Raw genomic sequence first — 72,089 nt, forward strand, 5'->3', positions numbered from 1 at the left:
TTTATTTTTGTCACTTAGTGATCTCATCTACCCTTACAACATCAATTACGACATCTAAAGTCTTTCCATCCCAATTTCCAACTCTGTCAGAAGCTTCTACTTGAATGTCCACCCAGCCCTCCAAAATCAATATGCCCCCAAAATTGAATTGTATATCTTCTTTTATGACTTATCCCTTCTTTCTGACCTCCCTGAGCATATTCCTGAGCTATTACCCAAGGACACACCTTCCACCCCCGTCTTTTCGTTGTCTTCATAACCAATCAGGACTGAACTCCCACACATCTTTTATTTCCTTCCCATTTCCTTTGCCACCACCTTAGTTCAGCCCTTAATTGACTCTTGTGTAGACTTGTGTAGTATTAGATTGGTGCAAAAGTAATTGCGGTTATTTTTAACCTTTTAAACCGCAATTACTTTTGCACCAACTTAATAACTTCCTAAGTGGTCTCCTTGCCTCTCCCTACCTCTAGATTACTCTTCCAAAGGTGAGCGATGATCATGTTACTTCTGTGCCACCCTTCTCCTGGCTATCATTGGCTTCATTTTGCCTACGACAATGTGGTAGAGAATATTCTGAATTTTTTTTCAGCCCTCTTACAGTTGCACAGAACCAGGCAATGAGTTCTGGTCATTGGATTGTTCATGAAAGAGAGGGAATCACTTTTGGATCAAGGCATTGAGAACTAAGTGTGAGTCTTCCACGCGCTGTTTTCCCTGCTGTGGTGACCCAGGAAGCCAAGTGTTGAAATGGCAGAGCCATAAGATGGAAGTGCCCGGATCTTAGAATCGCCAGATGGAGGACAACTGGCTAGCATCCTGGAGACTGGCCTCAACCACATCACAGTTTGTGTGTGCTAAAAAGTAAGCAATTGTATGAAAAGACTGTGAAAATAATTTCTTGCTTTGTTTTCATTGCTGCATAGCCTGGCCTGCCCTGGACAATACAGTGATTTCCCCCCCATTACCCTCAAGTTAAAGTTCAGATTACTCAGTTTAGCATGCAAATTTTTTTTTGAACTGATCCACATTTAATTCCAGATTTTTCCCTGTATTTCCCTAAAAATACCTTCTGCCTTATCATCGCTTGGCCATTTGCCCTTCATAATTAATTACTCTTTTAACATGTGTCTTTTCTATCACCTATTCACCACCCGCCCCCCATACACACATACACAGTTCCACTGTTACATTCAACCTATTCAGTTCTTACCCTCCCTTCAAAGTCTGCAAGAGGGGTTGACAAACGATAGCCCATAGACTAAATCTGGTGCATCACCTGTTTTGGTAAATAAAAATTTTATTGGAACACAGCCACATTACAACCACAGAGTTAAATAGTTGCAGACGTGAAAACGTGTGCTGACCTCTGTCTAGAATTTCATCCCTTCCCTCCACAAGCGTCCACCTTCACTGCAGGCCCCTGCCCAGAAGTGATTATCTCCTCGTCTGCATCCCTGCATCCCACTGTACCTAGCTGTGTCTCTGCTGGATGTTTCTGCTGCAAGCACCAGGAATGAAAGGGCACATTTCTTATTTCCTTTTGGCTTCTCAGTGTCTAGTACCTTGCCTCACTATAGCAAGTGGTTCATTCATGTTAGTAGTTGAAGAGATAGATTGAACTCTTGAGGCCTCCAGTATACTAATGAGAAGAAAATAGGCAAGGAGACAAAGGAACTAGAAGAGTTACAGTGCTAGAATTAGAACACAGGGATATTTAAGTTCCAATTCAGCACACCCTCTGATATAAATTAAAGTTGATAGTCATATGATGGTAGCTGGCCATTAAGAAATACCAAGTCTTCATAAAGTATATGTTCACTTTTAACTTTTAATACTTTTGCTTTCCAGTATTATTTGAACAATATGTAGATGACCTTGAAAAGAAATGTGTCACAGTGTTGAACCCCATTCACAATTTTAAACAGTGCACATTTAATTTCATATTTACTGGCAAACTGAAAATAACCATAAATAAGAAGGTAAATAGTACTTTGTAGCTTACTAATGCAATTAAACTTCATAGCATCTGAGAAAAAACCCTCAATGTGCCTTTAAATGCCATTTTACAGATTGTTCCCATCATTCCTGTAAGCGACATGATTAAGTTTTAGAATTCTAACATTTATAAAGTACACCGAACCTTATAAAACCCCTGTTTTATGAATCACTTCCATGTGTGAGAGAACCCAGTTCCCCCAAATACCAACTCTACTGGACTTTGATTATTTCAGACAAGTGCTCTGGCCAGTCTGATCTGAAGAACACCCAGGAAGGAAAACAACTGTAACTAAGCCTCTTCCTTCATGTTGGTCAAATATCATAGGAGATTGTGCTACCAACACAGGGAGCTGAGACAAATGTCCCTTGTTCAGAAACCTGTCGAGTCATTCCCCACCCTTCCCCATGGAAGACATGAGCATTGCAAGGAGTGGCTGAGCCCCAGCTTTCTTCCACCAGCCCTGCCAGCTGTAAAAAGGAAGAACTCTAGCTCATGAGAGCAGTGCTGTCCAGTATGCTCCATGGACCTGTACTGGTTACACTGTCTGTTACCATGATCGGGTAAGGACAGAAAGTGAGAGAAAGCATGTAGAAATTTGTTTAGCAATTTGACATTGCCAGGACAGCCAAGCACATTATGTTATATTTTACCCATTATCAATTTGCAATGGATTCTTTTTTTATGGCTTTTTGCCACAACTAGTTTGAGAAGCACTGCCTTCGAGAGGACAGTGCATAGTCCAGTGCAGCTTCCAGCCATACCAGATGTTAGAGATGGTTCCCACAAGCCAGAACTTGGACTTTGGTTTCCTGTCTTCCCTTTTGTCTACAGGAAGCGAATGCAGTGAAACACTGCTAATAGATAGGACCAAAGACCAAAACCCTCTCTCCCAACCCCATCCCCCCCAAGGGTACTTTGAGAGAAGAAAGTGTGTCCTTTGAACTGACTAATAATCTGACAGAAGCAAGAGAACCAAAACAAGGCAGACTGTGAGCAGGAGATTTCTCAGGAAGGCACAGCCCCATTACAAGTACATGAAGACTAACGGTGGATCAATCCCACTCTTCAAATAGAAACATCTGTTCGTGTCTAGCACAGAGACAATAATCTTTGTCAAATCCCCTTAGCAAACATAAAGCTGCCTCAGACCCTGTGATATTGTCAACCTATTTGCATTCCTTCTCCAGAGTAGGAAGTTTCATGTTTCAAAAGTGGATTTTTCTCTAGGACTTGTCACCGAATTCATTCCGGGACCAACCTATGCCAGAATATGTTCATCTTTCAGGGGGGAAAAAATGGATTAAAAAAAATTCATTCACCCATGGACTACGTAAGAAATGACCCTAGAAAAGAGGAGCCATTAGCAGAGAAGTATCTAACTGATTAACAAGAGCCAGGCATCCCACGAAAAATAAAAAACTAGACAGGAATTTGCATAAGCCCCCAACACAAACAGGAGAGAGATGAGAATGGATTGTTTAAACCAGAAAGCAGAAGTTAGCACCTGTTAATGACCAGTTTGTTGGCTCACAAGCTGTTAACACTCAGAAAAACTGGTCGTTAAATGTGGTCATTACTTATTTCAATGCAAAATTTATTAGAGCCCCCATTTGAAGATTTAATGGAAGGGCAATAGGCACCCGCACACCTGGTATACCCGGAGGAGGCTGGGGGCAGGCTTCTAGCTGCTACGTGTGGATAGAAAAACTAAGAAATAATACTAATAGCCATTCTGTCACCTCAATTACTGATTTCCTTCAGCAGTCAGAATGTTAGATGAGTTCTGATTCACAGCTAGATATCTAATAAGGGCCACTTGAGTCTTCATTACTTTGTAGGACCATTATGGTTAAGTGGGTCTGATCTGCGTTCTTTACAAGCTGCTGCAGGGCTCGTTATTATTCGATAGACTTTCGATTAAGCTCAGAACATTTTTTTCATCTTTCCAGGCGTTCTCAGGTCACACAGAGAACTAAGAGGACAGAGAGCTAAGGATTCACAGTGACACAAACTTAGGGAAACGGGCCAGGGGTGAGTAGTGAGAGGAGTTCTAAAGAGCTTTTTTTTTTTTGACAAGAGGGTGGCCACCTGGAATCTCAAGGGTGAGAAATTCTCAAAGAAAAATCTTCACCACAACACCTAAATCTACCTTTATTTGTGCATTATACAAAATAATGTCTGTGGTGGGAGAAATTAAATCTCGGGAGCCCCAGTCAACAACTCGTGTTGTTTTATGTAGGGGACACTTGGCCAGAAGAGTACTGTGTGCATCTCAGAGGGCGATGCAAAGTACATGACAATGTTGGCCTCTTTTCCTCACATGCCTGCATCATTAGGGGTCTGGGGTTGCCAGATCTATTATAGCAAATAAAAATACAGGACACCCCATTAAATTTTTATTTCAGATAAACAATGAATAAATTGGGAGCATAAGTATGTTCTGTGTGATATTCGAGACCTACTTCTGGTAAAATAGCATTCGTTGTTTATATAAAATTCAAATTGAACAAAGCATCCTGTATTTTGTCTGGCAATCTTACATAGGACATTTGGCAACTGCAGAAAAATGAACCACTCTGGGTGGGGTCAGTAGCTCCCCGAACCAGAAGATCCCATGAATCACCTGGGAGAGAGTCAAGATGATCAGGTTCTACCTTCTGAAGATTGTGACCGGGTAACCTGTTTTGTGGAAGCTTTAAAGATGATGATGGTAATAGTGATGATGATGATGATGATGTTGGGAAGCCAGTTTGGGGGGCCAGTGTTCTACAATATGTCTCCACGACTCCTAAAATTAAGGAGAAAGTGAAGAGTTAATTTGTGAACTTTGAGCTAACAAAGGTTGGTCTCACAAGGCTCTGCAACACGCTCTTCATTCGCTGGGCTCTATGAGATAGTTCCTGAGTCCCCACAAAGCAGAGCTATGCCTCTGGGGAACCAAAATCCAGTAAAAGGAGGAGACCAGAATTTAGAGGACAGACATTGACAGAGGGTCGTCTGCGTGCCAGAGACCACACTGGTGCTCTATCTGCTATAATCCTCACAGCGGCCTGTCCATGTAAGTGCCACAATCCCACTTCTGCAGCTGATGACACTGAGGCAATGGAAGCTTACTAGGCCCAAGATGATGACATTAGCAAGTGACAGAGGGCACATGCTGTTCATGCCCAAATTGGTCTGGCTCCAAGCATCTGCTCTTTATACTACAAGCTCATATCAAATAAGTACCAAGTGGAACAAGTTAAGTACAAGAGACAAATATCTTGATACTGGGTTCAAGTATTTGTCTGGCACTTTCTGGCCCTGTAACCTGGGGCAAGTTATTTCACTTCTCTATATTCCTAAACTTGCTACTGCTTGAAGACTGCCAGCTGCCACTCGGAGATAATAAATCAAGAAAATCTTCAAGCTGAGATATAAAATTATGTTCACATCTTTAAAACACAACAGAGATCAAAACAATGAGAGGTCAGCACAGGAGAATCTTCTTTCCAAACCTAGGCTCAAGGAGACAGGTTCCCTTCCATTCTTAAGCTCATTGCTTGTGTGACTATGAGTAGCAGAGCCCCCTCTTAATCCTTCTTTGCAGAAGATGTCCCCATAGGGAGGGCTGTCTGTGTCTGGACATCCAATGGTGGCCCCCAAACCTTCTCCAAAATCTTTGTGGTGGAAGACGAATTCGTAGGAATTAGACACATTAGCACTTGGGGTTTTATGACACTCAGCATATCAGATTTAAGGGCTTTAGATAACCACTTCCTAAAGTCAAACTAGCCCTCATGTCCTGTATTTTTAGCCCAGCAATTATTTTCCTCATCTCTAAAATGGTACTTCAGCGGTTCCTCTGAGAACTAAATGAGATAATGCATTGTAAATGCTTTTTGCAATGGCATATAGTTAGAGCTCAATAAATGTTAGCTGCTATTATTGTAAGTTCTCTCCTACCAAATTGTGAGCCCCTTAAGGGCAGAGATTATACTGTTCTTTGTATAAACAACTTTTGCATAGTGCCTAACAAAGAATAAGTACCAGGTGGATGGGTGAATGGAAGGAAAGAAGGAAGAAGGAAGGAAGAAAGGAAGGAAGGAAGGAAGGAAGGAAGGAAGGAAGGAAGGAAGGAAGGAAAGGGAGATATATGGGTGGACACATGGATGGATAAAAGGATGGATGAATTTAAGAATGGATCTTCTGACAATAATGACTGGGAAAATCATGGAGAAGATGAGACTAAAGCGAAACTATTAAAGATAAAACATATGTCAATTTCATGGCTTAATATTTGCATAATGCTTTCATTCTTTCTTTTCTTATTTCTATGTATGAATCAATTATAGGACACCAGCCTTTTTGGAAAGATACCAGTCAAAAGTTGTAAGCTGATCAGCATAATGCCATGCTCCCGGTAGATGCTCAAAAGATGTATTCATTCATGCAATCATATTGGTAATTTACCTTTTTCTCATGGGGAAAAAGTTTAATGTGACTTACAACACGTTTAAGTGCATAATATTCTTTAAGATAAAATGATGTGAAATCAAGTGGCCAGGAAAGCAAGAGAAGAGCTATTGTTTTTATTCCGTCCTCGGATTGCCTGGGTTTCAGAGATCAGTGAGATTGCTGTCCTGGCTTAATTTAAAATAGAATAATTGGGCCAGTAAAATTTGAAAACTATATTTTAATTTTCACCAGTCTGTGCAAGCTCAAAGAAGAGAGAGCAAGAAAGAGAATATGATAGGAATAGCAGAGAAGGACGTGAGGAAGAGAAAGGCCAAACTGTAAATCAAAGACCAACAGGCAAAGGACATGAAAAAGAGCCCAAAAGAATTAAAATCATCAGGAGCTAAGAGGAAAAACCAAGAGTTCAGAAAAAGTAAAGAGGATTCCATTAATACTCGTTTCCAGAAGGTAGTGGAGGGTGGAGAATCCGTGTAAGGGGAAGAACAGGAGGGAGTAAAAATAAAGTGAACAGCTGCCCATTCCTCTCTCAAACTCCAGCAGTCACCACTGCTGCAAACCCTTGACCTTGCCGGTGGAAAGGGCTCCTGAAGGCGCAAGCACGAGGCTGACTCGCCCTCAGAGAAGGGAGCTGTGCCCAGGGAGCTTCAAAGGTGAGTCTACCCCCCTGGGTCTGGGACAGCAGCAACATATTGAGGCCACTTTGTATATAGAAATAGGTGGCAGCCTCTACCAGGTGATTTTGAGGGTCCAAGCCCTGCACCCTGAAAAAAAATTCCCTGCCTGACACCTGCAATTCTGCATTACAGATTCATTTATTTCAGTTTTTTTTTTTAATTCAAGTTTATTGGAGTGACAATTGTTAGTAAAGTTACATAGATTTCAGGTGTGCAGTTCTGTAATACATCATCTATAAATCCCATTGTGTGTTCACCATCCAGAGTCAGTTCTCCTTCCATCACCATATATTTGATCCCCTTTACCCTCATCTACCATCCCCCTCCCCCCTTATCCTCTGCACAGTTTCTTATTCTCAGTTAAAATGAAGATTCCCCCTAGCAAATAAAGATGAAATACTACCAGTCATCCATTCTCTTTGTGAATAAGTCCAGCAAAACATCTTCTGAAGATATAAATGCTAACCCCACAGTTATGCCTGTGCCCATAACTGTGCCAACTTGTGCTTACTGAGAGAGAAATATAGTTCCAAAATATCCCTATGATAGATATTTGGTGGCTATTTTGATTCAGAAGAACCAATGAGATTGACAGGTAGACATGAGCTCTCCTTTAATACAAAAAAATAACTAAAATCCCCCTGAACTCATGGTCCAAAAATGATTATGTATCAAGAATGACAAGCTATTGAGAGCATTTGAGATCTTGTTCCCCAGCATTTGTCATCAGTTTGGCTCAAACTCTTAAAAAAAATAAAACTGCAAAGAGAATGGCAAGCTATTGATAATTATTAGCACAGGGTAATGAGTAATTGGCATGTTAAGGGGATCATAATATTCTCTTCACCTTTGTATATCTCTTTAAATATCCACACTAAAAAAATGGAATAATAATCATTTCTAAAGACTGTTTCCACTGAATTAAAATGAATGATTGAGGAATAAATAATTCCATCTTTCAGATGTTTTACCCACCCCAAAATGCATAGATGGTTAGATATACTTAGTTGCTTTTACTTGTGGGGAGAATTTTCATTTTCATTCGCAAGTCTTGATGGCAGGTGGACATTGCCTGAACCTTCACCCCTACTCTACTGGGGCTCACCTTCTCTCCAGCTCTTTTATAGACTTTGTCATTGTCATCCCTGAGATCTCCACTTCTAGCTCTTGTTACTAACCCTGTCCTGCTGTTTCTCAGCCTCCAGCCTCCGCCACTGGCAGAGATGTTAGATGTTAGAAATCTTTCTTCTGCCTCACAGATTCCTTGATTCTCGACTGCCTCACTCTCCTGCTGAAGGGTGCTTCTTTTTACTCGCACCTTATCCTGGATTCACCCTGTGTAATTAATGCTCTCGGCTGGCTCAATCTTTATCACATGAGAGCTGGCCTTAGTTAACCCTGTGGAGTCTTTACCTCCTTAGAAGCGAAAAGAAAAGGAATGAAGTCTCGTGTTGGGGAGAGGGGAGAGGTGAGAGGTGAGAGGGGAGGGAGGGGGGGCAGAAAGAGAGAGAGAGAGAGAGAGAGAGAGAGAGAGAGAGAGAGAGAGAGAGGTTTATGCTAATTTCTAAAAGACATGACTCACAGCCAAACCACACCAAAGCAGATTCCTAAATTAGTACTCATTAATCCTTAGTGCATATAAGGCAAACATATTTAGGAAATTCACACTCAACAACAAAAAACCTTTTAGTGGGGACACTGTTATTTTTGTATTTTATTTGGAGTCCTCCACAAATAATGACTGATTGGAGCTGAACGTGAAGGTCAAACTGAAAAATGAATACCAAGCATAAAATCTCAATGTGTGATCAAGAAGTCTGACAAGCCGTCTGTGAGCAGGTGTAGCTATAAAGGCCTGGTCCAAAGAGCCAGAGTCAAGTCTGATCTGTCGAAAATTTCTGTGACGTCAACATTTGTGTTCACTCTAGTAGGTTGGGGAGCAAGGGGAGCTGCAAATTACATGAAAGGAGCCAATTCTATACTTTATGACTACCTCGAAAGCAGCTGGCAGGGTACACTTGCTATAGCTACTCTGTAAGGGATGATCAAAATCCCAAATCTCTCTTAAAGGGAGGAAATAAAATCAATCCTCTTCAATTTTACTATCTCTATAAATTCTTTTTTAAACTCTTTCACTCACATTATATGTGTGAGATTAATTCATGTTGTTGCATGTATAATAGTTCATTTTAAATTGTTATGTACTATTGTAATTGCAGGAATATGCTACAATTTATTACCTATTCTACCACTGACGTATATTTGGCCATCATGAATATAACTTCCATGAGTATTTTTTGTTTGTTATGGGCATGTGCCCAGACATACCCATTCCTGTGGACCGTACACCCAGGAGGGGGTCCAAGGTCACACGAGAATGCACAAGTTCAGCTGTGAGAGACACTGCTTTTAACCATCTGACAATGTGGTAGGCCCCTTTAACAATTGTGCTGCATAATTCCTCCTCTCCTGGCTTTGGACACCTTTACTTGCCCTTCCTCCCAAGGTTCTTCTCTTGATTTCCTCCTTCCCTCTCTACACCATGTCCTCTAGTGACCTCACTTATCCTTATACATTTAACTGGCCTTCATATTTATTTAGCCACACCCTGACTTCACTTTAAAGCATCAGTCATGTTCTTTTATCTTGTAGCTCAACATTTCACCTGGAAGTTCTTCAAGTAGTTGAAACATGTTGAATCAAACTCCTCTTCATCTCCTCTCCCCCTCATCATTCCTCCTTAATATTATTGCCCTTCTGCTGGCCATCTGGGCTGTATCTTTGGCAGCCCAACCCCTAGGAGGAATTTAAATCCTGCCAGTGGCATTGCTACAACAGACCTCAAAGGGGAATGGAGTTCCCCTACAAAAGGATTTCAACTGTATTTGAAATGGCTACCAAACTGAAAAATAGCAGAACATTATTTTTATATTTCCTATCTCCCACATCATAAGGACACAACACTTAATGGGTTGTGGATCTGGACCTAACCCATTGTCTTCAAATTCCACTTTGAAAACAGCAGAGATGTTGGGAAAGGGAAAAGGTGTTTATATAATATTTAAGAGCATGGCTTCGAATCAAATAGACCTAGGGTTCAAGTCCCCTTCTTCTCCCACCTCCTAGCTGTGTGACTTTGGGTAACTTAACTTCCCTCTCTGAGCTTCGGTTTCCTCATCTATAAAATAAGACTAACCATTGCACCTTACCCATTTGTTGTGAAAATTAAATGAGATCAAGAGACTTAGTGCAGCAAGTGACACATCTATACTCATTAAGTGTGGTTGGTGCAGCTGCTGTTGCCAATTCTCTAAGTGGGAAAACTAGATAAATTGCAACTCGTTCAGTGTCCCAAAGAGGTTGCCACTGGACAAGCAGCAATTTCAAAGTTCTAATTTCTTTTACTTTGCTCTCTGAATAGCTCAGAAGGGATGGATAGGCTGTGAAAAATGTTCTCGGGCTGGTCAATTTGAGGTATTTCGTTTCACGAATCTGTCTGGAAACTGCCAGCTCATTTCACTGATCAATGGCCATCCCAGTGTTGGAGTTTAAGTTATTACCATCCTAAACTAAAGCTGAATGAGATCCTTAGGAGCAAGAAGCTCTGAATGGCACTCAGGCTCCATCGGAGACATGGCTGTGCTCCACAATCAGGCTTCAATCCATTGTAGAAGCAATTCGCATTTGTACCCAGACTCCGTTCCGTCACGCTAGAATATTCTCCACTGGCTTGTGGGTAGTTTTCTGCAGCTACCTCAGATTGTACTTTCTACAAAGCCTTCAGTGCATGCATTTGGAGCTATCTATCCTGTCTCACTCTCAAAGCTTCTTGCCTTTTAAAGTATAAGCAGATCCAAGCAGACTCTGTATTAATCAGCAATCAATTAAACATGCATCAAGTACCTGCTATGTGCAGTGCCAGGAATCTCACCACAGGAAAATATAAAGAAAACACATTCTTTGATCTCAAAGCCTACATAATTAACAATACAGGTTAGCTCACACTAATGGAATGGCTCAGGTAGTTAAGTGTCGAGATATTAATAGGGAGGAGAAGTCACTTATGGGTTTATGGATCCCAGAAACAATAACCAATCCCCACCCCACCCCTATCTCTCTGACACAACATGGGAAGAACCTTTCACAAAGTGGGTACCTAATAAGTGCTGACAAATAAATGCTGACACATGTATTTTTAACATGTTCGTGAGTTGCTGTTATTTCAGAAAATCTTTCCTCCTTGCAAGCAAAAGTTTAGAGGCTTATTCCTCACAAACTAGAGTGATTTATCACATAACACCATAGAAATAGCATAAGTTTGGGAGGTCATAGGATAGGATGGGGGTTAGATTCCCAGTCTCATTACTTAGCCATAAATCCTGGGCAAGTTATTTAACCTCTCTGAATTACTGTGCCTTCATCTGAAAAACATCACCTTTGCAAGATTGTTGTCTGGATTTGAAATAGTGTAAAGTATGCAATGGTACTTTTAAAAGTTAAATAAATTATATCTGTTATCATTACTCTGTTGAACAAAATAGTTCAACTTACTCCTCTCCAGCTCCCTCTATAATAGATGAAGTTCTCAGATAAGCTGTACAGGACTCTGTGTGCAGAAGAAACCCACAATAATTAACAAAACTCAAAATTCTCTTGGCTCTATCTCATCTGGCCTTCTTAAGAGGAAAAAGACTGAACACATAACAGGCATTAAGAAACTGGAAGAAACTCAACAAACTAAACATTCCCTGTGTACTCCAAGTCCCCGCTTTCTTCAAAACTTCCCAAAGTTTGCACCTATACTAGGCCTTGAGTACCACTCACTCACCTCTGACCTACGTTATCCATATGGCCTCTTTGTAAGTGTTTCTATGCAGAACAGAAATGATCTTTAAGAGATTACATTTTCCCCTTGATAATCATTCACCAAGACTGATTGCACCAAAAATCGATCAAACTCCACAGGAGGATGGAAGAAATCAAATTGCTCCCATTCATTTATATCCAGTCATCCTCTTACAAAGATTTGTCATCTCTATCATTTTCTCAATCCCAATAGATCTTGCAGGGATTGAAGTGAAGTGATAGGAAAAGTGTTATAGGAAAAGTGTGTTATACCACAAGTCACACAGACGCAACTGGCAAGGGCAGAAATGTGGACACACACACACACACACACACACATAAAATAAGTGTTTTCTTCTCTTCATGCATTGAACCAGCTCTCTGAGTTGCTGTTCCAGGGTCAGATGTACACCAGTTCTAGTGAGAGACAGAGTCCCACTTTCTGGAAATGGAACTTGGACAAAGTTCTGGGAGGCCCAGGGCAAGCAAAGCCAACGCAGCGTGGCCCAGGTTCTGATGAACCATAAAGGAGAGGAAATAGCGTTTTCCTCTGACTCATGCGAAAACGATTTACTCTCAAACCTTCTAACCATTAATGGTCTGAAAACGTGGTGCAACTGGCCTCCAGAGCCACCCTGCTCCCCAGCGTACCCAGCAGTCCCATGCCGAGCTGACACAGAAATCAGATCAAAAGTGAACCTGAGGTAGTGGCACTCTACCCTAACTGTTGACAGATGGAGAATGGAAGCAACATAAATGCTCTCTCTTGTGTCAGCACTATAAAAACGTCGGACTGACCCATGAAAGATGGAGAAGGAAGCTCGGGAAGCCATTAGGAACCATGCCTTACTCCAAGCAATAACTCATTCGTGGTATTATGAAAATGATTTTATTGCAGTGGATTACTTTTCCCCCCTCTGCAAAAATTACTGCTTATCAGCGTCACAGAAATCAAGCTAAAAACTCCCTACCTTTTAACTCTTCTAATACAATCCCTCCCTCTGGCCAGGAACTTAATAAAATGGAACATTTCATTATTCCGGTTTGCATACCTCTCTTGAAGCTGAAACTGTCATCTCAAGTGAGTACTCTGAAGTGGCTGGTGTTAGGGTAATTTGATTGCCTCTTGTGTTTGCTCAGACACATCTGAATGCCTGAGGAGCCACTCAGTGCCCAGGCCTCTTGCCGGACCAGATTTGGGAGTTGCAATGGGAAGGGAATCATTCAAAAGAAGTACTTTCTGATTCCTTCAAAGTACAGTTTAGATACGGCTTTTTCATGAGCTATTACCTGCCCATCAGATGCCTTAAGAGGGGAAAACAAAACCAGGTGTATTGAGGATGCATATATTCACCAAAAGCTCAGCCCATTGAGGTCTTTGTGTCTCTTAAGGCCCAGGCATGATCCCCATTAGTCAGCCTGGGCAATAGAAATAACCAGGTTGAGATTATTGACTCCCACGATGGAACCTTCCAAGTATTCAGACAACAGAAACTCCATGAATGAACATATCCAGATGGACTCCTCAGTTACTACCCTTATGAGGAGTGTGAAATCGTGGTAGATATGCAGCATCTCAGGCCCCACCCCAGACTTACAGAATCAGAATATGCATTTTCACCAGATCTCCAGGTTGTTTGTAAGCATAACAAAGTTTGGGAAGCACTAGTTTATACCATGGAAGTAATATTTACTGACTTACTCTAGCTACGCAGTTCATTCAGCTAAAAACCAGTTAGAACTCTCTGGATAAGTCACTGTGTTACACTGCTGCCATCACATTGACCAGTAAGGTATGGTCCCTGCCTTCAGAGTTCAGTTTCTGGGAGGACACGATGCAGGAATGGTTGGTGTCTACAGTGCATTGAGCAGCAGTGGAAAGGGCCCTCACAAACCTAAACACACGAAATGGCAAGTATCAGACCTGTCCTGTATGGTATGGTCCTTGTTTTAGGGCAACCAGGCCCTCTGCATGCAGCCCCTTAAGGTTTCCCACAATCCTCAAGCCTACTGCCGACTCCAGCTCTTCCGCTCTGAGAGGGCCCTGGCCATTGCTCCTCCTAGCAGTCAGGCCTCTGCAAGCTTCTGTAAAACACTCCTACCACACAAACGTTGCTTGTTAGCAAAATGAGACCCTTTTAAGAGAACATGGGTCCCATTTATGCTTTGTGGCAGAGGCATTTAGCACTCACTGTGTGTTCCCTCACATTTCTTGGCTCAGTTGCAGTTAGGAGGGGCACTGTGACTAATTACGGAAAAGAAGTTGCAAGCAAAAGTGATGTATGTCACTTCTGGGATGAAGCATTTAAGAGCTGATATGCAAAGCTCTTCCCATGTTTTAATAACCAAATGCAAGACGTGTATACCAGATGGTATAGCAACAGATGCAAGCCACCTAGATCCCTTGGAAAGGAGCCTCCTGGAGAGCTAAAAGACCCATAAGGAAGAAATAAGCCTTTATATGTTAAGCCATTGAGATTTAGGGATTGTTTGTTACCACATCATAACTTAACCTACCCTGACTCATACATCTTTGCACCATTATTTTTTTCCCCATGAGTTTCACATTAGGTATCCAATTGTATTGTTGGCTAAAACATGGCAAGAAATGATTCAGCATAGCAAGGACTTTTCCTCATGTTTTCTTGGGTAAATGCATTCATTCAGCTCTTCTTGAAATCATGATAGGAAGTAGAATGAGATTGGCCTTGATTATATGGTGGTTTGTATTATTGTTGATTTTTCCATTTAATTACCTCCCAGTCCCATTCTCAAAGTTGAGAAAGTTGTTGGCCATTGGACAAGGTGAACAAATGCAGTTCTCTACCAGGGTCAATGATCAGATCCAAAGTAACAAACGAAAGTGATCATTTGAACAGGTCAGGAGCCACATGTTGGGGGATAGTGGCTTTCTAGCCTTTTCTGGGTTACAGGCTACCTACCTCAGTAGACATTGCTCTGGTTATTCTTTTTCCCATCAGCTGCATACACAGTGCACTAGAGTGGCAGGCTTCTCTTTTCCTAGGGATAAAAACTCACCCTAGGGTTTCTCTTTTTCCAATTAAATTGATCTAATCTTGATATGAATAGTAAGTTAAATAGCTATTTAATGTCGCAGGAATATGCACAATCCCAAATTGTGACTTTAAATAACATGTAAATAATATTTAAACCGTCTGTTCCAGAATCATACTATCTGCCTGCCAAAATTCTTTGTCAGAGGAATGAGCTTTTCATGTTTCCCTTTCCACTAGCATTTAAAATGGGGAGGCGGGAGGGAGAGGGAAGTCACACACACAAGAGATACTCTATTAGCGATCTGGCTTAAAGTGCCAAGAATCCAGGGTAATTCTGATTTAGGATTGAAATTCTGCCCTGAATTTAGCCTGTTGTGTATGGTTGTGGGAAATGCTCATATTGCTTTAGTAGGTCAGAACGCCCACTATTAGGAAGACCTTTTCAGATAATGATCATTTGAGTTCTACCTGGGCAAGGTTACATAGTCTGAGCAGAAGGAAGTCCTTTTAACCCACTGCTGACTCTCCGGGAGTCAGGCTCTGACGACATGGTTTTGTTGTTTGCCTGTTTGTTTCTCTGCCTTGAAAATCAGCTGATAGATAAACTATAATAAGATCATAGAAGTGGAGAGGAAAGGGCAGAAATATTTCGTTATAAAAATATGAGTAAAGACAAATCTTACAGAAATAGAAATAGAAACAAAGAAAAAGAGACAAGACAGAAGGAGAAAAACAAGACGAAAGGAAAAGAGGGGAAAGTTCAAGGACAGAAAACTACAGAGAGATACTTAAGGAGAAGAGGTTATATATACTACTCCCCAAATATGCTTCCCTGTGGGCAGGGATTGTATTCTCTATTCTGTGCATCCCCCACTCCTTAAAACCTAGCACCGTGCTGAGGGCCCTTGACTGACACACAACACAAATTAAACTAATGATCTTCATTCTATACTTGGTTCATGATACCATGCACTGGTCTATTTGAAGCTAGAAATTTTGGGGTTAAAGCATGAGGTTTACAACCAACACTGAGCAAAGAATCCCACAGAAGAATCATGGTGCTAAATGGAACCCATCAGCCAGTTACACAGCGCTTAGCACTTACTTCCCTGGAGTCCTTTGCAGCTATAAAGACCTGCAGGATGCAAAAGAGAAGAAAATGAAGAAAGGAGAACTCCTTCCAGGGTCGTCCTGACAGCTGGATATCATGCTACCAATGGAAACATACAAAACTACGTGTAATCGGAAAATAAAACCATTGCATACCTATAACCAGGGACAGTCTACAGTGAGTGTTTGCCTTCTCAGCTGTTACTTCAGTGAAACCGCGAATGAGGACTGGTGTCATGCTACCCTATAATTCTGCTTCCAATGGGCTTGGATGAGCATCACACATCCTGTGAAAGCCCATATGGGTGCCCAGAAGCTAACCATCTCAAGGTCACCCCTGGGTAATGCTCCTTTTCAGACTACATCAACCCAGATGTGAGACACAGCTCCTTTCCCTGGATGAATGCAAACATATACGACACACAGAGCCACACTCACCAGTGAAGTCCGTGTAGCATACTTTATTTACTGCAGAGTTCATGCAGACGGATGGCATTAGAAAAAGTGAGCACAAACAACTTAATGATAAATCCAGTTATCAGTTCTATGTTGAAAACTTTACCAGACTCTCCTGTTGTTCCTCTGCTCTTTTCTCTACATCCATTCCCTCTTGCCTCAGAGATAACAAAGTCTCCCATTTTCTGAAGCACTCCCATGTTTTGCTGCACTCTCCTTCCAGAAACTTCCCTGAAACCTCTCTTTTCACCAGCAAAGAGCCCATCACATTATTTCATAAAGCCAAAAGTCAGTCCTTTCCTGAAGAGATCAATTTTGGTGCCAACTTTTTTGTTATAACCCATATCATCTAAAGAAACCTAGACAGGGGACTTTGAAAATGTCTCCCTTACTCACGGCCTCAGGTTAAGCATTGTGCATTCCAACAAGTTGTAGTCAAACGTTTAAGTCTCTTATCTGCGAGAATGTTTATATCTATGTCTATGTCAATATCTCTATCTGTATCTATATCTAAAATTGTGTCTATATCATAAATTCGCCTGCCAACATATTTCAAACCAGCAGTAAAACACTGTGCCTGGAGGTTCAGGAGAGGCAAAAAGAAGGAAGAGGAGGGAAGGAGGGAGCAAGAGCCACCAAAGAGAAGGTGAAGGATACCAAAGATCAGTTTGTCTCTCACAGCTTCACAAGGGCCAGTCCTGAATACAGTCCCTACTGAATCCAGCAGGAAGTCCCTTGGCCCAGTCGACCCATCCTTGGCAGCTATCCCTGAACTGTCCCTCTGCAGACCAGGTGAATCTGGCAGCCCCAAGACAGGAAGCCTCACACCGGCCTCCTCCCCGGCCCTGCCAGCCTTGCAGTCTTCTGTGGGCCTGTCTAGGGACTCAGGCAGACAACCAACTGCTCCAGGAAAGGAAACAATTAGGGAGAGGGGCACCCCTCCCTCTGGGCCTCAGGCTGCCCAGCCAGCATGATTAGCATAATTACAATATGTTCATCCAGCACCAGGATGAAAACTTGTGCGAGAGGGAAAAGTGTTAACACACACAAGCCAGCCAAACAACTGTCTTGCTTTGTAATTAGCGGAACAGTTCCTCTTTTAGAGCTTTCCTGGGGTACTCCCAGGAAACCCCAGGCTCCAGAACTGAAGGCAGCGGCAGGAACACTGAGTCCCTGCCTGAAAACAGGGGGCCGAGCCCCTTCCTCCCAGAGGTAGCATTTGCCATCGTGAAGTGAATGGTGACATCTCTAGACCTTTCCAGCGGACATCAAGGAAACACTCTTCACCCCTTGATTGGCTCTTCTTAACTGGTCTTCAGGGAGTCCCAACCTTTCTGAGCCTCAATTTCCTCATCGCCAGAGAAGGGAAAATAATCATGCCTATTGTGAGAAACAATTAGATAACAGCTAGGAAACTTCTCAATAGTAAGAATGCTAAATAAATAGTAAGTGGCAATGATGATCTAGAAAGTATTTGTCTGCATTTGAATTACCAAAGTCATCAAATATCTAGAGGCATGTTCCTGCCCTCTCAGTCCCAGAGTTAGTGAGGTTCAGCACCTCCCTCCCCAAACCTTCTCATACCCCATCACCAAAGTTAGCACCGTAACGCAGTAATAATAGCTTTATTTAGGTTCTTTACAGCATGTACCCCAACCTTTTCCCTGTCACAGCACACATAGAAAATAATATTAGTAATAACCCCTGGGGTAAATGACTGCTCATGGCAGCCCAGTTCCCATCCTGCCACCCCCAGGGGTGACGGGATCAATAATTCCACATCTACCCAACACATCCAGGAGGCACTAATGTGTCCCTCCACAGTGCCGGGAAGCTCTGCTCTACAGAGCTTTGTTCTGGTGGTTGCATAGTTGGCTGGTTGTTTTGTTTTGTTTTTTAACAGACGTAGCTCCCTGTGATTCTGGAGCCTGTGGTGGTCCGAAGCAATTGCTCCCATCCTTGAGTATATATTAGAATCACTAAGGAAATGTTTAATAAACACCAACACCTGGGCCTCACCCCAAGAAATTCCAGTTTAATTGGTTTGGGGTGGGGCCTGGGCATTAGGTGAGCCTGACATGCAGCCAAGGTTGAGAACCATCGCTCTAAAGCAGCACGTCTCAACCATTAAAGTGCAATCAGATCACATGGGAATCTGGTTAAAATGCAGATTCTGATTCAGCAGGTCTGAAAGGTGGGCCTGAGGGCCTGCATTTTTAGTCAACACCCAGGAGACGTTGATCTGTGGTCCACAGACCACACTTTGAGTAGCACGTGTCTAAAGAAGTAGACCTCAGATTTGAGCTTGCCTCCTAGTCACCTGGAAGGCCTTGCTAAAACAGACTGCCCCCAGAGTTTCGGATTCAGTCTAGTGTAGGGCCTGATCATTTGCATTTTCTAACACATTTCCAGAAGATGATGCTCCTAGTCTAGAGGCCACATTTTTTAAATCACTGATCTAAAGTATTAGTGAGGAAGATCTTAGACTTTAGGAAGAAATGAGCCCTAGCTAGCAGACCAGAGAAATTCTGGTGATGCAAACTCTTGAATTCCCCAGAAAGAAAGCCAGAATGAAGCTTACCCCAAAATGATGAGCACAGGTGACCTTCTGAGGTGGTCCAACCTGAGAGCCTTTGATAACTGCCTGGGAAGGGCTGGATGCAGCCCTCTCATAGAAGGGGGCTTCCTCTCTCCTTGTGCTGGGAAGACCCTGAAGACCCCTACAGACACTTCGTTTCTAGTCATACTCTGATCTCTCTGGTTCTCAACAAAGTCTCCATCCTTTCCCTGAGAGGTGAAAGAGGCTTAGCCTACTTGGAGTGGGGTGCTACTGAGCACAGAGCTCCCCACTCCATCCCACCATCTAGGAGTCACTGCACTGGGAATCAGAACCCCCTGGGTCCCACCACCCTTCATAGTCCTATGAGTTCCAACATGAAAGAAAAGAATGGAGCCAGGGCAGGTTAAGAGAAAAAAGGCTGGAAATACAATGCACCCAAAGTGCCTTGGAAATGGCACTTAGTGGCTCTCAGTTTGCCAGCCCTCGTTTAATGGGCTGCCGGTAATTGACCATAATGACTACACCCTAGCCAGTTTTCATCATTGGATCTGGACAGCCCCCAGGTAACAAGCGCCAACTGGGAGGGCTTGATTGCTAGCAAGCCAGAGAGAGGGTGGTCTTTAGCTAGGTAAAGCTGCTGGGCTGGCAGCAGCACGTGTGTGATCCATGGGAGTGATTTCCAGCTCCCAGATGCCCCAGAAGAAAAGTGTGTTAACACTGCAGCCAGAGAGCCAGGACAGACCGGGAGCACTATGGCTTCATCACCTGATAGTCATTTGGTAGGACGTCCTGCCCAGCCCCAGGGTAAGCTTGTCAGGATTAGCGCTGCTCTGCGTTTGCTGGCAGCCTTGGTGTGCATCACAGGACCCACTGACAGCAGGAATTTGGTTGTGCCAATAACTACAGAGTAATTAACCAGGGTCAAAGCAGGGTCTGGTTTCAGAGAAACTACCTTCCAGACCCCCAGGAGCTGGGCCCAGTTGCCTTATTCCTCTTGGTCAGTCAGGTGATCCTCTAAATGGAGTGCCATTCAGCTATGGGCTTCAGGCTCCCAAACGACCCTCGTGTTCCCCTTCACTGGACCCTTGAGTCTGTAATCACAAAGCAAAAATCCCCAACAACCAATAAGAAGAGGAACGTGACCTGGTATTTTGGGTAAACCAAGGATGACTTTAGCCACATGGCCATTTATTCAAATCCTAGCTCCTGTACATAACTCGTTTTTATCTGTGGGCAAATAACCTAACCATTCTGGACCTCAGTTTTCTCATCTGTGAAATAGTAACAAAAGCACCTACTGGTGATGTTGTATGAATTAAAGAAAAATACGTATAAGTTACCTGAAACACAGCGGACACTTTATATTATCATTATTATTGTAATTATAGCTTTCAGCTATTTTAATAGTGTTACTATTCTTGGTGCCAACTTCTCACCGTCACTCCCACCAAGGCTTTCTAATGTTCTTGAATAGAGCAGCCAAGAGGATTATTCTGTTGGACAAGACCTGTTGGTGTAGACACAAACAGTAAGTTCCAAAGAGAAATACGAATTGCAACATAGAAATCTAGAATTCAGTGACTTGAAGAGTCAACTTCTCAATTTAGTTCTCACCAGCACTTGCTGAGTCCTTCTCTGCTTAAGCTGATTATGGAGTTTAAGTGAGCACCTGCCAACCGAACTACCTCAATCAGGAGTCCAAACACAGAGAACTCTGACTTTTTAGCCCCCGAACTAGGAACAACAGTACGAAAGGGGCTCACCAGAGTGAAAACAGGATTCACTGTTTTCTAGTCACTCTGAACTTCTCCAGCAGAAGAACCTTTGTGCTTAAAACAACTTTCCTACTTGATAAGTTTGGCGAATTCTGATAGGATTCACCAGAACCAATCAACCAGCAAGGTCTCTTGAATAAGGAACAGTGAAGGGGTATGAAAGATCAGCTCCCCAGAACTCAGGGAATGAGACTCACAGATGTGACTGAGCTAGAGAAAATCACATGGCTGGAAATCCTGGGCCACATACAGATGTGGTCCAAGCTCTACAGGTGGGCAGGTTTGACTGGCAGCTCATCCCCATGGGACATGATGACAAATGGAGTTTGGGAATCGTTTTCAGATGATTGTGCTCAGGATGGAGTGGTGTGGCATGAAGAGAGTGTGGAGAGAAACCAAGCAGAGGGACCAATAGGAGGTAACTGCAAAGGGAAAATACCCCCCAAAGTAAATCACTGAGCACGTGATCATTTTGGGTTAATGCTGTTAATAGTTGGGACTTCCTTGGCGGTGATGGAATGGAGTGGACAAGATGGACGTGAAAGGCTCAGTACATACAGACAGGATAAAAATTGGAATCCAGTAGACATCTAGGATATCTAACCATGAATACTTCTTTCCAAAGAGACTTCAGTCTACAGGATCACCCAGTGAGGTCCAGCTGAGCTTTGCTCATGTGTTTCCCATATTATGTGGACATCTTTGTCTTAGAAAGACAAGCTGTTTAGTGTTGCCAGAGTTAGAAAGTAAACATGTGAATAATTTTTATTCATTGTTTATCTGAAATTCAAATTTAATTGGGTCTTCTGTATTTTATCTGAGAAATCTGAGAAATCCCCCTCCAGAGTTTGAGAGTTGATTTCATTCTATCAAAGAGCCTTCCTCCAAGTCATGGGTCAATTCCCTACTTTTTCTACAGTCTTAAAGTTAAGTACCAAGGATTTATTATCAGCATCCATATTAATGCTTCTCATTTATTTAGAGCTGGACACCACACTCCCTACAACTGGAGAAATCAGCTTTCTTGGCAATTCATTGGCTTGCCCTCAGGATCCAGTTATGTAAAGATATTTTCATACGTGGAATGACATTTCTAGATCATTATTCTAACAACACAGCCAATGAAAGTCTTCATATTGCTAAAGAACAAGGCTGAATAAGCAGAAAGCAACAGGGAAAAGGCGATGCCATAAGCCAATCATAGGTCTCTTCCTCTTGCTCCCTGCTGTGCCAAAGAACCTTTACAGCTGGCAGGAGGCTGCTTAGCCTGGCCAGGAAAAGGGAGGCTTCACTCCAGCCAAGTCAGGGATTTATGGCCATTTGGAGAACTCTGGTGCCATTTGAACAAATTTTCACTAGAAACAAGTTTTTAAAAAAATGTCTTGCTATTCATCTACTTCTCTTGCTTCCCAGGAAAAGCAAATCCGTGCCCTAGTTTACCCCATTCAATAGCATCAGAGAGACCTACTTTCTCTCATTTGTCTTGCATTCCAATTCAGGGTTCATAGCACACTCACTACAGATGAAACTATCAATAACCAGTTCCCCTGTGAGCCCACAGATTGTGAGACCAGTACCTGTGTTCCTTTTCCAGCTACATGCACACATGTGCACGCACGCACGCATGCACACGCACGCGCGCACACACACACACCACATATGCATCCAAGCTTCCGGATTTCTCTATCACATGTGGAAGGCTCTCTGACTGCAGCAATAAATAGCACACAAAAGACAAGGAGAAGTGGCATGTCCTTTCCTGAATGATTCCTAACTGCTCTCATCTTTACTGCATCACTCTCTCAACCAACTATTAGTACAGGCCCGATTCCCTCCTACTTGACCTTGACATGATTTGATAGTGTCAACATCCTCCTCCATGAAATGCATCCTCCCCAACTTTCCACTGCAGTCTCCCAATTCTTTCCCACACTTCTCTCCTTGTTTTCCTCTGCATGCCTTTTATCATAGTTCTTCCAAAATATACAAAAATCAAACCAGATGCAAAATAGAAAGAAAAAAATCCTTTGTCCAATAGCAAAACAAATATAAAGTATCTAACAATGGACTTAAGAAATGTGCAAGACCTATACGAAGAAAACTTTAAAACTCTATTGAATAACAAAACAAAAAAATTGAGAAATAAAACAAACCTGTTCTTAAACAAGAAGACTCATTACAAGGATGTCAGTCCTGATTTATCTAGTAACTCAATTCGTTTCCAATTGCAAACAATTCCAATAGGATTTTTTTTGAATTTGATAAAATAATATTAAAGCCCATGTGGAAAGTAAACATGTGATAAAATGCTAACTAGGGAGGGCAATTGAGAATGACTTAGTTTGACCAGATATTAAAATGTATTACAAAGCTAGTATTAAAACAGTATCATGTTAATGCTTGAATAGGCAGGCAGATGATTGGAACCGAATACAAAATCCAGAAATAAATCCAAATGTATGTGGGAATTTAGTGTATGATAAAGAGGGCATTCCAAATTACAAGAAAAAAAAATAGGAATAAAGAACATGAACAGGCAGTTTGAACAGAAAGGTAACAAATAGTCAATAAACATACGAAAAGATAATCAACTCTTGTCCTATTAAATAAAATGCAGATGAAAACAATGAGATACCATTTTTCATCTCCAAAAATAAGTGATTTAAAACTTTGAAAATTCACAGCATGTAGCAGGAAAAAGCACATACACTTTTTGTAGTTAGGCATATAAATTAATACAACAATTTTGAAGGACAATTTGGTAATGCTTATAAAAATTGTCCATGTATTTAACCTAGCAATTCCATGTCTAAGGATTTGTCCTATGAATAAACAGTACTTACACCATTACATAAACATAGATATAAGAAAGCCCACTGGAACATATTGTAACACAGTGAACTACCAACACAACCGAGTTGTCTATCAGAGGTTAGGGAAATTATGGTGTCAAACCATGGATTACCCTACAACTGACAATAAGAATGAGTGGTTCTAAATACACAAGCATGGAAAGAGGCCAAAAACATATTGCAATGTGTAAAACACGAGTTACGGAGCAATCTGAACAATATGGCCCCATTTGTGTACAATATTAAATGTGTATACATATACGCTTATATATGTAGAGAAAAAATGTTGATGTATATACACAGGAAACCATCCCAGGAAGCTCTGGGAAATGTGACACAGGATGCTAGAAGGGAAACTTTTGCTTTATATCTTCTACACAGTTTTTATTTTTGCTTTTTTTAGTATAAGTATGTAATACTCTTTTGTTTAAAAGAAAAAAAAAATACCGTCATTCTTATAAAGTAGGTATTCCCTAAGGTTCTGACCATGGATGTCTCAAGTACAACTCAACTCAACACCAGTATTATCAAATTGATGACAGAAATGTAGAATGTTGCCATTCTTGAACTGAAAGGAACTTAGATACCCTCTAGCTCAATCCTTCACTTTACATATAAAGAAACTGAGGTCCCATAGAAAATTCAAGACCGAGTGAATACTAGAATATTTCCCCAAATTCTCTGTCCTTATTTCAGCTCATTAATGGTACCCAAATCTCCCAGAGTAGAACATGAGTAGTACCTACCATCTGTGTTTCTACACTGACAGGACAAGACTCTCCATGGTGGCCACTAGCTCCAGCCAGGACAGTCTCTCTTCCCAACTTTCCCCACATCACAACAGTAGTTTTGAAGTAGAAGACATTTCTTTCCCCAACACATTCAAGGGTGCTTAATACCTCCTTCCTGTGCTCCTGTAGTTTCTTCTCTCTCAAGCGTTCCCTACTTTGACTGCAACTTAGAATCAGCCGGGGAAATTGAAAAGTTCTCTGAGACCAGATCACACCCAAGCCTATTCAATTAGAATCTCAAGGGATGGGAGGCAAGCCCAGGCATTTTGTAAGCTACCTAGGTGATTGCAATGTGCAGCCAAGGCTTGAGAACCTTCCTCCATCCTCCTTCTTTGCCAGGTAAAGCTCATTAGTCCTTAAAGACCCTCTCTAGGATTCCTCTCTGATCTGACCTTGACCCCATTTACCCTGTACATATCTGTAACATTGACCTTTCCACATGGAATTGAGAATAACTTTTCATGTCTGTTAGCTCCTGGGGGACAATAGTAATATTAATATCTTACTCTTCTTTGAACTACTGGTGTTTATCATAGGTGACACATAGTAAATGCCCAATAAATATTTGTGGAATTGAATTCCCTCCCTCACAGCCCTCATGAAATCAATTCATGGTCTCTCATATCACCCGGCTTCCACTTTCTAAACCTACTGCCATTCCATCATCTCTACCTGAACTATGACCACAACCTCCATTGTCTTTCGTCTCCATTCACTCTTTCCCCCCATATTCCTACACACTACAGATCATATCAATTATGCTAAAACTTATAAAGAATCAAGGTCAAGTCCACCACCAGGTCCTCCAAATCTGGCCAGAACCTTTTTCTTTTAGCCAAATTATAATCTGACCTTTGGAAAAGTTAGGGAAGAAGATTACTGCATGCCTTTCTAAAGTCATCCTAGAGAATTGTGGGGGGAAAAGCCTACTTTGGGGGCATCGTATGCTCTAGAGAAATACAAATTTTGTTTGACTTACTAGTTAACATTGAATCTGGCCCAGATTCTTTAAAGTTGGGTGAATATGTATAAAATTGTTAAGCTACAAATAATTTTTTATCCAGTATAATTGCAAATCAATTATGTCTGGTAGGAAAAATAGTTCCACAGGTTATGGCTTTATTGTTCTCTAGAACACTAACCAGATTCAGATCTAACTGTGCAGTCTTCTTTCAGCATTTCTTCTTTGATTATATATGCTTTGGTCTCTCAAACTCTTCTATGAACCAGTTTACTACTCTGCTGCTGTTCTAATTAATGAGTTAAACACATCTTGGATACCGGCTCACCATATATTTGTACGAGAATTTATTTTTAAACTTTTTAAAAAATTGTATGTTGGCATCTCATACCAGAGCTGAACCACACGGCCTACTTCCCAGTGCAGCTTCATGCCTAGAAGCTTTTGCTCTTGTCATTCACACTAACTAAAAATTCTCATCTTGACCCAACATCTTTCAAAATTTCTTTTCACAGTGCTCCTCTTAGTGATGGCTTTCCTGACCTCTTAATCTAATTTATTCTGTTCTTCTGTGTTTTCTTTGCAATTGGCTTGTCTATATTCCTGTTGTGGCAACTCCTGCTCTGCCTTCTACCTACTCAATTGCATGTCGTTCTCCCACCACAGCATCCGGCTCAATGCCTGACCAATAAATGTTCACTGGCTATTTGTTTAATTGGGAATAATCAGTCTTAAGCTACCCAGTATTTCAACACTTGGCCTCAGCCAAAATCTAAGCAATCCAATAGATGATGGTTGGGGTGTTTCCAAACTTTTTTGAAAAACCACAGAAGATGATTGAAATTGAACAGGCATTTATTGAGCACCTTCTAGGTGCCAAAAGCAAAGACATGGAACTAGGTTATCCTCTCAGGAGTCACTGAACTTGCTTTCTAAGCCTTCTGTGCTCTGTTTAAAAAAAAAAAAAAACACATTAAATCCTAAATGAGTTACTGAGAGCTGCACAGGCTAAGTTTACCAAGTGTTTTCCTTGGCCTACAGTGTCTTCCTGAGGTGGAGGCACTGGCAGCCACAAGGGTTCTCAGCCAGCTGTGGCCCCCAACCTCCCTGGGGGAGGTTTGGCTCATGGTGGAAGGTAGCAGCTGCCTAATAGGGGCCCTGCTGGGACCCTGGGGACAGGATATGGAGTAAGCCCAGCCTCTGTGGGATTCCTTCTATGGGATTCTTTAGTAGCCATGTCTTACCAGAATTCTCTTTATACCACAAGCCCACAGGCCTGACTCCAAGTTTGCCTCAACTGTGCCGAAAGGTACTCAGAGTTGACACACTGTCCAACTGCATCAATGAGATAAGTTGGATAAGTTGGAGGCCTCCCAATGTCCCACCAACGTTGCAAAACAGCTCTCCACTTGCTGCTCTGGCCTTCAAAGGGATATTATGTTTTAATGAGCTGCTGTATAATTAATCAATCTTCACCCCTCCCAGCCGAAATTACTAACGGAAATAAGCAAACACCCAAAATTTGCTATTTCCCTTTCCCGATGCCAATAGTGAGGAAACGTTCCCATGTAAATCAAGGCTGGGTGTGGATGGGTTCTGGGCTCCAACAAGTCTACTCTCCAACCTCATAACTCCAAGTCACTGCAGAGACTTTGGATCCTCCAGGGGATGTCAGAGGTCACGAACCCTACCCTCATCCCTCCACATCCACTGTGAAAAGGGCATGGCACTTGGTGCAGTCCACCAGGACATGCTGAGGCCATTGGATCCATCCAAATTCCCAGGGCCCAGCCATATAACCAACTAGAGACACAAGAAGCCAACAGCTTTCAGTCTCAGCTCTGCCCATGACTGTGCCGCCTTGGGCAAGCTATTTACCTCTCTGGGACTCAATTTCTTCCTCTGTAATAATGATAACAATAATAATAAACTCTTTATTGAGTGGCAAGTATAGTGTAATTAATTAAGAGTGAGTGCGCTGGAATCAAAGAATCTGGGTTACAACCTGATGCCATCATTTACTGGCTGTATGACATGAGCAAGTACCTTCGCTGAGTCTCCGATTCTTTATCTATAAAGCAGGGATGGTGATAGTACCTACTTCATAGGTTATTGTGAGCATTAAAGGAGATAATATAAGTAAAATATTTCAACCAGTGCTTGGCACATAGCAAGCACTCTTTAATGTTAGTTGTTAATATTCTCATTATTATTATTTTATTATTATTATTACTATTATTACTGTTTTTACTACACATTAGGCAAATGCTAATGTGTACTAAATGCCTTAAAGATATTATCTTGTTTAATCCTGACAATAACAGTATGAGATCATATCTATTTTTATATCTCCATTTTATAGATGAGAAAACTGAGACTCAGAGAGATAAAGTATCTTAGTCAAGGTTATAATAGTCAGCAATAGTAAGTCTGGGATATTAAATATCTATACAACTGCAGAACCACCATAAGGATTTGAGACGACTTTACTAAAGTGCAAAGACTAGCACAACAAATTCTCAGTAAATGTAATGATAATTATTAGATGTTAAGAAATAAGGCAGAATGTGTTAGTAAGCCCTATACCTGACTCATCTGTGCAGCTCAGACCAAGCCAGAGGAAAGAAACTCTTCCCTCCATAAGAAGAAAAGACCCCACATGTAATGAGCAGGAGACTTGGGTGGCAAAATGTGGGAAGAGGCCTTTTTCATCTGAGATTGTGGAGGAACCTGAGCGTCTCTTACCCTCCAAACTTCTGGGGTCCCCTTTCTTCCTAATACCAAATAAGTAAAAGTGCTTCCATCCCACATAAAACTAAAAACCCAGAGCCCACCTTCATGTATCCACAGACAGGAGAAGGCTGAGGCTTTCCTGACCAGCTCCGGCTCTAAATTTCCCTGCTGGGCTAGACTGCGATCCCTACTCACCACTGCAGCCTGTGGCTGACCCCTGCTCCCCACTACCCCCCAGATGTGGATATAGACACTGTCTCGGTCCCCAAGCACCACCAATATGCAGACCTTCGGTGTAATAAATTTTACCGAAAGTTTGGGAATTCACATCACTCAACAAAGGAAGCAAGTTAAAATTGTCATTGTGTGTTGTCCCCAGCACATGGAATTTCTCAACTACGATACTTCTCTTTACACTCTGACCAGTTGTCATTTTTCTTGGCTTCCCCACCACCTCTCTGTATCAAAACAGGTCCTTGCCCCTTATCCCTTCTTCTTTGAGTTTTGCACCCATTCACCAGCTCATCTGCCAAAAACTCAGAATGCCTATTATTGTTCGATGAACACCAGGTAGTTCTCTTTTTATTTGAAATCTCTTCCACCTACAACAGCTTTCTTTAAAGTAAGATTCATTCAGTGGTGTTGGTCCACAAACTTTGGTTCCCAGTCCCTAACAAGATGAGTTAAGAATGTTAAGGTTTTTGTTTTTTTTTATCAACTTAGAGTAATTTTATGTCTGCTGAATCTAATAGTAATAGAAAAGTAGAGCTTGTGCTTTGCATGTCTTTTTTATTTTTAATAATACATTTTGTTGTATTTTGCAAAAGTACCAGTCCACGATGGATAGGAATCTTAAAAGCTAGCCTTTCATCAAAGAACATTTGAGAAGCTCTAATCTGGACTGGCCCAGGAGGTCTGCAATATGGAACCAAAATATCCCATTATTGTATATTCCCAAAGAAAAGGCATTTCCCCACTCTGAGGAATTCTGCTATTCTCCTAAGGCAACTGGATTAACTCATAAAATAAATTTTTCCTACTCATTAGTCACACACACACACACACACACAAATCAAAACATGATGGATACAGGGCAAGAGACAGACGTAATGAGAAAAAAACATCCATTTGTACCACCCATTAGTGTTCACAACTCACATTCCCATGCTTCATTCCGTTTGATCTTCATAACATCACAATCACAAAGCATTAGTATGCCCCCTACCTTAGGGTGAGGAAACTGGGGCATTGAGAAGTAAAGTGTCTTGTCCAGGGTGCTTCGCCTAAAATAGGAGACCAGGATTCAAAACCAGGTGCTTTGATTCCAGACCCCATGTCCTATCATGGTATCAAAACATGATAAAAATCATCAGACTAACTCATTCAGATGATAGTCCACAGGGCTTGAATAGGTACCCAAATCCATTGTATCATTATCAGCCATCCAGAAATAAAACAGGCCTCCATATCTCTAGCTAGTTATTAAAAATAGCTAGTTTTAATTCTCTTTTCATATTGCTATACCCAGAAATACACATGTCCCTCTCACCTTTGCTCCTGCCCAGTTCTGCTTGACATCCTTACCTACCTATCTACTACCTCCTTGACTCAGAAGAAAATGGATCAGGAGTTGGCGGGGACCAATTTAAAAAAACAAAAAGCAAAGCTCAGAAGGGAGCCTTGAGCTTTCCCAATGGTGTCCCTGCCTTGAACCCAGCCGTCTAGCATGTGCTGTTTTCTGATAAGGCAAACACTCCGGGTTGACAGTAAATGACTTTATGGGGCATAGAACATGCTGACAAGAGATGGCCAAAACAAGTGTAAGGCAAGAGTTGAAAAACAATTAAGGTTTTAATCTGGTTAAACTACTGCCCAAAAGAAAACCAGAGGGGTTTTTTTAGAACTCTATTTCTGTAATTTCGATTTCTTCCATTTTTATAGCATATAAATAATTAAAATTATGCCCACAATACATTTGGCTTCATTCGGCAGGCATATTGAAGAATATTACATTTAGTAATTTACATACACGAGAAACATAATACATTAGATTATCCAGAAAGCTAAAAGCAGCAGGCCAACACGGACTAATCTCTTATGTAACGTCTGCAATAGCCGATTGCAGGCACATAAAGAGAGCTTGGATTTTCCTAGGAACCATTTTCTTGCAAATGAAACATTTAATTATGGAGCTGAGTCCATAAATAGACTGTTACACTAGGAGGGGAGGATGGATGCAGCTATATTGCTGGATTAGCAGGGGAATATCTTACAAGAAATTCATCAATGCCATAGATAATTAATTACAGCTCACCTTCTCCCCACATAGCCATGCCTTTATCAGCCTGCGTTGGGGAAACAGCAGATGGCCGACCAAATACAGAATGCAATTTTCTGTCAACTCATTACTTACAGAATCATGGATTCGGTATGAGACCCCTGGAAGGTCACCCAGGCCATTCCCCTGTGCCCAGAACAATCTGCACCAAAATTGTCCTGGTCACACGAGTACCTATCTCCCTTATTCAAAAAGTGTCTCCAGAGAAAGGAATGTCACTGTCTGCAGAAGCTTTGAATTCCAGGGATTTGAGCCCCTCCATTAGGAAATGTTCTCTGAAGATTAAATTTCTCAGAGCCTTTTCCTAAATATTTGGACCAGTGTTCCCACGTGGTGCTGAGGGTTCCAAATGTGCTCGGCCTGCTGGATTCTGCTGGGACACTGTGCTGTAGGCACGCAGGGTCTCCTATTCTCTCCTTTTTGGTCCCTGCGTGCCTACAGCACAGTGTCCCAGCAGAATCCAGCATGGTCAACATTGCTAGATATAGCTAGAGAGTACAACCAGGATTCTTGCTCTCAGGGTACTCATATAAAAAAGATTCAAAAGACAACGAAAGAGTTTCAAAAGGCTTCCTGACTATTTTAAGGTTGTTTACTTAAGATGAAAGTATTTGAAAGTTCACCACTTTATTTTTATCCATATCTATCAGGGTTGCTGGGTTACACCACAGTCAGAGAAAATGAAGTTTCTTTATTTTGCAAAATGACTCTGTTCTTCCTCCCAGGCCCCTGCATAGCTGGGTGGCTGCAAAAACATAGCCTTTGGAAATAATAGAATTTTAGTTCTGTCCCTTAGAACATGTCCCCTTAGACACTCAGTCTTTTCAAAATTGAATTTTCTATTGGGGTTCATTTAGTTGTTCCTTTTTGGATGAATCGGTGTATTTAGATGAATTTTGGTCTCTCAGATTTCATATCCCCTTCTTTTCCCTGAGATGTCTTAATATATGAAGGGATCATTTTATCCTTTTGCCAGCAGGGAAGAAGGTTTTCTGAATACTCCTTGATCGCAGAAGGCTGCATATCACCCAGAACAGACCTGCTCCCTAGAGTAGTGAGAATGGAGAAGACAATGACTGATGGCGTGCTTCTTTTTAGGGTGGGGTGGGGGGTAAAGGGGCACTGTCATGTGAGACCACCATGCTAACACTCATCGCTGGAATGTGTGGGCCCCGCCCCCTACAGCCTCTTCCCTCTGCCCACAGGCCTCCAGCTCATTGATAGACTCTCTCAATCTCCCCTCGTGTTCTCATCCAGTAGCTGGGCGCTTCTGGGCTCCTCGCAAGCTACAGTCAGACCATGGGAACTGACCATGGCCTCTGGTTTTGCAATCTATCCTTCGTCTTTTGCCTAGCATCCTCCTCACAATACCTCCCAGACCATGATTGAGTTTCCTAGAGACTTCTCTCTCTGTCTCTCCATCTCTGTCTCTGTCTCTCTCTTTGTCTCTTTCTGTCACACACACACACACACACACACACACACACACACACACACACACTATCTCTCTGTCTCTCAAGAAAGCACACCACCAGCCCACTAACTAGTGTTCTTTTTCTCCCTCCTGCTTATCTGGGCACAGGGGATAGGGATCCAAGGGGGTAAGAGGAACAAAGATCCGTAAGGCTCCTTTCTTCCTCTAGTCAACCTCATTCTCCTTCCCATAGTAGGCAGTCCAGAGGGGCAGGTTTTCTCTTTTACTCCAGCAGGTCTTCCCCCTAATCTGATGTTGCAACCTCATGGCCTTGCCATCATGGCAGAAGGGGAGTCCGCTTTACATATGGGAGCACTACAATGGCCCAAATCATACAAATGTAGTGGCTCTTCCACTGCAAATTCACTTGCAGCTAAGAACACTGCAGACAAAAATGGTTGATTTGCCACTTCAGAATGTATTCTCATTGGATTTGGTTTTCTTTTGTAAATCCTATGCCTCCCTACCAGGTACCTTCATACTCACACAAACAGACCCAGTTGTGCCCACATAACAGACATCGGCATGTATGCACATCCCTGTTGCCTCAGATAAGAGAAAAGGGCATCACCAACATTCAGGCCTTAAGATTGTTCGTTTACTAACAGATGAAGAAGCAGGAGTGAATGCTTAAATCCTTTTCCAGAAAAATCTATCATCACGATAGAGTCATAAAGATCATGGCGATGCTTAGTTCATTCCATTATTATTTATTTTGTGCCTTGAAGACTTATAATATTCCACCATACATGAAAAGCTATGTCAAATGCTTTCACACAATGTTACCATTAAACTCTAAAACACACGAACACACACACAGAATATTTTTTATAATTACATCTCAAATTGATGTTTTCAAATTCCGTTCCTTATCAATTTTATCTCGGAACTCCCAAGTAAACCTTTGCACATCCCCTACTATAGGCACAGGGGACATATAGTTAGGCTCTTTAAAAATGTGGGATGAGTCAAATCGAACCCTCAAGGTAATGCCACAGTGAGGGGAGGAAGCAGCATCAGTGACAAATCTTAGCCCCTCCTATAGTTCCCAGCAATATGAGATCAAACCTCTTAATCATGAGGCATTTTGTGAGGAATTTTTGTCCTCAGCTACTTATTTACTAGCTCACTTCTCATCATTATGTGAGGAATATATCGCATTGTGGAGAGATTTATGGGCCAGATTTTAATCTCAGCTGCCGGGCATGCATCAGTGCTTATCTCTAAATGGAGGTGTGTTTTATGTGGTCATTGTTTCGTGTGATCACAGGGCTCAGCCAGCCAAACGACTGCATACCTGACGCCCCAGAGAAAAAGCAACCTTGGGGGAGTAAAAGGAGCAGAAACACAGGGCAAAGTGCCTGAGAGAAAGGTGTTTGTTATGGACTCTTAAGCCATGGCACATAAATTCCATTAATCTCCAGCATGGTTGGTGGAAATGAGGAATTTGGGCCTGAGATGTGAAAATCTCATTGGTATAGCAGATCTCTCAAACCGAGGTGCTTCCCTTAGGTGTGAGCTCAGAAAGCACTTAAACACAGAAGCCAGATCCTTTCCTGGAAACTTGATCCTTCCACTCCCTTCCTCTGCATTCCAGGCTGATAGAGGAGCTTCACGTATGAAACTGAAGGGATACACAAAATGTGGTTTAAAGTTGCCATCAGCAGTGTCTCAGTGACCTCTCCCTGCCCTCTGAGGCCCAGCCAAGCTGGCTTTCTCATCAGGGCTGCGGGGAGGAGCTGAGCTGGGGTCCACTGGCAGCAGCTCCCATTACAGGGCCAAGGAAGGCCCTTCTTAATATCCCCGGGCCTTTGACACTTGGTCCTCAGTCACTGTCTACCACTGGCCTAATGGACCAGAATATGTCTTTCTGAGTGAAACAATATTTTTGAACTTGAGAGTTCATCTATTTTCTTCCAGAGAAAGCCCATTTTAAGTAATACTCAACTGTGTTCATTCATTCATTCATTCATTCATTCATTCATTCATTCAGTATCTGTTAATGGTCTATTCTACTACCCTAATTCTGTGAAAATAAGACCTAGCCGGACAACCAGCTCTAATGAGTCTTTTGGAGCCAAAATTAATATAAGACCTAATATATATTATATCATATCATGTCATGTCATGTCATGTCATGTCATATCATATTATATAAGACCTGGTCTTATATTATAATAAAATAAGATTGGGTCTTACATTAATGTTTGCTCCAAAGGACGCATTAGCGCTGATGGTCTGGCCAGGTCTTATTTTCGGGGAAACACCGTAGGTAGAGTATATGGCACTTACTAAAGAACAGAACTCCCTGAAGGTTTGTGTCTATTTTTGCCAAAATTATCTTCAAAGGAGATGTAAGATGATATAAGGAGACAACTGCCCAAACACAGCCTTAAAGAACACTGGGCCAGGGTCACTCCACTCCTCACCCACCTGGGTTTGGAGGTGAGGAGCATGACTAAGTGGAAAAGCACCCCAGCCATCACAGACCACTTCCCCTGCTGACCTGTGGTCATAAATCAGGAAACAGATCACAGCCTGAAGGATGTTCTGGGAAGGCAGGGGAAGTGTTTGGGCCAGGTGGCTGGCTCTCGTCCTGCCTACCCCTCTCTCCAATCCTCTCTGTACTCTGTGTGTATATATAGGAATAGTGTTTCCCAGAAATTCTTGTCTACCCACAATCTCAGAATGTGATCTTATTTAGAAATAGGGTCTTTACAGAGGTAATTAGTTATGGATCTCAAGATGAGATCAGCTTGAAATCACCAAAAGCTAGGAGAAAAGCAAGGCAGTTTCTCCCTTAAAGACCTCAGGAGGAACCAACCCTGCCAACATCTTGATTTCAGACTTCTTGACTCCAGAACTGTGAGAGAACACATTTCTGTTGTTTTAAGCCACCCAGTTTGTGGTCATTTGTTGCCACAGTCCTGAGGAAAGTAATACAATTCGGGCATCTCCAATGTTCCTCAGCACTAGATCTGCCTCCCTGCTAGCACTGCCTTCTTCTGAACAGTTCCTGCCTCCTAATCTCCACAGATCCGATTTTGGAACTAGAGGTGGGTACAGGACAGGAGATAGTAAACCATCATCATTTCCCTACTCAGGGATATGAAGGACCCAAGTGATACTGGCTTGCAAAAACCCATTCTCTTCCCAAATCCATGTTCAATGACATCATGTTAGTACCTTAAAATTCAGATGTAGTGTGGGGGGGGTATTTATACCATGGAAATTAGCAAACACTATAAATCAGGGCTTTTGCCCTCACAGAGCCAATTGTTAAGCACTTATCAGCACATTGCTCTCCCTACCTGTATATCAGCTCCTTTCCCAACTCTCTTCATAGCTCCACTCTCTCCTATTCCTTGCAGAGAATGAGAGGGTCAGAAAAATGACACTCTTGTCATAAGCAAAGCTACAACTTTCTCCTTACTAAGAAGGCACTTGTTTGGCTCCATTTTCCCTCTGAGCTCTGATCATTACTCTGTGTATTATTACATATGAGGTCAACCCCCCCATGGGCATTTGATTATTTATAACTTCAGAAAGTTTCTTTTGCACAGTTATTTGCCACGCTTTCATCTACAGCAGGCAGCATTTGATAGAAATATGGAAAATGGCCTGAACCTTAAATGACAAACAGATGAGAAGGTCTGATGAAAATCACACATGTTTGAAGACCATGTGTTTTCGCATGATATATATATGGGATTTTTAATTGATGTTGACTTTAGCTCATGGTAACAGTTTTAGCTATCTTAATTAGCGGGTTACAAGAAACAGTAAAGGAATGTGATCAAGGTGACCCTAGAGAAAACCTGACTTTGAGGGAACTCTCCTTACCCCCATGTCCACCCCCAACCCAGTATCCATTATCTCATTAAAAAGGAAGTGTTCTCAGCCAATCTATCTTTCCAACCACAACGCCATATTAGCAGCACTGCCTGACTTTGCTATCTTCCCCAGTCATGGAGAATCTTACAGGGACATTGTGGCATTCATATTTTAGGTGGACATTAATGTTGTTCTCCAATACTCTTAGTTATCTGCCTGTGGGGCACATGGTAGGCTTGTACCTTCTGTCCCATGTGGTTGGATGGGCCATGGGACTAGCTCTGGTCAATGAATTAGAAGAGACTGTGGCACATGTCATTTTTAGGGACCGTGGCACAGAATTTCCAGTGTACGTCCTTCCAAAGCTTTCTTTCCCTCAGGTAGAGTGACCCACGACATTAGAGATGGTAGCTGCCCCATCAGCCTGGGTTCTGGAGGTCTACTGGGTTCCCAGACACCTAAAATGGACATGTAACACTGTGCTGTTTAGACGTAGCACTGAGATTTGAAAGCTAGTTGTTTGCACAGGAAAACTCAGCCTATCCTAACTATTAGTTCATCTCTCCTTGCAAGAACACCAGAGCTCACGTAATGCCAGGACGGGGCTCCAATCAGACCTCAGGAAATAAATACTGAGGGTCACAGACCCAGGCCACTTTAAAAATCATGGATGGTGAGATCTGAGGTAGACTTACAAATTATGAAATGAAGGCCAACCCCTTCATTATCCCGGAGGAATCTGAGGCCCAGAGGGGAACATTTCTTGCCTTATATCATCCAGCTTGTTAGTGCTGCTTTTGAATATCCCACCTCTTCCACTAAGAAACTCAGTTCCCTTGACCTGATTAGGTTCTCTGGATTCCAGTGTCCTCATAGTACAATGCCACTGAGAGGTTTTGTGTTGGAGATAATAGGATCTGGAGTCAAACTGGCTGACTCAGCTTTGTGATTTACCAGCTGGGAGCCTCACCCAAGGCCCTGGAAGCTCTGCTGGCCTCATGTCCAACATCTGCTGAGTGGGGATGGTAACAGGGTTATTGGGACGACATCTAAATGAGATCTATTGAAAATGCTTAGCACAGTGCCTAGAATATACAACAGCCCAATGAACATTCACCATTGTTACTACATTCACGAGGTTCCTTTTGTGTGCTATGCCCCGGGAGGAGAACTGGGACAGCTAAGAAAGCTTATTCTGTCCATCTGAAGTGTCCCCAAAAGAAAGGGCACTACTTTTCCTAGAAACGAAAAAGTACTAAGCAGATTTGCTATATTATTCTATTTGGATAACTGCAAACTTTGCAATGCATTGAGGATAGTTGGTTGTTTTGCCCAAATAATTCAGACAATTACCTCAGCTTTCCCTTTGCTTTAGCTGTAAAGCCCAGGGCAATACCAACTGATTTATTAGACTTCATCCTCCCAAGAGACTGTAAGTTCTATTTAGCATCAAAAAGAGGAAAATATCCTTCAGAAAGCTGGCAAAGACCCAGGAAAGAATGAAACTGCTCCTTTGAACCCTGTTTGATCCTAAAATGCCAACTCAAGGATTCTTACTCAGGTAACAGTGCGTGCCTGTGAGTGCTGTTTGAGTATCAGCAGGGAAAAAGTTCAAATTCCAAAACGCAATATGTGTTTGCAAGGCAGTTTTCTTATTTACTTTTTCTCCAGTCCCAAGGGAGCACAGGCTCATCTCTGGAATGTTTTGGCAAGTGTCAAGTGCCAGCACTGGGTTCCAACCACAGGAATCTGTCACAGGTTACCATTTCCAGATCATTCAAAACACAAACCCATCCCTCTCTAAAAGGATTTCCACCATTTAGAGAAGATCCTTTTCAAATGGTAAGAGGCTTCTCCACCCAAGGAGAAATAAGGATTGAATTGTAAAACACACTGAGCAAAGTGACATTTAAATGTTTTCTGAGGTTAAGCAGATTCTTTCCTGAAATGAGACTGGTGGAAAGAGAGTTACATGTACATTGGGTGTAGGGCAGGAAAGAAGGGCCCATGGGAAGAATAGCCTAGGGCTGGTGTGGTAGATGGTTTTTACCCACTTCACAATTTCCTCTGCCTCCAGCTTTATAGGCAAGCCCAAGGGCCTCCCTGGGCCAAGGTTTGTGCTCAGGATCCAGCTAACCAATTTCACTTGGCATTCTGGGACTTCTCACTAACCAAGGACAGAAGTAAGCACAGAGTCATAGGTCAGGAGAGACCACTGTAAAGCAGGACTTGCAGTCAGAGGATGAAGCCTGTGTCCAGCTAGGCCTCTGGCATTGGCTTTTCCCAACTTCTGTCCATGGCTCTGTTCTCTTTGGGATGGAGCTCAGGGTATTACTCTGTGGAGAGCTAGATTTTCAGGGCCCAGGAAGTGTTCCTGGGACTGGGTGGTGCCGAGGAAAAGGCAGGGGATATAATCATCCACACTACCGTATTACAGATTTGATGTCATAGCATTTTGCTTTCCTCAAGGAGGGCAGGGCTTGGTCTAGAGTCAGCAGAGTCAGGCTTGGCTGATCTTGGCTGTGCTCATTCGTACACCTGTGTTCAGCTAGTGGGACTATCGGGATTTTGACGGTCTAGTATGGCCCCAGTATGAAGGTCTGGGCTCTTGCCCATGGCCTCTCACATCTCTCCAGCAGGTGATGAGCAGGAGTCACAGAGCAAAAGGCATGAAGACAAGAAGGACATTAATTGGGGCCATTAAGGCAATCAATCCACTGCAGCATCTGTCTTTCATGCTGGAACACTATGCGAAATATGTCATGACCCTTGGCTGTCCATTCATATTTAAGTGTGAGGCAATAGAAAGCCTATTAGATGCTCTGCGTAGGAGGACAGGGCTTGTTGACAGCTGGGGTTTACTGTAGGATATAATTAGACAATAGCTGTCCTTTTCACTAGGAGCCTCCAAATGTCAGCATATGGCTCTTTTTTTGGAAACATTCAGCTTGTTCAGGGGAAAAAAATCTCCTTCTAGGGTGGGGTATAGTCCCTGATAATTCTTCATTCTTTTTAAGCTTTTCCTCAGCTGTGCTGAGATATAATTGACATGTAATATTGTCTAAGTTTAAGGTGTACAATGTGATAATATGCTACATTTATATATTATGAAATGATTAACATAAGATTAGCTAACACATACATCACCTCACATAATTACTGTGTGTGTAGAACATTTAAGAGTTACTCTCTCCGCAACCTTCAAGTTAACTATAGTCATCACGTTGTACATTAGACGCCCAGAAATTATTCATCTTATAAATGTTTATATCCTTTGACCAACATCTTCCCGTTTCTCCTACTTCCATTCTCCTCTCTGTTTCTATGAGTTCAGCTTTTTTATATTCCACGTGTAAGTGAGATTATACAGTATTTGTCCTTCCCTCTCTGAGTTCTTTCACTTAGCATAATGCCCTCAAGGTCCATTCATGTTTTCATAAATGGCAGGATTTCCTTCTTTTTTATTTCTAAATAGTATTCCATCATTGATATCTATCAATTCTTCTTTATCCATTCATCCATCATTGGACACAGGTTGTTTCCATATCTTGGCTATTGTAAATAATGCTGCAATAAGCATGGGGTTGTAGCTCTCTCTTCAAGATAGAGATTTCGTTTCTTTCAGATACTCAGAAGTAGGATTGATGAATCATGTTGTAGTTTTATTTTTAATTTTTTTAAGGAACTTCCATACAATTTTCCATAATGGCTGCACTAATTACAATCCCACCAACAGTGGACAAGAGTTGCCTTTACTCCACCTCCTCACCAACACTTGTTATCACTTGTCTTTTTGATAATAGCCATTCTAACTGGGGTGAGGTGATATTTCACATGGTTTTAATTTTGCATTTCTCTGATGATTAGAGATGTTACAGATCTTTTCATGTACCTGTTGGCCATTTATATGTCTTCTTTGGAAAATATCTATTCAAGTCCTCTGAACATTTTTAAATCAGGTTATTTGAGGGTTTTCTTTGTTTGTTTTGCTATTGAGTTGTATGAATTCCTTGTATACTTTGCATAGTAATCCTTTATCAGATGTATGGTTTGCAAATAATTTCTCCAGTTTCACTCTGTTGACTATTTCCCTTGCTGTGCACCTCCAGCCCTGATAATTCTGAGAATAAGCCAGACAGCGGGCCAGGGATGGCACAGTTCCATATGTAGATATTCCCTTGTGGAGATTCCCTTCACTCTAGTTTTCAGTCTAAGCCTCACCTCTGCCTTATACTGTGCCCAGCATCCCAGAGTCCAGGGCTCCTCAGATTCCTTTTTGACAGAGATTAAACCTCTGAACTTCTGGGGTGGGGGTGGGTGAAGGAGAGGGGAGTGTGGGAAGAAAGGTTGCAAGGAGAGGTTGTCTGGCTGTGATGGATTGATGAGGGGGGGCCTTAATCTATGGTCCTACTGCTGTGTGTTCCGACTTTTATCCAACCTCCCTCATGGTGCCTGATCTTGCCTGGTACCTCCCAGCACGGAGCTTCCTGGGGTTCTGACAGGGAAATCAGGGCATTTCCCTGCACTATCCTTTTACCACAAACACTGAAGCTCCAACTTGAAAGTGGCTACTTCTGGGAACCTGAATAGGACTTGGGGAGAGGAGGTATGGATGGCTCGCACTTTTTATAGTTTAGTACTGTTTGACTTTAAAGGGCATGCCTATATTTCTATAACAAAATTAATTTTAAAAGAAAGATAGACATAAGGGGAAAAACAGTTTTGATATTTTTGCTTGGGAGTTCATTTGGAAGCTGTGATCTGAGCAAAAATCAGCCCAGTCGCCTCTCTATGTGTATGTGCCTTTTTGGAGAAAGGGTGGCACTTTACAAACTTACTCACTCCGTGGCACACACAGAAAATGATAATGTCTGTGTAATGCACTAATTACCTATGGCCAGAGGCAACTAGGTCTGATGGCAAGTCCCAGGCCTCTCCCAGTTACCCCCAAGGGCAAGGGCACAAGAGCAGGCACTCCTGTAATTTGAGCACGGCTCGCCAGTAAGGAAGCTCTGCCTCAAACTATTTGTGGTAATGAACCTGTTTTTTTCTTTATTTCTGATCCATTACAGATCAAGACATGGTTCCCCTTCGAGTGACTGATACACAGCTCACGTCACATGCCACTCCCCACCCACACGTTCACTCAGACTGATCCACACCCTATTCAGTGAAACAACGCGCTGATCACACACTTTCAGTCACAGCAACGCCAAGTACATTTAAATGTGTCTGAACGCTTCTCCACTTCTGTGTTCCTCTTTTCATGGACCAGTAATAAAGATCTGACTGTTTCCTGACCAAGGAAAGCTGAGAACCAAAAAGTCATTTAGCTCTAAAACAACTACTGTTTTTCTTTGTCATTTTTTTAAAAATCTGTTTTATTCCAGGCAGCTTCACTTGTCAGTAGCCACACCCATAGATTTTGTGAACCATTCTTCTGCCTTAGACAATTAACTCAAATGCCTCATTTTTCCAATGAAGATGCTGAGACCCAGAGAGCTAAGCAACGTTCCCAAAGTCCCACAGTTGGTATGTAGCAAATATCTGAGTCCAGTTTGATGTTTTTACCCACAACTGCAAACTGACCTGAAACAGAAATATGTAGTCTTTTCACTAAGTCTGTTTCATCAATATCTAACGTAACTTTTGGTAATGCTAATGTCTTAACTGCCAACTATCATCAAAAATAAGAATAGGGCTACCAAATTTACATTTGCTATATATAGGAGTGTCTCAGTCCATGTGAACTGCTATAAGAAAAACACCACAGACTATGTGGCTTATAGACAACAGAAATTGATTTCTCTCAGTTTGGGAGACTGGGAAGCCCAAGATCGAGGTGGTGGCAGGTGCAGTATCTGGTGAGAGCCTGGTTCGTAGACGGCAGTCTCCTCCCTGTGTTCTCACATGGCAGAAGGGAGCTCTCTGGGTTCTCTTATAAGGGCATTAATTCCATTTATGGGGGCTGTACCTTTATGTCATAATCACCTCCCCAGGGCCTCACCTCTAAATACCATCACATTAGGGGTAGGTTTCAACATATGAATTTTGGGGGGATACAAACATTCAATCTCTAGCAAGGACTGTACACTTCCCCAACGCCCCTCCTCCCCCACTCCCCAGTTTTACTCTGACAGGTAGCAGTACTGCTGCAGGAAAGGGTACTTGTCAAAGCCTGGCTCAAGAAGCCGGAACTTCCGGGGCATAATAGACTTGGACCGTGACAACAGGCACAAAGTCACATCAATCGCAGCCATCGTGCAAGCTGCCAGTTCCCGACTGATGACAAGCACTCGAAACAAGCCAGAGCACATTCACAGGAGGGTCTGCAGTCCTGAAACCACATCAAGTGAGGAAACAGTGAAAGAGCAGGAGATGTTCAGGCTGGAGAAGAAAAAATTCAAGGAGACACAGAGCCGTTAATAAATATTTGAAGGGTTGTCACATAGCAGATGGATTAGACATATTCCAAGGGGTCCCAGAAGTTCACACGAGGAGCATATGTGTGAGAATGTCATCTTAACGTGCAGAAGCGCTTTCTAGCCATTGCAGCTGTCTAATGATGGAATGATTGTTTTGAAAGATAGTGAGTTCCCTGTCAACAGAGAAATTCAAGCAGAAATAATGGGAAAGGTGTCAAGTATTGCCAGATAAAATAAAGGATACTCAGTGAAATTTGAATTTCAAATAACCCACAAATACTTTTTTCGTATAATTATATCTGAAATGCTACGTAGGACACACTTATACTGGAAAAGTGTTTGTGGTTTATCTGAAGTTCAAATTTAACTATGTGTCCCCTATTTTTATTTGTTAATTCTGGCCACTCTAAGTAGTGGGGGAACGATCTGAGCTATGATTTTGCCACTCTTATTAAGATGGTAGGAAGGTATGCTGAGACAGTCAGGCTGGTGTTGGTCTAAATGAAAAACATAATTTTTCTAAAGAAAAACTGCCCTCCCGAGTCTCTTCGAGCTAATACAAACTACCCAGCTGCTCCAGTGGGGCTGTCATTATAGAGCTCAATAAAATGGATCCTCGTCAGCTCTGGGGGATTGAGAGTTACAGGGCTTTCTCACGCAACAATGAGAACTTGTCTGTTTTGTTTAGTAAACATAATGTGTGACACCAGGCACTGCTTCAGCTTGTTTCTATCTGGCTGCACTGCCAGCCAGAGGCAAGACCTGTGGCTCCATGGTTAGGGATCTTGTTAGAAAGAAAGCAAAGACCATAGGGGTTCCCTGGAGAACAGGCAAAAGAGCCAATCAGGGGAAAAAAAATAAAATAAAATCATGCAAGACTTCATTGCTTCCACCAAGACTCACCTCCCCTGTCCAGGCCACCTTGTGGGAAAAGAAGCTTCCTCACCGGTCTCTCTCCTGAGTCCCCACCCACCCTGAGCACTAAGCCCTCAACTCAGAAATCGAGTCTGTTTCTTGGCCTCGAAGGCGAGCAGGCCTTCTGTCAGCTGGCCCACCACATTGCCATGCTGAAGAATCCTAAACTGAAACAGAAAGTGTCAGGAAGTAATTCTGAATTTCCTGCCTTTCATCAGTTACGCCAGATGCTCACCCCTCACCAGCTCAGCCCAGGGAGGAAGGCACACACTTGCTTGCACTCAGTCAAAGCATTAATACTGTTAAAACTCCCCAAACCCCGCGGTCTTACGACAGGAAACAGAAAATGAAGCAAGCCTGAAAAGGCCTAGCCCCACTCCCTTGGCTCTCCCCACACCTAGAGATCTGCTTAAAACTGGTCCACTGCACCTGAATGTCATTCCTCAAAGGACCGGTGACAGAAAGTGGCATCACATCTGGTCCTGGGGTAAGCTGATGCCACCCAGCTACTGGCTGTGTGTCAGTCCAGCTCTGAACTGCTCCACAACATCCCCAAAACAAAGAGGGTTGCAGAGGAGGATGCACCCAGCTTTGGAGAGGGTTAAAGAGAGGGGGAAAGGAGAGGGGGCCCAGTGCAAACTGCAACTCGCCAAATCCTTTCATTAACTGGCAGAAGGGGAAGCAGGGAGGCTGGCTTATTCGGGACAGGTATCCAGAACCCATTTGCCTGCCCCAACGCACTCTGATGCTGAGCCGCAAGAGTCTAAACCCATGGGCCTCATGGCTCAAGCCAAGTTGAAGAGCAGAGCTGAAAACACCTGATTCATCTATCAACTCAAGCAACCAGCCTGGTTGGGCTGCAACAGAAATGGTCTGGGTAGCCTTCCCACAGAAATTAGTGTGTTGTCTGCAGCTCTGGAGAGGCCAGGAAGCCAAAATGTAACTTTGTTCCAGTCAAGCACCTGGAAATGGAAAGTGAATCAGAAAGCAGTCTGAAGCATATATGCTTCTGTGCTTTTGGGGGACCTGCCCAAAGCAGGTGACCGCAAACTCAACAGCCACTATGTGGGCTGGGTTTCCCAGAGGACACCTCAAAGAAGCATTAATTTAAAGCCATGATAATGCCCATGGTTCTATGTTTTATTCAGCATCAGCCAGGTTCTTGCAGCTGACTCGCCAGAGAATTCTTATATCCAATAGAGAAAGACCCAGAAGGCTGAGGCTCCTACTCTCTGACTGTTTCTCTTGTGACGCTGAGGTTGGTTAGAAAGTTTCTCATCCCCTACTGATTCAACATCACTCTCCTATCCCCTCCACCCCCACCCCACTCCCCCCACACAAAAATCTTACCTCCCACTTTCTCCCTCCTAAGTCATCTTAGCCAGTGTGAAAATCTGATCCTGTCACCACGAAAAGGGAACTGGTGTCCCCTGCCTCGGCTTACCACCACTTGGGCCAAAATTAAAATAAATGTGTTTGTAAAGAGACTCAAGAAAGAAAGGAGCAAGTGACAGGAGACAGAGGGATAAAAAGGGCAAGGGAGAAGGTGGTGGGAAGGTGGAAGGGAAGTGGAGAGAAAAGAAAGTGGAAAGGGGAAGTAAGGTGTAGGAGAAAGTGGGGAGAAAGAAGAAAGGATGGGGAGAGAGGCTGGCAAAGGGAAGAGAGAGAATTATAACACCGTTCTTCCTCATCTCATCCTTCATGAGAATAAGGTTTCACTTATAAAAGGCAGACACACTGCCAACTCTGGGGCTGTCCAGGGGCTGCAGGATTCCAGCCTCCAAGCCACAGGCAGTGACAAAGGGGACAGGCCATGAAGAAGCACCTTCCATTGGAACCCCCAGAGGAGACGGGCATCTGAGGGACCAGGGCAGAGCTGGGGGAGCCCAAGGCCTGACACAGAGGTGGGTTCACAGGTAGCTCCGGGCATTTACTCACACACACTGGGGCAGGTAGAGATTTCAGGTAGGAGGTACAGATGTCATTCCCTAGGTTTCCTCTCTCCCTGGTCTCACATTGGTTTTGGGGGCAGGGGCAAAGGGAAAGGGGGTGGTCTTTTCTTCTCTTCACTGACTTCCAGCCTTTAGGATCTCCTGTAGCTTTTGCCTCCTTGGGACAGTGCAGAGACACCCCCCACCCCTCCCGCTGGCAGTCCTTTCTCAAGAGTTATAAAAAACTAGAATAAAGAAAGACATCAAAGAAGGCCAGCAAGGAGCAGCCCTGCAGTCCATGTCCTTCATCAGGAGAGAAGGATTTGACAGCAGAGTTCCCAGAAGCCTCAACCTTATCCCCCTCCAAATTGCCACCCTCAGCAAATTGCCACACTGCATGAAATTCTACCATTTATCACTTACCAGTTACCACTGCCTTACCGTGAATTGGCTTCTCTGATTGCACAGGAAGGGAAAAGGTATATGAGGCCCTCCCCACCCAGGAGGTCCTAGGCCATACTTGTGTGCATAAATATGCCTGTACACACATTCACATGTATCATACATTCATGCAACCTTTTCAATTACTATGGAAACCACCCTAAACTTAGAGATGTGAAACAACCATTTATTTTGCTCATGAATCCTATGGGTCAGGAATTCACAGCAGAGTGGGAACAACTTGTCTCTGCTCCATGATGACTGGGGTCTCATCTGGAAAACCCAAGGGCTGGGAGGTGGAATCAGCTAGCTGTCTGCACTGAACTTTTTCTTTCTCTGAAATCCATCTGTTGTATTGCTAGCTAGTGTGACAATTCACTACACTGCATTCTTCATTTCATATCCAGTTCTTTACTGAAAAAGTGTGCTAACCTCTGCCTTCAATCCACACAAGTTATATCTCTGTCTCTCCCAATTTCCTCATTCACATCCCTGGCAGCTGATGGCGGCTGAAGCTGAGATCTTAACCAGGTGTTGTCAGCCACATGTATGCAAGGCCTCATGTGGCCTGTGCTTCCACATGGTGGCTACCTTCCCAGGATGAACATCCCTGACAGAAAACAGTCAGAAGCCATATCACCTGGTGACATAGCTCAGAAGTCACGCAGCCCCTCTTCAGCCACATTCCATTCATCATGGAGGCCCATCCAGTTGCAAGGGTGGGTGATGACTCCCAAATCTTTGTCTCTGGCCCACTTGTCTTTCCTAGATTCTGGATCTGATCACCCAACTGCCTATTAAACTTGTCCCCCTGATTGGTTATCAAACTTCATCCAGGTAATCCAGACTCAACACTGAACTCACTGTCTTTGCCTTTTTCCTCCTCCTGAGAAAAAGTGTCTCTTCCAAGTCCCAGAGCTAATTTGTTCTACTCTCTCTGGACACGCATCTACCTCTTTTTCTCCCCAAAAATACATGCTTTCCCAAAGATTCCGTGCAGACTGTTCATTTGTTATGTCCATATCACACATAGAAAAATCAAATATCATCATTTAAGGATAGTGATCATATTCCAAAATATTAGGGAGATTTTGCAAGGAAAAAATTTTTGTTTATGTACTTCGAAAAGCCTGAGGATCTGCCATAGGAAACTTGATGAGGTATTAACAAAAATGATGCTATGGAAAGGTAGACTCAGAAAGATCATGGGAAAGTAGATAAGGCATAAGAGGAGGAGGATGGCGGGGAGGGAAGTAGAAGAGAATAAAGTTTCTCCATATCTTGAGACCTCACTCACATAAGGAAACAGTATCTGGAGAATATGCTATGCCTATAAAATAACATCTCACTCCTGGTCTCGCACATTTTTCTGAAATAGTCACTGTCTCATGAATGCTACCGATAGCTCCTTCTTTGGGGCTGGTATCTGTCTCAAATCACCCATCCACAGAACCTTGCTAGCGAAATGTTCAACTTGGACACCCAGGCCATCAGCCAGGGGTCAGCAAACCATAGCCCAGGCCAGATCCAACCCACCACCTCTTGTAGTACAGCACCCACGCTAAGAATGGTTTTCACTTTTTTAAATGGTTGGAAAGTATCTAAAGGAGAATAATATTCTCATGACACATGAAAATTATATGAAATTAAACTTTTAGTGTCCATAAAATTTTGTTGGAACACTCTGTGCCAATTTGTTTACATATGGTCTATGGCTGCTTTCACATTATAATGTCAGAGCTGAATAGTTGCAGCCGAGACCATATCATCCATAAATCCTAAAATGTTTCATATCCAGTTCTTTACTGAAAAAGTGTGCTAACCTCTGCCTTCAATCCACACAAGTTATATCTCTGTCTCTCCCAATTTCCTTGGAAGAAATCATATGTACTCCTACGCCATCTACTAGACTCTTATCTGGCCCCAGAATCCTTAGTTGAATCAAATGGGTTATATACAGCCAATTTACATGTACAATTCCTCTCCTCTTTGCCCACAAAGCCCTTTGAAATTGTTCCTGTCTGCACTGAACTTTTTCTTTCTCTGAAATCCATCTGTTGTATTGCTAGCTAGTGTGACAATTCACTACACTGCATTCTTTATGTTTTGTTGTGTTAGTGCTATATCCCTTGAAGTAGGTTCTGTATGTTACTCAATTTAATACACATGGTTTGAGCCCTTAGTATGTTCAAGGAACCGTAGAGAATTTGAAAAAGCTTAAGACACAGTCTCTGCTTCCATGGATTTATAATCTGATGAGAGGGAAATAAATTGTTATAATGCACACATGATAGATAGATGGATGGATGGATGGATGGATGGATGGATGGATGGATGGATGGATGTATGGATGGATAGATAGACAGATAGGTAGATTCAAAAGAAGGAAAGGTCTCATCCTGCTGGGACAGTGAGTGAGAACTAAATCAAGAAGCAGTGTGTGCCAACAGAGGGCAGTGAAGTCAACAGGAATGGTGAATGTCAAGGAGACAGAAGTTGCCCCTAGGTCAGCTGTGCCTTCCCACCTAGGATATTTCCCTCAGGTTAGAAACTTGGAGGGTGAAATCTTCCTTTTTATAGGAAAGATGTTTCTTTGCCTTGCCATATGTGTTGTACAGCACCAACGGCTAGAGCCAGGGCCAGAGTTGACATGTCTAGGGAGTGGGACTTTTGTCACAATATGAAGAAAAACTAATATTCAGAATTGTTCAAAGATGAAACAGACTGCCTTCATAAGAGAATACGAGTAGCCTCCTACTAAGAGAGATTTAAACACACACTAAATGCTCATCTAAAGAGAATAGAGGAAATGTTTAGACTAGACCCTGTACTTAAAAGCATGATTTATAGACCAGCAATACCTACATCACCCAGAGTTAAATGCTATGCAGATTCTCAGCCCTCACACAAGAATGAGTAGATTAGAATCTCTCAGACTCTAGTTATGAGAATTAACTAGACCTCCAGGTGATTCACAGACACATTAAACTATGAGAAGCATGAGTTAGATAACCTTCAAATTTCCCTTCAACCCTCAGAACTTCGCCTTCAAAATTGGGACCTGGGACCACGTGAGAGACTAGAAATTAGTAATGTCATTATGGATAACACCTTTGCTATTTCTTTCAAAGAGATTCCCAAAACTATCCATGAGCTTTCAGATATTCAGTATAATTAGACTTCAAGTTTAAAAATAAAGGAGATTTGAAGGAGACCTGAGATGGCAGAGTAGATAAACACTGTGCCTGCTTCCTTCTATGAACACATTAAAATTACAACTAAATTATAGAACAATCAACCTGGAGAACCATCTGAAGTCTGGCTGAGCAGAAGTTTTATAACTAAGGATATAAAGAAGACATAATGAGACTGGTAGAAGGGGCAGAGACACAAAACGGGCTGGTCCCAAACCTCCGTGTGGCAAATGAAAATTGGGAAGGTTACCTTGGCCACAGTCGTTCCCCCCTGGAGGACCAAAGGAGCCCGGCCTCACTCCAGGCTCCCCAACACAGAGTACTGGTGCCAGAAAGAGGAGCCCCCACAATATTTGCCTGTGAAAAATGGGATTTCAACCATCCAGGTGAAATGGAAGCCTGCGGGGAAACCCAGACATCCTCTTAAAGGGTCCGCACAGTCTCACTCACTTGTAGGAACTCACCTTGGCCTCCGGGGTTAGGATGGTGACTCAGGGAGTGTCAGAGGCAAATGGAGAGCAGACTGAGGTATGTGGCTTCCAGGCCAGGGCTGCAGGACAGTCCCATTTTCCCTGTGAGGAATCCTTCTCCCGTGCAGCTGGCAGGCAGCTGCTATCTTTAATGTGTTAAGCCCACCCCCTACTCTTACAGCCAAATCTGAATCTGATTGGTCTGGTGAGCTGTGGGGCTCCACCCTGTTGACTCACTGGGACCCCGCCCCACCCAATTCCCCCAACGCCAAAAGCACTATCTCCACAAGCAGCCAGCTGAGCCCATATTTCACTCTTTCTTAGAAAACTACCAGAGTCCATGGGCCCCAGGTGGGCAACGACTGGCTTCGGTGTGCTCTGAGGCTTTTGCTGAGTTGCTCCAGGCCCAGCATTGTCACCAGAGTCTACATTAACCACAATGCTTCCCACTGCAGTGACTCCCTGAGACCCTGCCTCACCCAACTTGCATGCTGCATGAGGCTTTATCAGTGGCTGAACCCTAAGGGAGCTGGCAGGTGGCAGCAGACCTCAGGGTGTCCTGGCTTTTTGTGAAGCTACCTAGACATGGTACTGATGGCAGCCACCCTTGATTTACAGCATGGCCTCTCCCACGTGTCTCCATGTGTAGCATAGGCAGCGAAAAACCATGGATCACTTTGTATCTCCTACCAAGTAGTCCCTGGCCAGTCACAGGCAATGGGTGACCTGGGCCTGCTCCAGAGCCCCTCCTAAGAGGCCCCAGACCAACATACCTGGAGGTTGGCTTCAGACCTCAGCAGAGCACTGCCCAGTTAGCCCCACAAGTGACAAACCCAAAGGGAGGTCTCAGTAGGCACCAGAGCCTGCTGGGTGAATCCCACTCAGTAGGGGAAGCCCCCTGTATAGTAACCTGTAAGCTGTGGATGTGGCCAAACTCCACAGCCAATCAGCCTGAGGGTCAATCTTGGCATGCCAATAGCAGTCATAGTACTATTAGGGGTACCAGAAGGAGAAGAGAGACAGCAAGGGATTGAGAACCTATTTGAAGAAACAATGACTGAAAACTTTCCTAACCTTGTGAAGGAAATAGATATATAAGCCCAGAAAGAGCAGAGAGCCCCAAAAAGGATGAACCCAAACAGGCCCACACCAAGACACAATATAATTAAAATGGCACAGGTTAAAGACAAAGAGAGAATCCTAAAAGCGGCAAGAGAAAGGCAGCTAGTAACTTATAAGGCAGCTCCCGTAAGATTGTCAACTGATTTCTCAACAGAAACTTTGCAGGCCAGAAGGGATTGGCACAAAATATTCAATGTGACGAAAAGCAAGGACCTATAACCAAGATTACTCTACCCAGAAAGGCTATCATTTAAAATGGAAGGACAGCTAAAGTGCTTCCCAGACAAGAAAAAATTAAAGGAGTTCATCACCACCAAACCAGTATTACAAGGAATGTTAGAGGGACTTTATTAAGATGGGAGGGGAAAAAAATCAAAATTATGAATAATAAAATGTCAATAGCTACATATCTATCAACAATTACTTTCAGTGTAAATGGATTAAATGCTCCAATCAAAACACATAGGAAGGCTGAATGGATAAGAAAACAAAGCCTTTACATAAGCTGCCTACAAGAGAATCATTTCAGATTGAAAGACACACACAGAGATGGAAAAATATATTTTACAAAAATGGAAATAAAAAAATATTTTAAGAAGCTGGGCTAGCCTTACCAGACAAAATAGACTTTAAAACAAAGGCCATAACATGGGACAAAGAAGGACCCATAATCCCACTTCTGGTGATTTATCCAAAGAAACGCCAAATGCTACTTTGAGGGGACATGTATATCCGTATGTTCATTGCAGCATTATTTACAATGACCAAGATGTGGAGGCAGCCTGGGTGTCTGTTGATGGAAGAATGGATACAGAGGAAGTGGTACATATATACAGTGGAATATTGCTCAGCCATGGAGGGGAATGGGTTCTTGCCATCTGTGGAGGCATGGATGGACCTGGAGAGTATTATGCTGAGTGGAGTATGTCAGACAATGACAGATGTAATGTAATTTCACTTATACGAGTATGTGGAATCTAAAGAACAAAATAAATAAACAAATAAATCAGAAACAAACTCATAGATACAGAGAACATTTTGATGGTTGCCAGATGGGAGCAAGGTTGGGGGTGTGAGTGAAAATGGGGGAAGGGATTAAAAAGTACAAATTGGTTGTTACACAGTAGTCATGGGGATGTAGGGTATAGCATAAGAAATATAGTCAATAATATTGTAATAACTATGTATGGTGTCAGATGGGTACTAGATTTATTGGGGTGATAGATTGGAGGGGGTTGGGGGGCAGGGTGAAAAAGGTGAAGGGATTAGGAAGTACAAATTGGTAGTTACAAAATAGCCGGGGGATGTAAAGTAGAGGGAATATAGTCAATGATAGGACAATAACTATGTATCACGCCAGGTGGGTATGAGACCAGTCACTTCTCTTTTTTTTTTTTTTAGATTTTATTGGGGAAGGGGAACAGGACTGTATTGGGGAACAGTGTGTACTTCCAGGATTTTTTCCAAGTCAAGTTGTTGTTCTTTCAATCGTTGTTGCGGAGGGCGCAGCTCAGCTCCAGGTCCAGTTGCCAGTTGTTAGTTGCAGGGAGCGCAGCCCACCATCCCTTGCGGGAGTCGAACTGGCAACCCTGTGGTTGAGAGGACGTTCCTCCAACCAAAAGAGCCATCTGGGAGCTCAGGGCAGCTCAGCTCAAGGTGCTGTGTTCAATCTTAGTTGCAGGGGGCAGAGCCCACCATCCCTTGAGGGAGTCGAAGAGTCGAATCGGCAACTTTGTGGTTGAGAGCCCACTGGCCCATGTGAGAATCGAACTGGCAGCCTTCGGAGTTAGGAGCACGGAACTCCAACTACCTGAGCCACCGGGCAGGCCCATCACTTCTTAAATTATATAAATGTCTAACCATTCTGCTGTGCCCCTGAAATTAATATAAAATAATGTTGAATGTCAACTGTAATTAAAAAAATAGAAAGGGGAGGGGGGAAAGATGAAGGGGAATAAGAGGTTCAAATTTCCAGGTATAAAACAAATAAGTCATGGGGATGTAATGTACAGCATAGGGAATATAGTCAATAATACTGTGATAGCGTGGTACAGTGTCAGATGGTTGCGGGACTTATCATGGTGATCACTTCTATAGGTCTATAAATATTGAACAACTATGGTATACACCTGAAACTAATATAATATTGTATGTTGGCTATATTTTTAATAAAAATCTTTTTTAAAAAAGATCAAGGAGATTCAGGAAATACACAATAAGACCTCCTAAATGGTGCGTCATTGCAGACATCTGAATTTTCATATATGTTCAATCCCAATATGCCATCATGCTAACACTAACCAGTGCTTCTCGGTTCATTTCAGACCCATACCCCATGCTCAGTCACAACCTATTTTGATCTAACTCCAGGAGAAAGCCCAGTGCCTGGGAGCCTCTGCAACCCTAACAACCAACATCGTGGGGCCTACTGCATGTCAAATACTATCCCAATGTCAGTCCCCACTCTCGATGCTGAAAGGAAAAAGGAAGGCAAAGGATCTGTGCAGTCCCTTCCCAGTGTCCCCACCCCCGCCCACATTGTATTCTGCACACATGCTGAAGCATTAGCATCGGCTGATTTGGAAGGAATATTGGAAATGAAGTGATAGCAGAGTAAATGTCAATGCATTCAGTGTGACACCGTGAGCACCAGATCTTAAACAGCTTCATCACTGTGGCATTTACTGTATCCTGAAATAATATTAATCCTACTGTTGTCCTTCTTGATGGAATCATCCATGAATATGGTTTATGGGCCTGGCCAAAGTGATAATAGGTTAAAAGAACAGCCTATCCAGTGTTCCACTAAATTAAGGTCGCTTCATGGAATTTAATGAAACAAGTGCTGCATGGGGTTTTCAAAGGACGTTCTTGTAATTCATGTCTATTTAGAGCTCCTGATAACCAGAAACCTAATTTCTTAGAGTAAAATAGCTTTTTGTAAAGCCTGGTCATATAGAAAAATAAAAAAGAAAAAAACTTTAAAGGGCAATAATCAGACCTCAACTGTAATATTTTGTTACTTCAAATCCAAAGTTTAAACCAACAAGCAAACAAAAAAGTTGGGAGGGAGGCAATGAGATGCTTTGAATAAAACCAAATATGAAAATTAATCAGATTCATATGTCATTCTGCTGAATGCTGAAATGAGAATCTTGTCCTACCCTCTCCCTTTCGCCACATACCTAAGGAAATAAAAAGATCTTGGGAAAGAGAAGGTCACAGCATGCTAGGAATTATGAGAATTGAAAGAACTGTTCAGACTTTGAGAATAATGGAGGGAAGACAATGACAAATGTTCCTGCATACCTATTTCCATCTCACTTGCCAAGGCTAAACAGGGCTGAAGGGTTTAAACCTTCTCTAAGGAAGACATAACCCCAGATTCATGTCCCTGGAAGTATAGGAACATTCCATTGCCCCTGCTGAAGACAGAGCCAAAAGTAATAAACAATAACAGATATTTATTTCGCATCCAGTAGGGAGGTAGGACATTCTATCCATGTTTAAGAGTAGATTTAAGTCCCAAAAGGGTTCATCAAGTTCTTCCTGGACTGTGCCTTTTTCTTATTCCCTATCTCCAATGACTTCATATATTTTTTGTTAGGGTGGCCGTCACAAACACAAATACCAACAGAAGTCAGACAGGTAACTTAAATAGGTGATGATGGCTAAGAGAACTAGACAATAGGGGTTGCTTCCATGCTGGAACCTACACTTAATGTGATGCTATATTTTCTGATTTTTCAAAAGATTCTGAAACTCCACATTTTTATGTGAAATAGTCTAGCTCCAAAGCAACACAAGCTTGTAAATTTTTTTAAAAAATTTGCAGGATGCCATGTCTGTGACCCTAACTCAGCTTAGAAGTCAGGAGCCTGCCACACTGTGTCAGGGAAACAGCCAGCAATGTCGTTTAGGCTTTGAGGCACTGGACTGGAAAAGAAAAAACAGTGTTAAATATAAGCCCCAAAAGTATATATAAAAAGCAATCAGTTGATTCTATCACATTAAATGAAGAGAAATCACTCCTTTTCTATCTCATCTACTTTCTCTCTGCACTGAGACTATTCACAGTCAATTTTTGGTTAATTTTGCCTGCAAGGCAAATCTTTGTAAAATGCCTGAGGTCAGGGCTACTTTCTCTGACTTCAGACAGGTCTGTAGCCACCTGGCACTTTCTGAGTGACTCTCCGTGTGGATCCCCATGGAAAAAAAAAAAAATCCTTCTTCCCTCCTCTAAATGGCCAAAGTCTATTCTGAACTGCCTTTTTCACTAAAAATTTGTGGGGGATATCTCTCAATTTCAGTTATAGCTCTCACTCTCAAGACAAAATTGGGTTAATTACCCAGAAAGTTGGATGTCTTTTAAGGGCCCAATTTACTCTGACCCAGAATACACATATGTAATATATTTGACACAAGCTCCCAGGGCAACCTACCCAATCCCCGGCTCAGGCATGGCAAGATGACCCAGTGTTTCTGCTTCTAATAATGCGAAAGGTGTAATCTGTCCATAGACAAGTGCCCAGGTGCCCTCTGGGAAGGTGTCCCCTAATTGTAAGCCAAGTAGAGGACTGTCACAAGAACAAGCTCTACACCCCCAGCAGTGGGCAAGTAGGAAGAAAATGCAAATATTGTAGCAGCCATGCAAGCCCCGATGGGTTGGATGCAGCCAAAGAATACCTCCAGCTGTCTGGATTTTCTAGGAGAAAACACAGCATGAAACTGCAAACCAAGAGCCTGCCCTTCACAGCACAACTATGTCTTCTCCAGGACTCAGTAGGTCTCTGCAGCATCCCTCCATCTCCTTCTTCTATCATGTTTCCCTGAGAATAAGACCGGTTCTTACATTAATTTTTGCCCCAAAAGATGCATTAGGGCTTATGTTCAGAGGATGTCATCCTGAAAATTCATGCTAGGGCTTATTTTCCGGGTAGGTCTAATTTTGGGGGAAACACAGTATATGCTCATATCAAGGATAGTCGGTACCACATTGTTTTAACTCTTCCTGTGTCTATGCCTGAGGTCTATGATGAGCTTCTAAAAAACAGGATTTATTTCTGGTATCTCCAGCCTTGAATTCTTCTTCCCAAGGCGGTAACACCATGATCTGATGAAGTACATGGCCTGATTTCATTCCCTATTGACAGAAGAGGCCAAAGTGAGTGGCTGTGCCTGAAAGAAGGGCACAGGGACTCCTGAGAGGGACAAGTGGGCTTGTCCAAAAGAACATCTATAGCACAGAGCCCTTGCCTCTGGGCACTAGAAAAATGTCCATAACATTATCCCATGGTGTACAGGTGGTGTGGGCCTCTGTTATTTTTGCCAGATCATCATAATTTTCTCCCTTTCATTTTTCTCCCTGACACATGGTTCCAGTGCAAATATTGCCCTCTACCCCAAGGCTCCAAGAGGGGCAAAAGGGCCTGAAGTAAGATCTGGCAGAAAAAGCCAACCCTATGATATGCTGAAACCAGCAAGTAAGAGTTGCTGTCCATCTGCTGGGGTTGCCAAGCTGGTGGAATATGAACTTGGAGCTCCTGGTGGTCACTTTTTCAACAGTGTGGAGAAGATGTGTCGAAGAATGAAGGCAATACAAAGGACAGCCCAGCTGAGGAGGGATGGAGAAAGAAACAATGTCTTTACACTGTCATTGAGTCCTTGGATCTTACAATGCCTGGAGTCAGTGTGCCTTGGGCTTCCTGGGATGTGAGCTTACACATAAGGTCAGAAAATCAAGTTCAAGAACTCATCCTAGAAAAAGTGCTACACACCTCATTGCCAAATATCACTATGGTCACCACTATAGAAGTGCTCCCCTTGGGAAGGTATGCACTGACACCAGTGCCTAATCCACCCTTCAAAATAATTTTGGAACTCTTTTTCTGGAATGGCCATCAGAGCTGTTGTCGTATTACCCTTGATGTCCTGAATGTCATCAAAATGTCTTCCTTTCAATATTTTCTTTATCTTCGGGTAAAGAAAGAAGTCATTGGGGGCCAGATCAGGTGAGTAGGGAGGGTGTTCCAATACAGTTATTTGTTTACTGACTAAAAACTCCCTCACAGACAGTGCCATGTGAGCTGGTGTATTGTCATGATGCAAGAGCCATGAATTGTTGGCGAAATGTTCCAGTCATCTGACTTTTTCATGCAGACTTCTTAGCACTTCCAAATAGTAAACTTGGTTAACTGTTTGTCCCGTTGATACAAATTCATAATGAATAATCCCTCTGATATCAAAAAAGGTTAGCAACATCAGTGCAACAAGTTCTTGAACTTAATTGTCATACTTCATGTTTGTTTGTTTGTTTTGCTTAAGCCATTAGGTTTCTATCACTCACAATCAAAAGAGTTCTGGCTGAAACAATGGGAAGCATCCTGCATACAGTGGGGCAGGCTGCCTGACTCCAGTTCCCTCCTGACTGAGTATGTGACCACACATAAACGCCTGAGACCGTGTTCATCTGGTGACTCAAAGCCATTGTTTCCCTTAGTTCCTTCCAGCCCTGACATTTCTCTAAGTCATTCTCTGACTTAACATTCTAGAAAGCCATTCTCTAACTGGAAGAAAGAACCTAATTCTACAACTGACCTGCCATATTGTGAATGTCCAGTGCTTTTGTGTCATATCCTTGTCTTTGGTAGTTTTGCTCTTGGAACCATATAAAGCTCTCATTCCCTCATTGGAGGACTTTGGAATCCCAGCACTGGGCTGGCAAAGTTATTTAAAACTACCTTAATTGCAGCCAATGAAATGGTACTGGCCCGAGCGGCCTCGTCTTGATTATCTAGAACCAAATTAGCAGTGTTAAATTAATTATACAAAGAGGTCATTCAACTGAGGTGGACCTAGTGCTGGGGCATCCTATGAAAGGGAACCAAAACCTAAGCTGTAAATGCCTCAAAGTTAAGACATCAAAACCTAAGGACAGGGATGGCCAGATGGCTCAGTTTGTGAGAGCGCAAGCTCTGAAAAACAAGGTTGCCAGTTCAGTTCCCACATGGCATGGTGGGCTCCGCTCTCTGCAAGTAAAGATTGAAAACAGCGTGTGCCCTCCACAACTAGATTGAAAGACAACGACTTGGAGCTGATGATCCCTGGAGAAACACACTGTTTCCTAATATTCCCCAATAAACTTTATAAAAAAAAATAAATAAATAAATAAAAACCTAAGAACAACCAATCACAAACAGCCAACTAGGCTTAAGCTACAGCTAACCAGTAATTTCCTTACTTTGCTTCTATGTCGTTTCTATGTCTTTCCCCTAGCTCCTGTTGGTGGGGTGCTCCCAATTGTTTCCAATTTGGCACTGTATGATTCAAATTGATTTTTACTCAAATATACTCTTAAAAATTTCAGTACGCCTCACCTTATCTTTCAACATCAGAAACCGGACTGTGCTGCCTCAGCAAACTCCATGATCAACCAAAAGTGAGTCACTTAGTGTTTCTTCTACGCTGGGCATTGCCATCCACTTCTTGGATAAAACAAAGGCCAAGAGGGTCCTTGTCCCTCAATCACCCAGAGTAAACTGGGAAGACGAGATACTTGCAGGAGAGTGCAATGCCAGCCGTGATCAGTGTAAGGAGCCGCTACCACTGCACAGAGCCACCCTCTTTCTTTCTTCTGAATTTAGGTAATCTTCTCTGGAACTGAAACCAAGAGGGCCTGCCCTCTGCAGAAGTAATCCCCTTTGCGCTGTCTCATTTGGCTGTTATGTCTGCCTTTGAGCCATAACCCCTTTCCAGCTACTCCTCATCTCACACACACACACACACACACACACACACACTTACACTTTTTTCTGCCTCCCTCCACATCTTTCCACTGGTAGTCTCATTTCTTCTCCTTTCTGAGCCTCTCTCCACCCTCTCCTTTTCACTGTGCTTTTCTATAGAAACAGACCTCTAAAGTGACACCCTGGGGTCCTGCAGAAAGTGTGCATTGAGGGGTGGGCAGGGGGTTGGAGGCATCAAGATTGAGTTCTTTAAAGAACACTTAATGAACAATAAACACAATCCAGCACAGCCAAACTGGTACTTAGCTACTAAGTACCCAGTCAATGGCCCATCTGTCATATTGTTAAGACCTTTAGAAGTTGTTTAACAAAATGTTAAATGAGATGACATTCAGCAAGCAGCAAGATGCTTGACTGCCTAATGCAACCCAAAAGAGCTGGCCTGGTGGCAGTGTTTGATATAATGCTTTGTATTCCCCTCCTAAGAACCCTAGAGCAAGAGGTCTCCCTGCCTGTCACTTTCTATCTCGGTAAAGTGACCCCGGGGTGGAAAGGACAAGCTCACCGTTGGCAAGGAAGCCCCGGCCCGCTGATGAGGTGCTTTTCCGAGAAAGCGTGACTGAGAGGGGGCACCTGGAAGTAAAAAGTCAATAGAGAGAAAAAAATAATAATTCATCTGAGATTTTATTCTCTCCTCTTCCTTGTTGCCAATGGACCCTACCTCTCTTTCTGTTGGCCTGGAGGGGAGAAGGCAGGAGTGGTAATGAGAGTCGACTTTTTCTAAGAGCTGAAATATGAAGCCAATTACTAAGGCGAAGATTTCCAGCAAATTGGTTCCTGATAGCTCACATTTATCTGCTTTAGATTTGCATAGTCGGGGAGGGAGGCTCTCTGCTTTGGTCCAGGTAACAAAGACAGGATCTGTTCAGCAGGAGGTGAATCACTTATTCAACTTCCCTCCAAACCTTCTACATAGAGTTCAACAATTAAAGATAACAAGTCACAAATCGCACAAAGAACTAGTTGAAGGGGAGGAGAAGAAAAAGTTAAAAAAAAAAAAAAAAGTTTTTTCCCCTTTGGCTGATGGTCTGAATACTGAAAGAGGCCCCTGGGTGGGGTTACACAGAAGAGAAAGCCCCAGAACTTTCATAAGGACAAAATTCTTCACTGGAGAGTAAGCTTCCAAATTCTTTTCGTTTTTGTTCTCCTTCTGAACTTCAAATTCTCTGGCCTTTACCCTATGTTCAGACACTTACTTCAAGGAAGGAGATAAATATCTAGCAAGTTTCAATAGCCCTCAGAACCGTACAGGAAATATACATTGTATTTTCACCTTGCTGATTAAAAATAAAATAAAATCAAGTCTTACAGAAATGAATCCCTACCTGTAAAGTGATCTCACAGAACTCAGCAATAAAAAGACAAATAATCCCATTGAAAATGAGCAAAGGATTTGAACATTTCTCCAAAAGAGACATATGAATGACCAATAAGCACATGGAATGATGAAATGATGCTTGACATCAATAGCCATTAGGGAAATGCAAATCAAAACTGCAATAAAATACCACTTCACATCCACTAGGATGGCTATAATCAAAAAGACAGATAATAACAAGTGTTGGTCAGGATGGGGAGAAATTGGAACCCTCCCATTGCTGATGGGAATATAAAATGATACGATCACTTTGGGCAATAGTTCCTCCCAATATTAAACATGAGTTACAGCAATTCCACTCCTAGGTATATACTCAAAAGAAATAAAAACATACATGTAAACAAAGACTTGCACACAAATGTTCACAGTAGCATTATTCATAATGCACAAAAGGTGGAAATAGCCCAAATGTCCATCAACTGGTGAAAGGTAAACAAAATGTGGTATATCCACACAATGGATTCAGCCAGAAAAACGAATGAAATATTGATACTTCTACATACAGCGTGGAGGAACCTTGAAGACATGCTAGGTGAAAGAAGCCAGTGACAAAAGACCACATATTGAATGAGTCCATTTATACGAAATGTCTAGAACAGGCAAATCTATACAGACAGAAAATAGATTAGTAGCTGCTCAGGGCTGGGGTGCGGTGGGGGGCCTAGTAGTGCAGGGAAGATGGTTATAAGGAATGACTGCTAATGGGTATCGAGGTTTTTTAGAGATGATAAAATGTTCTTAAAGTAATTGTAGTGATGTGAATATACGAAAAACCAATTGAGTTATGTATTTTAAATGGGTGAATTGTATGGTGTGTGGATTATATTACAATAAAGCTGTTAAAAAAGTAAAAAATAATCAAAACTTTTTCTTTTTTAATCTCTGCATTAGTTTGTTAGGACTCCCATAACAAAGTACTGTAAACTGAGTGACTTAAACAACAGAAATTTGTTGTCTTACAGCTCTGGAGACCAGAAGTCCAAGATCAAGGTGTCAGCAGGGTTGGTTCCTCTGAGGGCTGTGAGGAAGAATCTGTTCCAGGCCTCTCCCCTAGCTTCTGGTGGTGTGCTGGCAATCTTTGGCTTTCTTGGCTTGTAGAAGCATCACTCTGATCCCTGCCTTTATCTTCACATGGGGTTCTCCCTGTGTGTGTGTTTCCAAATGTCTCCTTTTTATAAGGACTTATTGGATTAGGCCCACCCAAATCACCTTATTTTAGCTTGGTAACCTCTGTGAAAACCCTATTTCAAATGAAGCCATAGTCTGTGGTACTGGGGGTTAAGATTTCAACAGATTAATTTGGAGGGGAGACACAATTTAACCCACAACGATCCCACTCAATGGATTTAAAGTTGGCTGAGACATGGTCCCTATGAGCTTACAACTGATTGAGAGATCTTAAAACTGATTGAGAGATCTAGCACCAGACCCTAGAATTTTATCTCCACTATCTCTCGTTCACCACTAAGCCTGGACTATCTCTAGAGAAGTCACCCAAGAAAGAGCATATCAATCAGGATAGCCTAGATTATGATGCAGTAACAAAAATTTCAAAGTTTCAATAGCTTATAACAAGGTAAACCATGTGGATCAGTAGGGAACTCTTCATAGAGTAGGGAACTCTTTCAGTGACTCATGCTAATAAAGGCTCTACCTCATAACATATTTCATGACCTCTAAGCAAAGAAGGAAAGAGCCTAGAGATTCACATATTATTTTAAATGCTGTAACATCTCACTTCCACTCAATGGCCAAAGTAAGTGGATCTCACTTCCACACGTGGCCATACCTAACCCCAAGGGTCTGGGGAAATACCATCATCCAGTGAGCCTGGATGGAAAGAACCAGAAGCACTGAGGAACAGCCCTAGTGCCTACCTTAAAAGGGTCTGAGGGCTCAGGATGGCTTTCTGTCAAAAAGTTGTTTTTGTCTTGAACTAGTATAAATTCTAGCTCAGTCACGTACTTACATTTTTAAATCATAATGTTCTGGTATTATTTTGAGGAAAGGGCACTGGTCCAGTAGGCAAGTCATCTCCTACCTCTGTTAGTTATCAGAAAAATCATCTCATGTATTCACTCAGAAAAGACTTATGAAGGATCTTTCAAGGCCAGGTACCCCCATGATGACCTCGGGGATAAAAGGGTGAACAGACAGTCTCAGTTTCCTCATCTGTAACATGCAGGGGGTTGAATTAGACCATGAATGGATTACAAGTTTTCCCATTCTTCTCAGCTCTTGGTGTAAGAAGAGCTGCCCCCTCACTCCCTCCCACCTGGGCAACCACAAGTAGCTTCATTCATTTACTCTATCATACAATACCAATAGACTTTTCCATATGTGGTTGAAAAAAACTTAGGAAATAGTGGTCTAGACCATAGAACAGCAAACTATGATCCACAGGCTGAATCCAATTTGCCACCAGTTTTTGTAACGCCTACAAGTTAAGGATGGTTGGGGGAAAAAATCAATGATTTTTAAAAATATGTTTAAATGGTTAGAAGAAGAATAGTTCGTAAAACAGAAAAGTATATGAAGTTCAAATTTTAGTGTCCATAAATAAAGTTTTATTGAAATACAGCTGTATTAGTCAGTTTTTCCAGAGAAGCAGACCAAAAGGATATTTAGAGATATACAAGCACAGATTTATTATGAGAAATTGGCTCACACAATTATGGAAGCTGAGAAGTCCCACAATCTGCCATCCATAAGCTGGGGCCCAGGAAAGTCAGTGCTGTGGTTTCAGTCCCAACCCAAAAGCCTAACAACTAAGAGAGGCAATGGTGTAAGTCTCAGTCCATGGCCAAAAGCCCGAGAACCAGGGGCTCTGATGTCCAAAGGCAGGAAAAATGGATGTCCCAGCTCATACAGAGCAAATTCACCCTTCTTCTGCCTTTTTTGATGTATTTAGGCCCTCAACAGATGGCATGATACCCACCCACATTGGTGAGGGCAATCTTTTTTACTCATTCCACTGATTCAAAGGCTAATCTCTTCCAGAAACACTCTCACTGACACACCCAGAAACATGTCTTATCAGCCACCTTGGCAACCCTCAGCCCTGTCAAGTTGACACATAAAATCACCCATCACAACAACCACTGTGATTCATGTGTGTATTGTCTGTGACTGTTTTTGCACTACAGTAGGAGAGGTGAGAGGCTGCAACAGAAACCATTTGGCCCACAATGCCTAAAAAATTTACTCTCTGGTCCTTTACACAGAAAGTTTCCCAAGCCTTTTGCTTTACAAACTATAATTTACACATAATTCACCAGGGCATACTGTTAAAATGCAGATTCTTATTCCATAGCTATGAGATAAGCTTAACATTCTGTTTTTTCCTACTGTTGGGAGGTAAAATTTTCCTTTATCAATTTGGTTCCAGTGGTCATGAGCCTGTGAATTAACTGACAAGAGAAAAAAAAACAAAGTTTATTTATATATGCACATGGGATTTACTCAGTAATGAGTAACTCACTGAATCCCCGGGGATAAAGGTTTTTATATACCAGTTTAACAAAGCTGGGGGAGGGGAAGGTTTAGGGCTTCATGAGAAAGTATGGAATGTTCTATTGGGGTTTTTTATGCTAATGGAATGGGCAATCTGTCTCCTTCCTAAAATTTGCAGGAAACTCCCTTGGAGTGGAGTTGATGACAGCTGTATTTTCTGAAGGCTATACTTTAGTTAGATAAGAGAACTTCAGATAAGATTTCAAATCTTTTTACTTTCAAAAATCTTTATGCCAAAGCTGTGATGCCTTCACTTCCACGTTCCCACAAGATGCTGACGCTGCTGGTCTTTGGACCCCAGTTTGAGTTGCAAGGGTCTATAGACCATCTCAATGTCACCTCCAGCTCTCCAATACTGACTGGGATTCTGGGATTCTACTTCACTCTGGGGAAAAAAATATATATACTATCAAATATCCTAGGTAGGCTAGTCTCTAAAAGGAAAAACAGATTAGGTTAAAGGCAGTCTGATAGAACATGGTTCTATCATCCTAATTACTCACAGAATAGTAATTCGTCCTGCTATTATCAACACCCAAAGACTCAGGGCTGCCCACACCCAGCAGGCGTTAGCAAACTCCAACTGCCATAAGAAGAGAGGGCAGTCCTGCTCATCAGACCGCATTCTGCTGGAGAGTCTATTATATCCCCGAACTCAGGAGTCCTTCATCCTGTGATACCCACCAAACCCCACCCCACGCCACCCCAGCCCTGCCTCAGGTTGAGCTGGGCTCCACAGCCTAGGCTAGTCCTGGCCCATCCCACTTCTGCCAAGAGCATAATATCCTGTTGTTGATCTCAGTAAGAAAAATCAATTTGAAATGGGATCCCTGGGCATAGGAACCCAACTGAGTCTTTATTAAATACTTTCTAACACCCGAATTTCTGCTCTTCTCCTTACCACTCCCCCTGCCACTCAGGCAGCTGCCTGAAGCACAGTCAGATGGGAGACATTCAATAAAGTTGCTAGCTCTCCCCCATAATCCTGAGATTTACAGTGTTAATTTAGAGCCCTCAGACATCTGTGACACCACACCACCTTGGCCAATTTTTCCTCAAGGAGCTGTATGGGTTTTCTAAAGAATTCACTGTTAGATCAATATTAGCTTTAAAGAAAAAGTTGTACCCTGAAGTCAAAGCAACCACATCGCTAAACCGTGCTCTAATTCTGTGTGATGGGAAAAATGCTTACAAGTAAGCACCAGTTCTAGAAAGGTTAGGAAGCTTACTCAAGTTGCTCCCACTTTCAAAGGAGGACAGGAAATAGGGGGTTTCACTTTATTGATAAATTAACGTCAAAATATGCCTTTCCCACTATACACAACAATTTTAGACACAGATTGTGTGTGTAGGGAAGGAGGAGAATCTTACTATAATAATGGGAAAATGTTGGATCAAGAGTTCCACACGTGGCCATTAGGCATTTGAAATGTGCCTAGTGAGACTGAGGAAACGGAGCTTTATTTTAACTAATTTAAATTCAAATGGCCATATGTGGCTAATGGCTGCCATATTGGGCAGTGCAGCTCTAGACCCCATTCCAAGGGTGTGACCTTGGGCAAGTCTTTAAACCTCTCTGAATTTCGGGTTCCACTTTGGAGAACTTGAGAGTAAGAATAAGAAATGCCTGTGGTTCCTTGGAGTTGTTTTACTCTATAATCAATGAATAAATACAAGTTACCCTCCTAATTGGGGATGTAATTAGGAGTGTCTCTCTCTCTCTCTCTCTCTCTCTCTTTCTCTCTCTCTCTAACAATGTGTTAGTGACTCAGCGTGGGTGGAGGCCATTTCTAGCATATTAGCATGGCCACTAGCACCTCTCCTACTTTTCTACCAACGTACACATACAGATTAAACTTCTCTTGTTCCATTTTGACAACAATAAACCTGAGCTGACCTGCACCAGGAGCGCTGTGTTACAATAAAAGCCAATTTACCTGCACACTGATGAGAATTCTCCTGCACGGGGTCACAGGGCAGAGTGCAGTGGATGCCCACGTGACACCCCGCCCCCAACCCCCCCACACACACTGTATGACTGGCCCCACTCTGCAATCCTTAGTTAATGTCAGAGCTGCCTGCCACAAGGTTTGAAGGGAGGTGGGAAGATCAATTACAGAAATGATTAGCATGCAAATGCTACCCGCAGGTTAAGGGCAAGAACTCGCTCAGTAAGGACTGCAGAGGCCATATGAGTTAAGAGCAAATCATCTTGCTATAAACTGAAGAAAAATCATTAGCTTTTTTATCAAAGGAAAACACATTTCTCTCACTATTTTAAGTGTGCTATTCTGCAACATTTTAGTCAAGTGATAAGAACTGGAGACTCAAAATATTACAACCAAGATGAAGTATAAAATATCACTTTGTCAAAAAGACATAGTGAATCTCTGTTTAATTGATTCATTTCATCTCACTCACTTTTGGTGTCCTTGTATGACTCAAAGCTCTGGTTCTCAAACATCAAGCTAAGGACAGGTTATACCAACATTTCTACAAGTGCAGGGTTGTGGGGGCAGAGCCCCAGAAAGTAGTTTCCAGGCTCTCGGCCTCACATAGACAGGTGCTGGCTCAGGTAGTAAATGGCCAACTGTGATTGCATGGCCATCAGCTGTGGTTAGTTGGCCGTCAGCTGTAACCAGTGAGCCATTGGCCACAATATAACTGCTGTGGCTACACTAGCAGAGAGGAGAAGGAGAGAAAGAATGGGGGCTAGCAAGAAGATGGCGGCTGGGCTGGCAAGTGTGGATGGCGGTTTGCGGACAGTGTGGATCCAGCCTCCAGTGAGAGTATAGTGCCGCCAGAGAGAATATAGTGGTATGACTCCCCTACCTATGGCTCCGTGGGTGTTCCTTTTTGGCCTCACCATATCCTGCGTTCTTGTATGGGGAGCGGGAGCAGAGACCCCGCGGGTCTCCCGCACGACAAATGGCGCAGCGAGCAGGGTATGGTGCCAGCCAAAGCTCTCCAAAGGACGGTGGAGCAGTCTGTGTGTATGAACACTCAGTCTCAGGAAGACCAGGAGGAGCAGCTGCCGGAGAGCTGGACCCCCCGTGGAAGGGTGGGAAGACATGGATGGTTCTCCAACCAGCACAGGCCTGAGAAAGCGAAGGTCGTTGTGGCCCTGTGGGCTGGGAAGTGCTTGCTGAGGCAGCCCGGATGCAGGACTTGTAGTCCCAGGAGGTAACGCTTGCTGAGTCCTCCGTGGGAGATGAGGGTGAGGTCACGGTCGTCCCTCACCCCCAGGACAGCCCTGGTGAATGACTATGGACTATGGGGAATTGCCTTCCATCCCTAATTTAATGGACCGCTTGACTGTTTGTTTGGGAACTGTTGTTAGTGGAACTGGGGGATATTTGCTTTTGTCTCTTGACTGGCCGCCATTGAGAATATGTAAGCACCTTGATTGTGAGTCGCTGTTGTTCCAGCAGGGTACCCTGACAGGCACAGAGAGAGTGGCAGTGCCCTGAGAGCCCTGGCTGAGTCCAGGAAGTCTGGCTGAGCCCTGAAGCTACCCTGGCTGTGCCCAGGAAGTCGGGCTGTTCCCAGAGAGAGTGGCAGTGCCCTGAGAGCCCTGGCTGTGTCCAGGAAGTGTGGCTGTGCCCACAGAGAGTGGCCATGCCCTGAGAAATCCTAGCTGTGCCCGGGGAAACTAGTGGTACCCTAAGAAGTCCAGGAAGTCTGGCCGTGCCCAGAAGTACTGGTGGTGCCCTGAGAAACCCTAGCTGTGCCCGGGGAAACTAGTGGTACCCTAAGAAGTCCAGGAAGTCTGGCTGTGCCCAGGAGTACTGGTGGTGCCCTGAGAAACCCTGGCTGTGTCCGGGAAGACAGGTGGTACCCTAAGAAGTCCAGGAAGTCTGGCTGTGCCCAGAAGCACTGGTGGTGCCCTGAGAAATCCTAGCTGTGCCCGGGGAAACTAGTGGTACCCTAAGAAGTCCAGGAAGTCTGGCCGTGCCCAGAAGTACTGGTGGTACCCTGAGAAACCCTGGCTGTGTCCAGGAAGACAGGTGGTACCCTAAGAAGTCCAGGAAGTCTGGCTGTGCCCAGAAGTACTGGTGGTGCCCTGAGAAACCCTGGCTGTGCCCGGAGAGCCTGGCTATGTCCAGGATATTGCATTCACCCCCAGGCTCCTCGCACAGGTCCCCTCGCGGAAGACGCTTGTCGCGTAGATTGTGAGGCGAGAGCCTGTAGGGGTGGAGTGTGGGGGCAGAGCCTCAGAAAGTAGTTTCCAGGCTCTCGGCCTCACATAGACAGGTGCTGGCTCAGGTAGTAAATGGCCAACTGTGATTGCATGGCCATCAGCTGTGGCTAGTTGGCCGTCAGCTGTAACCAGTGAGCCATTGGCCACAATATAACTGCTGTGGCTACGCTAGCGGAGAGGGAGAAAAGAGAAGAATGGGGGCTAGCAAGAAGATGGCGGCTGGGCTGGCAAGTGTGGATGGCAGTTTGCGGACAGTGTGGATCCAGCCTCCAGTGAGAGTATAGTGCCGCCAGAGAGAATATAGTGGTATGACTCCCCTACCTATGGCTCCGTGGGTGTTCCTTTTTGGCCTCACCATATCCTGCATTCTTGTATGGGGAGCGGGAGCAGAGACCCCGCAGGCCTCCCCCGCACGACAAATGGCGCAGCGAGCAGGGTCTCCTGTATGACACCTACCTTTTGGTATTAAAAAGTCCTTTCTTTTATGAAATGATTGTGATTGTAAACGAGAACTTGGTGTCTTTTTTTTTCAGTTTGTTTTTGCTTTTTGTAAATATTCTTACTAGCCAAAATTAAAAGTTAACAAGTACCAGTTTTGTGCTATGTGTGTTTTGCTGGGTGATTAAATCCCAATGTCTGGGATCCCCTGACTTCGATCTCAGGGGAGATACTCCATCTCCCACCAGGGCTGGGGATGTTGTGGTCTATATAAAAAGAGAAAGCATGGAGATCCTTCAAAACTCCACTTCTTTATGTTCCCTTGGGGGAACAAATTGTTCACCTAATCCCAGAGATGAGGAAAAGAGACTTTTTGATTTCTAGCTCTGATGGCATGACCACCCCAATGATCTCTGCTTAGTACTGACTAGTTTCAGATTAAAAAAAAATAAACAAATTCTTCCAATCTGACACTGAGCTAAAACACAAAGGTATGACTTACAGTGACTGTAGTGAACTTTCTATTCATCCAGCCATTCTTGATAAAGATCATAACTCTCTGCACGAGCGTATTCCCAGATGAAAGTGGCCCTCACGTAACCACCATGCTTTCCAAAAGAAATAAAGTAAACCCCAATTCTGCAAACTTAAAGTCTTGGGAAGAGCACAGTATCATCAGGGAGAATGACTGGTAACCAGCACTTGGGGGGGAAATGCTGTCAAGATAATCAGGATAATTTTTCTACCATCAAGAAGCAGTTAGGAAAAAAAAAAAAAAAGAAGCAGTTAGGAGAGTTTGCAGGTAGCAAGAGGAAGGTGCGTGGGTGTGAGCATGCAGAGGTTGGGCAGTGCCAAGCAAGAGGGTTGAGCAAGAAGCTGTGGTAAAGAAGCTAAATCCAAGAGGGCTCCTAAGATGATAACGATAGGGCTAGAGTCTCCAGATAGGAGCCAATTCAGGATCAGCCCCCAAACCGAGTCTGCAAAAGGGACACAAAACAGAAGGTGAAGCCTGAGGCTTTGTGGTCCCCAAACCAGGAATCATAGCCGAAGTAGGCTGAGCATCACTCTGCCAGGCATTCAGCGGTGCTCTCTGTATAGGCTAACTCATTTCATCCTCATAGTAACCCTGTGAGGCAAGTGCCAGTGTTATCCACTTCCTACAATGAGGAAACTGAGACTCAGGTTAAATAATTGCCTTTAAGTCACAAAACCAATCAGGTGGAATGCGAACCCAAGTATGGCATGATACCAGGGCCCTTGATAACAGGGACAGCTTTGCTACAAGAAATACAAGGACAAAGCCATTGCCAATGGATGCTTAAGATAGAGAAATTAGACAAGAGGGCCTTGAAATACCTATTTTCAAGGGACGTTTTAATCATTTAGGTTACTACATTAAGGCCAATTTCCTACCTGCTCTGTGGAGATGAAAGTAAAGTAGTTTTTTGGTATTTCCTTTTCTCGGAGTCAAGGAATGTTAGAGCTACAGGGAACATCAGACACCATCTGGCCCAACTCCTTTATTTGACACCATGATACACAGTCTCATGAAGGTGAAATAACGATGGCAAGGATCCACACTGACCAGTCAGTGATTTCTACAGAGCTCGAGTTGACAGTCTAGGGGAAGTGAGTTCATGTTTGGTGTATAACAGGATTTTGAAGGGATTCAGAACAGGTCACCCCAAAAATGTCACTTTGGCATATTGATTATTTTGAGGCCCTTGAGAAACAGCAGATGCAGGAAAGGATCTCGGACCTCCCCTTTCTACCTAAAAGCAGGTCATAAAATATCCCGTCAAAAAGCTGCTGTCACAGGGACTGAAGAATATTCTTATCATCAGAGCTGGGAGTTGATACCAAAATGGACCCATACAAAAAAAAAACCTACTAAAAAAATATCTTCCATTAGATCTCCCTATATATTTCTTTTTTAAAATTAAATGTATTGGGGTGACATTGGTTATACCCATACGTTTCTTAGTCACTCTCTCAAATATATTGCCCCTCACTCAAACCTCTTCGTCATGTCACCTCCCCATAATTCATCTTTCATTGATTAGCTTTTGGGCCTCACAGCTTTTGAATCCCATGTACATGTACAAATATTAAATAAACTTGCATACTTCCTGTTTCTCTATCTTATATCAGTTTAATTCATAGGCCAGCCATAGATCCTAAGAGGGTAGAAGGAAGTTTTTTCTTCCGCTGTGGTTCCAACAGTCTTAAAAAGTATTATCACATTATCATTTCAATACCTCAACTAAACTTGGGCTCAGAAGTATACACTCAGTCAACAGGCTTAAAGAATTCTGATGATTCAGAAAAACAACAAAACCAAAAACGCCCCAAGCAGCATAAGAGATGTAAATATAAAGTTGCAGGGCTTATATAACCAAACCAATAATAAATTTGGCTTAAGAATATGAATTGGTGACGGTAAATGCTTATGGATATTTCATGTCTATAATTAAGTGGGCTTTTCTTTTTCAAAAATGGACTAGACATACAGCTCCACCATATTTTATCTGGAATTATATGTGATTCAGAATTGGCTTGAGTCAAAATTAGTAACCAGATAATTCCTTAATCATTTTCCCCTCCTTGAGAATTCTTGCCCTAAAATTCATCATGAAGGTAACAGAGAAGATGAGCCACTGGATATTTCTGCAAACCTTTGACTTCACGTGGATCTCTATAGCTTTAGCTAATTTCTCACAAGATCAATGGTCTTTAACATGACTAATGGAACTTAACAGTTACACAGAGTGCTGCTGCCTTATTCTGGTAATTTACATTCAGTCTCCGAAAAAAAGCATATTCCAGCCACAAACCTACAGTATTGCTTTGGAGTGAAATAATAAATTCCAAAGTAAGCAGTAGCTAAAAGAAAGAAAAAGACCCTCTACAGTCTAATATTGTGCTAACTTCCCCAAATATGTGGGTTCTCTTTGTGGAATGTTGGAGTTAGGACAGTGGAGGTATCTTGAATTAAACAGTGACTTCACAAGATGAGGTTGTCACTTAAAAATCAGAATTTGATCCTCAAAAGTCCTGTAATTAACGTTTCAAATGATCTTCATATAAAACTCTCACCAAATTATAAACGTTCACCTTTTTATACAGTAGAAGGTAACACTACCACATGAAGATATGGATGGCAGGGTGAGAGCTGAACAGACCAGAGATGTAGGCCTGAGCCTCTGTCACCTGAGCCTCTGTCACCTGAGCCTCTGTCACCAGAGGTCAGCAGTAGGGTCAGGGAGAGGTTTGCACAATCAGACAGGAGTCTTACTTTGTTTATTATCCAGGAGACTATTTTGAGGGTGAGAGGCAGGCGAGTTGGTGATGAAGTTTACCAAGAACCTACAAGAATACTTCCAGGGAGAAAACCTATGGCAAGTAATGAAGCTGAATCAGGAACCAGAAAATCAGACAGATGTCAGAGTCAGGAGCACATTCTGCTAATTTTCCTAGATGTTTAATGAATAAAGCATCCTATGATCAAAAATGTTTGGGCATGTGCTGATTAAACAGGTTTTTGTTTTGGCATCTGACCACAACATTTTCACTTTTTTAATGTATTGGTGTCCGTCATGGCTCTCCAAGAGACTTATGTAGGATGCAGTGTTTCCAAATTCATTGACCGGGAACAGTTTGTTCACTAAGGCAGCCATTGGGCCATGTGGTCTACAGAACAGCTTTTGGAAATTCCAAATCTGGTCAAAATGTCTGATGTTAAAGATAAGAACATTGAGTCCCAAGAAGTTAAGAGATTTGGCCAACGCGGCAGGGCCACGTAGACACTGAACCATCTGGAGTGACCAGTTTGTTCATCAAAGCATACCATGTAGCCCACTTTTTCTCTCTTCTCTTTGTTGAAGCCAGCCTTCTTTAGACACTGATGGACTCAGGAAAAGAACAGCTTAACAGCAGCCAAACAAATCTCAAGGCACCTCTGCCAAACCTTCCCAACAGGAGACACACAACTATCTGCTTCTGGCCATTCCCTCCACCCAAGTTCAGTAAACAACTATGATTTCAATTATAACTGGGATATTCTTTCAATTCCAGAAAAGCTACAGAGAAGCCCTTTGGTGATTAATAGCTAATTAACTTCTGCCAAACATCTGCAAGCTCCATTAATTAGACAAAATGCTAAGTGGTGATCATATGAGCCTTGAAAACACCAAGCCAGAGAGAATTTTTCCCTTGATGGGATTCACTGCTTATTACACAAGACCCCAAGCAATGACTGGGGTTCAGGGCTGATCCTCTGGAAAGAGAGCCAGCAGAACGCCGGAGCACTGGACTCTCAATCCTGAGGCCTGTGTTCTAGATTTTTCGCTTTCTAGGCTCCCTGAATGTTGCCAGGG

Source organism: Rhinolophus sinicus, linkage group LG05 (genome assembly GCF_036562045.2).
Source record: "Rhinolophus sinicus isolate RSC01 linkage group LG05, ASM3656204v1, whole genome shotgun sequence".
Taxonomy (NCBI): Eukaryota; Metazoa; Chordata; class Mammalia; order Chiroptera; family Rhinolophidae; genus Rhinolophus; species Rhinolophus sinicus.